The sequence below is a fragment of the Pleurodeles waltl genome, chromosome 1_1 (assembly GCF_031143425.1).
Source record: "Pleurodeles waltl isolate 20211129_DDA chromosome 1_1, aPleWal1.hap1.20221129, whole genome shotgun sequence".
Lineage (NCBI taxonomy): Eukaryota > Metazoa > Chordata > Amphibia > Caudata > Salamandridae > Pleurodeles > Pleurodeles waltl.
The window spans coordinates 804,156,403-804,228,491 of record NC_090436.1 but is presented as its reverse complement, the minus strand read 5'-3'; positions in this window follow the sequence as shown (position 1 = coordinate 804,228,491).

Genomic DNA, 72,089 nt, shown 5'->3' with positions numbered 1-72,089 from the left:
AGCCTTTTCCTGGCGGTTTGAGGCTGGCGGTACGGGGAGTCGCGGGGACCCTGGGGGCCCCTGCACTTCCCATGCCACTGGCAGGGGCAGTGCAGGGGCCCCCAGACAGGGCCCAGTGCAGCTTGCTATGCAGACAGTGAAAAGCCCGACAGGTGCAACTGCACCTGTCGCACGCCCACAACACCGCCAGCTCCATTTGGAGCCAGCTCCTGTGTTGCGGCCAAGATCCCCGCTGGGCCGGCGGGCGGAAACCAGGTTTCTGCCCGCCGGCCCAGCGGGGATCTCATAATGACCGCGGCGGGAGTGCGGCTGCATTGGCTGCCGCCCGGCGGTCAGATCTTGGCGGGGGTCATAATGAGGGCCATAATGTTTTACACATAGACATGTCTGCCTACTTAGCTTAATGGTGCTCTGGTCTCCTCAACTGAAAGTATTGATGGCATGAGTGACACCATACCAAGTGTGTACATCAATTATTTGTAAGACATTAAGCTACTTCAACTGATTGGAAGTGGTAGGTAGCCCACTGACTCTACACTGCTCACATGATGACATGCTACATATACAACCAAGTTGGGTGTCTGCCTGTATCATACACAACTAGGCCTTGGATTGCTCAAATACACATTTCTTCTCCACTGGTTGGGTTAAATGTTTGTGAATTGTCATGTTTATTCCTTAATACAAAGTGTAACTTATCGGCACATCTATAGAGTTAATCAATTCTAATACATGTTCTCAATGTCTACAAATGTCTTTTTAACACGTTCAATATCATGGAAATATATCACAATGTGCCCTGTACCTGTTAAGATTTCCCTTGTGTCTCTACTTACTGTGACACAAAACAGTTGGATGTAGATACCACACTTCTCAATTTCACAATAGGTCTATCTGCCACAGTGCCTAGACAGAGAATGCCCACCAAACAGACTCCCACTCAACACCCGGCTGAAGCTCTCAATGATGACAACACTCCTGGACATGTGAAGGTGGATTTCGGACCTGGTACATCAGGTCAGCATGGGCAAATGGCAACAGTGAGTCTCAGTGTGCCCACAAAAACACCTCCCACCCCAGCTGAAACAACATCTCAACCAACACCAGTCTCCCAACCTGTGTACGTAGCACAGTTAGCCTAAGCTTGTGCCCACAAGTCCTGGATTCTGAAATGCAAATCACCAGCCCAGACACAGAGGAATCAGGCCTCAGGTGGAGAGGGCATCCTGGGCCAAGAACACATGCTTGTGGGGGTAGGGTCTATGGGAGGGATTCTGTGGGCCTGCAGAGTGAAACCACTTGGGCCACTCACACCCATGACTCCATCAGCCAGGTCTTGGGAGTGTATCAGGAGTCCCAAGGTGTGATGGGCCAAGTACAAGTTTCAGGAGATGAAGCAGCTGCAGAGGGACATACACAAACAGATGGAGGCCCATAACTCCAACATGGGCTCCCTAATAGGGGTGCTGATGGACATCCATACAACCTTGAGCAAGGCTTTTCCACCACCATCTACCTCTTCCTGTGGTACAACTACATCAAACCCATCTACATCTATGGCAGCCACAGAAAGGGTGGCCCAGGCAGAGGAAGAAATACCTACAGACACCCCTGCCTCTGCAGCAGGGGATCCCCCACCCTCACAAGTGGGGACACCCAAGTAAAAATCCAGGAGGTGAGGATGGCAAGGCACTCACCGCTGCCAGCAATAAACCTCAGCTATTATTTCCTCCATTGTGTGCCACACATTCACTCTGTGGCTAATTCTGGACACTTTTCTATTTCTGATGGGAGTAGTAATCTGGACTTTGGATTTTAGGTAATTTGGCATTTACATCTATGGTTTCACTCACCATGACTGACTACTTCACTTTTCTTTTATGTTTCTTTTTGCGCTAAGTATGTCTTCACCTTTACCACTTTAATAAACTTTCAAGTCACAATCTGATTGCTGCAGTAAATGTGACATCAAGCAATGTAAATATGTAATACCATGTCAACTATACAATGAAAAAACAAGCTATTTGTATACAAATGGATATGTTGTATGTACACAATGTTTAGCCCAGGATGTCACACCAACATATACATACAAGTGTTTTGTCTAATAACACCTTTATTAAATTGTTCCATCCCAGGCTGGCAAGATGTCAGAAACATAGCAAATCATACATGACTCAATTATATTGCATAAGTAACTACACTCACAGGCGTAGACCTTAACAACATGAAAGGAGGAGATACATGAGACATTTTCCTATAGAATATGCAATAATAAAATGTGTTCATGTCATCAGCTACAACCATTTCGCATACCTTACAAAAGTAATCCTACATTATTTAAAGCAAGACTCAGACAGATGGCAGTATAATAGTATCTGATCACAGGGTCATTACAATCCAGTGTATCTGCGTCTGGTGGAATGTCACAAACAAATGTCAGTGATGTGCCACAATCACTTTGGCCTACAATGATGAGACACATCAACAGCAGCAGACGGTTCATACAAAATGATTGTTTAGCCAATGTGAAGGGAAACTAACACTATTTGGTTCGACAACAACATATTGTTTGAGCACATGATGCATCATGGCCACCGCTGGGCAAGGAGGAAATCCAGTGGAGTCTTCACTTCCATCCTATCACTGTGCAAGCTGTCTTGGTACAGGTTTTGTACTCCCAAAGTCTGTGACATACATTCCTAGGAACAATCCATGTCCATTTTGTATGTCCCAAACAGCATCACATACTTGCTGTAACAACTCTGAAATGCCCAAATGAGGATACCGTGGTGAAGGTACCTAAAACACACAATTCACATAGTGAAGAGATTGTGATATGTTAAACACCAGCTTTGTTACATTCAACAAACAAAACAAGACATATAATTGTGTGTTAACTGTAATCTCTGTAACAGAGCCACGTATGTCAAAAGGTGTGTCCAGTAATGCAAGTACATACCACACACACTAAATCAGGTGTAGCATGATATCACATTAAGGAGTCCACATGTTCTCACATCCCCAGAGAAGACGCTGTCAGTGACACACATGCCAGCCCTTTCATCGTGACCTAAGTTTTACGATGTAGACTATACTATGGAACTTGCCTGTATTCACAGTATGCAAGAAGTCAATTGGCCTGGCTGTAAAGGGGTCAGTACAGTCACGCACAAGTTGTTTACCCTTCAGAAGGTCAAAATGGTGTGTTGTGTTTCACAATAGCTCACATCACATTACATGTCGGTTGGCCCTGGGCTACACGATGTTAGTGGGCTGCATTAGTCAGTGTAGGCCTTGACCAGGGTTGCGAATAGACAGCAGATGACTACAAAAGTGTGACTTCATGTCTCTGTAGTTTTCAGCATAAGCATGTGAGATTTACACATGTTGTGTGTCAACATTTAATAATGCTTGTGCTAGGTGTATATAAAATGTGCATCAACCAAACGGATATCCAAAAACATGTATTTATGTTCTGCTTATTTATCTTTTGAACCCATACAGGTCAGCGCCCATCAGAAGCAAGTTGTCTGAAGAGCCGTCGCCTGGATGGTGCGGACCCTCGGGGTCTATCGCTGGTGCAGCGTTCATCGGGGGAAAAGGTGGGAGGACCTGAGACGCTGGATTCGGAAGATCACTTAGTTCCAGCTGAGGCTGTCCTACCAACCTGGATGGGGCATGCCCCGGACTCTGACCAACCTAATGGCTGTCATACTGGCGGTTGATGGGTGGTTGAGGGACTCACAGCAGCTACAAGGGGGTGAGTCCTGGCCAGAGTCATGCATGTTACAATGCCAACTTTGTGTGTTATGGAGGCATTCCCCATCAATATTGGGGCTGGCCCATGTGGAAAAACACAAGAAGAGTTATTGTTTGTGTAGATCTGGCAGTAGGTGCATGCTGGTGTGCTTTGCCTATTGTCCTTATGACCAGGAACCCAGCAGAGTCCAGTCCACTACCAATTTACTGTCTTGAGCATATACATGGCTGAGTAAATTTTGTTTGATGTTGTGGGTGACAAGTGTACACAACAGGCCACTTGTCTTCAGTGTGTCAAGAGTGATGCCACCTCACTACTGTGTCTTATGTGAGGAAGGCCCTCTTACATGTGACATAGCATAAAGTGCACTTTGGGTGCAGTCACTGAGCTATACTTCCCCTTGGTAAGTAAGGATGGTATAGTAACATGAGGTAGCAAGCATCACTGGTGACATCAGTATTAGTGCTTGCATGTTGGCGTGTGTACCTTTCCCTTTTGTAGTATCATGTACACTACTGTTTCACATATGATCTACATGTCTTCATAGGTTTATGCCTGATTCCATCACATATGTGTGTGTAAGCCAAACTGTAGTAGAACATTGTTCATATGTGATGGGTATACAGATCATGTGTAACCACAGACAGGAGTTTGTAGACTTTGCTGGTTGGGTCACACATACCCAAAGCCATTACCCAATGTCATTAGTCAGGTCCAATTGATAAATTTACAATAATTTCTTAGAATGTGAATTTCCATGCCATTGATGTGGAAGTATTCAGCTATTTGATTTGCACATATTAATTTGTGAAGGTTCATTCACTGACTGGTGACATGCATCAAAAAGCGGGATGTAACGATGTAGGGGTCATACGTGAATGTCTACACTCTGTTTTACAAGGCCATTAGTGTTTTCACAACTAAATGATGCTGTGATGTGCTATCTCATTATGACTCAAGTATGTCCACCGCTGTCATAGATATTCACTGACACACAACAATCTTCAAAGATGTATTTGCCTTTAGGAATGCAATCTAAGAATTGTGTTGTCATCAGTACCAAGCACTATTGGGGGTGTTCATAGGGCCATTTGGACTATTTTGATATGTGCATTTGTAGCAGATATCTCCCAATACTTAGGCAATAATTCTCTTCAGTCTACATTTATATGCTACATGTGATATGGAGTGGAGCTACCTCAATACAGCTTTCATTTTACAATCTTGATAATGGACATATGAGGTAGTTTCAAAGGAAAAACATTACATTAGTGTGATCAGAGCCTTTGTCTATGACATGATTTCAGCCACAGCATTTATTGCAGCTACACTGCTGTTTGACCTGGTCACCATCACATCATGATGTTGTTTCAGGGAAATGGGCATTAGATGAATTCAGGAGCTTGTGTGGACATTGCAGGAATGTATTTTTAGCCATCATATCTTGTGACATCAGTTCCGTATGGTATGCTACAGGGCCCAGGGTGTAGAAGGGGATCAGCTGTCTAAATATACACCGAAGGATGGAGTGTAGAAAAGTTAATTTGGGGTATAGTATATTTTTGTAGTTATAACATCACTGTGACCAATTGTTTTGAGCTAATGAAGTATGCATGCACATGCTCATGCTAATGTTGAAGCCTATGTAGCAAACCATGCAGCTGGTGTAATATGTGCCCTTGTGTAATGTTTTGTGTTGGAATATGATGATGAAGGATGTTGAAGCAGATGTAATCAAACATTTTTCATGGGTCATTTCAGATTCATCCAGGGCAGGATGACAAGTGAAGGAGGCAGGGCCAATGTCATTAGGGAACCCAGTGGCTGAGAGGGTGTGAGGAGTGCCATAGGGAAACTAAGCTTGTCATCATCATCATCCGAGTTATCCCCCAGGGGACACTCCCAAGTGGTGGCAGACCCCACAGGATGTGTTCCTACTGTCTTTATCCGCACTCCCAGTTCCATCTCCAACCTCCCTGTTGGTCCCAACCCAGTTGGCTGGGCCCTCTCTCCTAAGAGGGGAGCCATCTCCTCTGCTCCAGATACCTCAGCCCTGGCCCTGTCCCCCTCACTGCACAGAGTGAGGAGGCTATGGACCTCCTGAGAACCATCTCTGTGGATCTGAATACCATCCAGGGGCAAGGCAGCCCTCTGCAGCAGATGGTAGCCTACCTGGAAGGAATTCACAGTGCAATGTCTGGCCTATAGAGATCTTTTCAGGCTCTGGCCACCTCCCTCAGTACAGCATTCCATCCCCCCAACCTTGTGTCCCTCCCCTGCCCCTTACCCCATACTAATACCCTATTTCCAAACTTGTCCAAAGCACACACAGACATTTACACACACACACTCATACAGACCCAAGCATCACATCCACACATAAGCACAAACAGCAAAAAAGCAGGCATGCATCCAAACATATAGACACCACCCTTACCCCCACAGACACCCACACTGCCATCACATCCACAACATCCACTGACAACACCGTATCCAAATACTCACACCACTCCCCCACCATAACCCCAAACACCACAGATGACAGTACACACACATGCACACACCACACCCCCATTGCCACATCCACAGCCAGCAAAGACAACACCACAACCACTTGCACCCCCCACCCACCATCACATCCATTCACACATCAGACACAACCACATCCACTGTCACTACCACATCGATATCTACAACATCCACACCCAGCACTTCCACTGCAGCAGCATCCAGAGATCAAACAGTCCCTATGTACAAACCAAAGAAACACAGACCCACATAATCAAGCACCCAACATATACTTTGTATGCAAGACACACCCATACTTGCAGTACATACACCTGACACACATGTACCTACACTCACAAGACCCAAGCACATAGCCACAATCACTCCCTCTCCCCATAAGATCTCACTCCTTCCCATTCCTAAGTTCCTGAAGATTCTTCCTTTTCCCTGGCCCCAAGCTCTCCCAAACCTCAAACCACCACTCCTTAGCTGTTCCTAACCCTCCCACACCCCAGACCACATACCACACCTCCAAACCACCCCTATTATCCACTCAGCCGCCCCTTTATGGTCCTAAGGTACACACACAAAACGCAAAACGTCTTGCCACCCCTTCCAGTTCCCAAACCCCCCCTTCTAAAAAGGAGGTCCACCACTTTTTCTTCCCAACCCGCAACTTTCCATATTAAACCCAGCCCTCCCAAACCTAAATTTCCACCTCCCAAATAAGGTCTTCGAGAAGCCTGTCTTGCCCAATAGATGCCCCTTTGTGAAGAGATTCCCTGGCAGTGTAAGTATGGGCAAGTGTGGTGGCACAGCAGTGTGCCTGGCCACATATTTTTGATTTGGATTGGCCATTGGCCTTTGGTTTCTTAGAACGAATTTTACAAAATAAAATATTGGCTTTCTTTGGAACACATTAGTCCTGCCATTAGTATTCTAACTATTTGATGTTGTTGGATACTTTGCGATTTGTGACTACAGTTGTGTGTGTTTCATCCCTGATTGCTGATCCATTTGAAGTGGTTAGTATGATCTGACCTTGGAACCAGTGCTAGAGTTTCACAGGGCAAGTGGAAATGATCAATGGATGGATATGTGGGACAAAATTTAATTGGGACTAACATTGCATTGGGTGGTATTTCATATGGTAAGTGTTTCATCTTGGCTTTGCCAATGTCAACATCATTTAGGTTTCACTTCTCCCTATGATGTAGGTTGGATATGTGTTTGATGTGTACAAGTTAGTTATTTGTCTATCCACACATGGAGGTATTAAATTGTCATACCTTATCAGGTATTGTAATGGACATGTGTCTGTTTTTGTGTGTACCTTACACCTAATCTAAATTTGTGACTATTGCTGTGACTGCTGTATTTGCTTTCATGACTTACACTTACCCATTTCCCACATATGCATGGCACTTGGTTATGCTATTGATTGTCCCTGATATACTTGAAGCCACAAGTCCTGTGAACATAGAGGTTGTGAGGCATGTACAAAGTGAATTGTGGCCCTAGGGCCTAGCCTTTCGGGGTCCCTTGGGAAGAGGCATGCCTATTCTGCAGAGAGTCTTTACATTGTGACCTTTGAATGTTTCCCACACTGATTATTTTGAATCCCATTTACCTGACATTAGCTTTAAATGTGGGTGATATCTGAGTGTCCATTACAGAGATTTAGCAGAGAGAGTGTGTTTCTGTTTCATGACACATCCATACAGATGTATCTTTGATATCACAGCAGGACCTAGCTTGTGAACAATGTGAGGGTGTTACATAGATTAATAGGTGTTTAATTGATGAGGAGGTGCTGTTTTGTGACCTAATTGAATGCACATATCAAAATCCCTAAACATGAGATGTTCACGCATGTTGACTTTTGTAGAGTGTGCCTGTGCAGTGTCAGTGACCTGGCTAAAGAGAGCATCATAGAACTGTGATTGGGTCATGTATTTTGTACAATGACAAACAGGGGCCCACAAAATATGTTTGGCCCAGGGACCACATGCCCTTGCCAGGTCCATTGTGAGTCTATTTACTGAGAATTCGATGGAAACAGGTACGAGTTTAGCTTACTGTCAGTTGCGTTCACAACGGTGTCAGTTTTGGACATCATCAAGCAGCACCAGCAGCTGCAGAATGTGTACGATTGGCTCCATTGTGGCACAAGATGTGTGAGGCTGAGTACAGGTCAGTTTCAGCCTTATATCCCTCCCTTTCCACCAGCTCAGATGTGGTGGTTGGACCGCCACAGTCAAGTTGGAAGGAAGGCACTTTGTGATTGGGCCGGAGGTAACACTGGCGGTCTGCCCTCTGACAGACACTTGGCTCTATTCCACCGCCGCCACTGTCGAGATTTGCTGATGGTGGTGGGGGGACTCAAACGTCTTTCGTCTATGAAACCGCATGCATCATAATTCATCAGTTGGACCACCAACACTGCCACCACAGTGGTACCAAGATTGCCAAAGTTGTAATCAGGTGCTTAGTCTCTGAAATGGAAGTAGAAAATCTCCAGTGGGATGAGGCAGAGGGCTGTAGTCTAAGACAATTCCACAAAGCCTTATACCCCTTAGGTAAAGGACCACTCAACAGGATTTGCTGTTGTGGAGAAGAACATAGTAAAAGATGCATCAAAGTCAATCTGACAAGGGATGCACCTCAGGCGAATATGTAAGAAGGTTTGTTCTAGTCTCCTCCTGGTTCTCAGAGTAGTTTTTAGGCCTAAAATCTTTCAAGCCCCCACTTTATGGATTTTGGCTATCTGGACACCTGCAGCACCACATCCAAGGGTCCAGGACTGGTGCGGTATCACTTGGAGGGCCAGGACTCACTCAGACTGGGTTCAGGTATGGGTTCAAAGTGAAGGGAGACTTTTGTGTCCCTGAGGCTTAGATCAAGAGGCCAGCAAGTAAGCCATTTGAAGTCACTCCGGTGGTCCTGGGTTCAAGTTGCAAGTCCAGTCCTTCTTCCCAAGGCAAGAAGGCAGCAAGCCAGAAAGGCAGCAATTAATCAAGCACCAGCAGGTCAGCAGTCTATCAGAGCAGCAGTCCTTTCAGCACACAGAAGTCCGTCTTCCTGGCATATTATCCACAGGTTCAGATTTATACTTAAGAGTTGGTGTCTGACATCCTATTTTTATAGCCTGGTGCCCTCCTTCTGGAAGGTGGAAGACGTTTCTAGATAATGGCTTTGAAGTGCGCAGACTTTCCTGACCCCTATTTCTTGGCTCCGAGCTGGCTGCAGTGACAATGAGAAGGTGTTAGGCCCTTTGTGTGAAGGCAGAGCACCCCCTTTCAGTTGCACGTAGGGTTCTACTCAGGTCCACCCCATCCTACCAGCAGATTGCCCGTCCAGACATACCTAATCGCACTATTGTGTGACTGTCTGAGGGGAATTCACATAGTATAACTGCCAGTAAACCCAGTCATCTGACTCAGGCCTAGCTGCATATAAAAGGGCTAAGGGCAGAAAACTGCCAACTTTCCAAAAGTGGTATCTTTAAAATTGTATTCAGAAACGTGACCTTACCATAAAATAGGGTTTTTTATTACAATTCCAAAGACATCAAACATTACATAGTTACCCACTCCCAATCTGAAATTACAGTGTATTAAATGTAATAAGGAATCCTCAATATTATCCTGTGGGAGAGGTAGGCCTCACAGTGGCGAAAAACAAATTTAGGAGTTTTTCACTGCCAGGACATGTAAAAATTAAAAGTGCATGTCTAAGCTTTTAATTACACAGCATCCTGTTCTATCGCCTACCTAGGGTTTGCCTTAGGGATGACATATATGAAATACGAGGGGAGTTTAAGGCCTGAGAAGGGGGTGTTTAGGTGCTCATTATGAGTTTGGCAGTCGGATGAGCTGACCGCCAAACTGCCGGGGATGAGGCAGCCGTCAACCCAGCTGCCTCATCCCCTGTTATATTACGATGTTCCCACCGGGCTGACCGGTGGGAACATCGTATTATAATATTCTAACAAGTCAGCCCGGTGTACCATGTGCTATAGTATTGGCCTCGGCTGTTCCTGCTGTGAAAAGGCTGGGGGAAACTGGACTTGTGATCAGCACGGTGGCGCAGAGCTCAGCACCGCCGTGGCTGACCACGACTCCAACCACTGTTAGCCCATCTGGAACCATGTTCCTGGTGGGGGCGGTGGTCCTCCGGCAGTCCAACCACCAGAGTCGTAATGTGGCGGTGGGACCACCTTGAGTGCGGCAGCCCGACCACCACTGCGGCATCGGAAGTCCTAGGACTGCCAATGTTAAAATGAGGCCCTTAATGCCAAGTCAACATGGCAGTTTAAAGCTGCATTCAGCCGAGCTTGTATCTTAGTCAAAAGAAAGATTGTTACTGTGTACATGGACTCAAAGCATGTGTTTGGAGTGGCATATGGTTTTTGCCTCCACTGGATGTAAAGATCTTTCTTGTCCTCAGCTGATACTCCTATTTAGACCTGGCAATATGTTTATAACCTTTTAAGTGTCTCACTGTTACCAGAAAAGGTGTAAGTGGTGAAGTGCCTCATAAAAAACCCTCATTATGATGTTTCAAGGAGCAATGCACCTGCAGATTCAGCGGCAAAAGATGGTGCATAATTTAAAACTATTGATGTTGTTTAGTATATTATATGGGCCAATCTATTTTTGGTGCATCCTTTAAAAGATTTTTCTCATTTGAAGGAGCAGGCCTCGGAAAATGAAAAACAGTTTTGGTTTAAGCAGCAATGTAAAAGAGACATTGAGGGGTGTGGAGAGAGAGCACTGTGTGTGTGTTTGCATCACAATTTCTACCTCCAACCTCACCAGGATGTATAACTGAGCAGCCCACATTGCTAAGGATGGCATGAAGCATGTTGCTGCAATCGATTGGTATGCATCCTTTTCTTTCTTCCAAAGACCAGAGTTATTGACAATCCTGTGCAATATGCCTGTCATGAAATGTTGGAAAAGAGGTTAAGGTCAACCCTGCTGCTCAGCCTCCCTCTTGAGACCCCTAAGTGCATAATGTGCACATCCAGATAAAGTTTATTCTGATGCCCAAATGGGCAAATTATTTGTATGGTATTTTTGTTTTTAGGATGAGTGGAACTATACTCCTGCACCCTTGCATTGCCATCAAATTAGTTAAGCGGTTGCACAGAGATTTTTTCAGACAATTCAGAGTATCAAACTGAATCAATAGTGACCATGAAACACACTTCATGTCAGCTATAGTGCAGACACTTTGGGCCTCATTATGAGTTTGTTGGTGCAGTGACTGCCATGTTGGCAAAGGCGGTCCGACCGCCAACAAGCTGGCGGAGAAGACTGCCAAATTATGAGTTTGGCAGTGGTGCACACAGAAGACCCCCAAAGTACCACCGGCACCACCAGGCAGGACAAACCACTGCGGTCGAATGGAGGCACAAACAGTCCAGTGGAGACCATGTTTTCCGCCAAACCTATTAGGAGGTTGCACACCACCAATGTGACCGCCGCGGTCCAACCACCATGGAGCACCAGGCAGAAATGAATAGTATAAAAGGAGACACTCACCTCCAGGAAGCCATACACATGCAGAGCCTCCATGGAACCAAAATTAGACACCACCCTGTTGCTCCTGCTCACCGAAAGACATCGCCAACCGTAAGTACACACGCTTACCTGTTACATATGTGAAATGTTCAGATTTGCACAGTTACATCACATACCATAGGGAGGTGGGTGCGAAAGGCTGCACACATCTAACAGCATAGTGACACAAGCACATACTGTATCGACACCCACACATACACATCACGCACACTGCAGCACTCATGCACACACACACCACATGTCAATAAAACATTTACGCACTGCAACACGGCACAGGCCCAGTCTCACAGATCCCCATTACACACGCAAACTTATAACAAGAACACAACTGCACAAATACAAGCACATGTCACACATTCATATTCAACACTGGCCATGGACTCGACACACATACAACACAATGTACAACAATGTGTGATGGAACATACCCAACAGCACCATCATACAACCTAGCAATCAACCCACACACACACATACACACAGGACATAGAACACATCATGCCATGCACAATACACGCAGACTCAGTCAAAACACACAACCGACACAGCACAACAAACATATATCACGACAAACACAATACAGTACTATGACACCAACATTTCAGTTACATGCACATACCTATCACACAACACATACCCTACTCCTGGAGGACAACAGCACTGCACATAACCTTACATACTGCTCAAATGAAACATGAAGCAGCAAGCAGCACACACAACAAAATATTGGTACACAACCAATGTCAGCCAGGAACAACTCAAACCTACAAAAGGAAATGCAGGACAAAGATGTAACCAGAAAACCAACAACTGGTTGCTTATAATATTTTCAGTTTGTAGACAAATATAAAAGTCCAAGGCCATTGTCCAGTCCATATTTACAAACTTGTTTTGCACAAAAGGCACAAAATGGTGCCCAACTTGACTTCTGACTGCAGTGTAACCTCCACAGACAGGGGCTTCAAGGGGCCAGACAGTCACCTCTGGGAGTATTGGGGGGTGGGGGATGTGGGTTGGGCTTGGGCTTGGGAGGGCTGGGACCTCTTCTTGGTGAGCGGGGGGCATGGGTGCTGGCATGGGATAGGGGAGGCCTTGGAGGTGGAAGGGATGGCCTTGGGAGGGAAACACTTCTTTTGGGGGTGTCACAGGGGAAGAGTAGGGAAAAGGTCCAGGTTGGAAAGGAACACTTTTTTTGACACATGGGGACGGTCATCAGAAGGGGGTTTGAGTGTGGGAGGGTGAGGAAGTGGTTGTATGACATTTAGGAGTGGATGTCTTGGGTGCATGTTTGTGGGAGGTGGGCTAATGTGTGGTGAGTGTCTGTTGGGTGAGTGAGGGCGTTTATGTGTCTTGGGCTGAGGGGAGTGGAGGTGCTGTGGGATGCCATGGTGGGTGGGTGGCTGTCTGTTGGGGTGGTGATTGCATGTATGGTGGATGTGCTGCATGTAGGCGTGTCAGTGGTTGTGGTGTCTTTGGGTGTGGTGACTAGGGTGGATGTCTGAGGGTTTGCTGGGGTGCTGTCTATGGGTAGACTAGGTGTGGTGGCTGGATCAGTAAATGTTGGTGTGGTGTCTACAGGTGTGCCCGGTGTTGTGTCTGTGATGCTGGGGGTTGTGGGGGTATCAGGACAAGTTGTGACTGTTACTGTGTCTGCAGGTGGATGTTGTTTGTATGCGTGCCAGTGATGTATCTTGTGGTGCTTATGTTTGTCTGCGCTACCCTTGGATGTTGAGGTGGATGTATTCCTGTCTGTTTGTGTGCTTTGGCTGGGTTGAAGAAAGGTGGATTTGGATTGGGAAGAGGAAGGTGGAGGGTGGACAGTAGACAAGGAGTGACTGGCTTACATCAATGTAGAGGCCAGAGATTGCACCGTGAATGCCCTCCAGAAATGCATTTCTCTTTTGGATTTGGTTTGCCAGTACCTGAATGACATTCACAATGGATGTCTGATCCACAGAGATTGACCTCAGGAGGTCAATTGCCTTCTCACTGAGGGCAGCAGGGGGAGCAGGGGCTGGGGCAGAGGTGTCTGCGGGAAAGGAGATGCTCACCCTCTTAGATGAGCAGGCATGACCAACTGGGTGGGGATCTACAGGGAGTGATAGAACTGGGGGTAGTGGACAGAGATGGTACAGTAGTGGTTGCCGATGGGTCCGCTGCCACTAGGGAGTGGTCACTGAAGGAGGACTCAGATAAAGATATTGCAGATCTGATCTTCCCTGTGGTGCTCCTCTCGCCCTCTGGGCCACTGGGTCCCTCCGTGTCTGTGGTGTTGTGACTGATGGTCCAGTGGCCAGAAGCTTCCTCGCTCAGCTGTGCCCGTCTTCTTCGCCTGCCAGTGCTGATGCTCAAAATAGATGGTAAAGTAGGGTCATCACATACACATGATAACACTTCCATTACAAATCAGTCAGACAGAAATCACATACCATCATGTCCACTGACCCCCTCGTAGGAAGTTCCATTAAATTACTAACATCATGTAATAGCACAATACTATGCATGTCCCTCAATTTCCTACCTGTCACACACCAGCAAAGCAAGGTAACTGAAACCTACAAGACCATGAATGAACTAGACAAATCACACTGACCACACTATGACTAAGTGACTATTCTACTTAATAAAGGTGCCTTAATCACAACAACATAGTCAAGCAGTAGACAATCAATGTATTACCATTGTAAGGTAGCTTAACAATTACATAAAACCCAATCCTTACTACACAAATACATCACCTAGTTGTTATGTACTGGACAATAACATATGTTGACAAGTAAAGGCAGGCAAGCCTGGTTCACACAAACCATTCCTACATCAAGAGACACAGATTCAACCAAATCACAATGGGCACATACCATCATACGACATATCAACATATCACATCTGCCAAATGTAGGTCATGGAGGTAGTATACATGTCACACCTACATACACCAGTTGTGATGTAGCAAGGAGTGACAATGGACTCAGGTCCAAGCAATGTATGAAAGATGTCTCCAAACAAGCCAAACAATAATGGTCTTGTAAGGACTAAGTAAGCTCACACACAATTGGCAGTTTACTATAATGTGATTGTATCAAATAGACTACTATGGCGTACAAGAAGGAGGGAAACTGACCTTGCTAACACCAACAAGAGTAAACCATTCTGTCACAGTATGAGAAGCAACATCAGTACCCACATATCAGACATGGCAAGCCTGGAATCTGTCTGTGGTGGATTCCCAGAGGAAAAGCATAAGTGATGCAAACATACTGGTACAGCAACCACGATGCAAGCCAACAGTCAGGTCACACTTACCAACCTACACACAGGTGTTTAAGAACTACCACAACTGCACCACATATGTTTCTTATCAATCAGGAAGTTTCCAAAACATCCTAGCCTCATTTGTCATATCTACATAGCTACAGCAAGTACACATAATAATATCCAACAGTGAGGCAAGAAATTTGTCTTAAAAATTACACATGATGTTGGCACAGAACTGTCTGGGCCATTGCTGTGAGTGGACAATCATAGCCAATGCATTATATCTGCACAAGTATACCATGGACAAGGGGCGTGGCCTGCAGCTGTTGAAGCTGCACGCTTAGCGCAAAGCTCTGGGACGGCAAACGGGGCCCGGCCAGTGTTAAAGCTATGAAAAGAACCCAGAGATGACGCCGTTCCGCAAAACCGAGATCGGAAAATGGCAGGTATGAAAAGGTACCATTGCCGACAAAATTCTACCCAGGGAACCAGGAGAAAACAGCATGCTTCACCTGCGGCAGCCGTGAAGTAAAATGGCGGCCGCGCTCAAGCACAGTACCAACTGAGGCGGGGGGGAGCAGGCTATGGGGCGCCCCGCAACAGCGATCATTCGGCCCCCACCGGCCAGGGAAGCCCCCAGGCATAAGCGGACCCCCTGCCAGACCCGAGGAGAGCCGGTGAGTGAAAACACGAGTAGGCGGGGGAGGCCAGAAACACCCGCCCGGTCGCAGCCGGGGGCTCGCGGCTGTTCTCCCGGGGGTCCCTGAGGAGCGGTGGACGGCTTGGGGAGCGCCCGGCGGCAAGGCGGATACTGGAGGGAATGCGAGTGAGCCGCCTTCAAGCTCCTGACCGAGCACGCTACCCAGAAGAGAAACACCCGGATTGGGGAAGTCCGCGGCGGTGAAAAGGAAGCGGACTCTCCACAGAACATTTGCCCTGAGCAGGGCAAGAAAATAAGAACGCTTCAGACCCTGACCTCCCCCCGCCCGATTGGACTGCCAACGGCCCCAGAAACAAAGGTGAAAGGGGATAGGGGAAAAAAAAAACTAAAAAAGAAAAGGGGGGAAAAGACAAAAAGAAAAAAAAGAAGAAAAAGGGGTAAAATAAAAACAAAATAATAAAAAAAGAGAAATAATAAAACAGAAACTCAGGAAGCAGGAGATTCCTGCCACCCCCCCCCACATCCACTCCCTGGAGATGAGTGGAGAACCCTGAGGGCAACAAGAGGACTCTCCGCGTGGAAATCACAGGACTGGGGGACCCCCAACTTATCGGACGAATCATCTCTTCACCCAAACAAATGACTGTTCTAAACATGGGGAAACCTAAAAAACAAGAAGAACAGAATCAAGATGAGACCACAATTACAAAATCCCCTAATCAACCCACAAAATCAGCCTCCCAGGATAGTTTGACACAACAGGAGACAACGCTGTACACGGTCCTCCAGGCTATTAGGGAATCCCGCGAAGCACTCAAACAGAAAATTGACAACCTATCAATGGACCTTTCATTACTGCGGGATGACCATCGTAAACTAAAGGAGAGAGTGGGAACGAATGAAAAATCTCTCGCAACAGTGACTTTAACGCAGAAATCTGCATCCACAGAGCTTGCGAAACTCACAACACAAATTAAAGCCCTAAAAAACCAGAGCGGAGGATGCTGAAAACCACGCCCGTAGGAGTAACCTCAGACTGGTTGGGGTACCAGAGGGAACAGAAACCTCAGCAGACAGCATGGAATCCTTCCTGGAACACTGGCTCAGGAAAACAGTATCCACGGAGGGTCTCTCGGCTTTTTTTCGCGATAGAAAGAGCCCATAGGGTACCCAGCAGATTACCACCTCTAGGAACCAGACCCCAACCAATTGTAGCGAAGTTGTTGCACTATAAAGATAGAGATAATATACTAGAGCAATCACGTCAACTAGGTGAAATTATGTGCAACAACCAGCGGGTCATGATTTTTCCAGATTTCACCAAAGAAACACAAACGGCCTCTTTTAACGAATCTAAGCGCACATTGCGCAACAACGATATAAAGTATACAATGCTCTTCCCCCCCCAAGCTCAGAGTGAAATATAATGGCAAAACACACTTCTTCTTGTCGCCTCAACTGGTGGGGGAATGGCTGGAATCCCTGAACATAACTAAATTAACCCCACCCCCACAGAACCCCCCTCAAGCATGGCAAGAAACGCAGCAGATCTACCAAACGGGTCACGGAAGCGGCCCCCCCAAGGCACCAATCCCTCAGGAGATGCGGGATGCTGTGGACACAGCCGCAGCACTGAGCGGGGGGATTTGTCCTCTGTCCAGGACCTCTGGCAGTGTCTCGGACCCCGACTCAAGCTGCAGAGGCTCCTCGACATCTTCGCGGGACGCCATCACCAGTCTGCCTAAAGTAACTCCAAGAACTGTGGAAGAAATTATCTGACCCCTTCCTGCGAAGGCCGAACTGATCGTGAGTACTAATACGAACATAACTGACTCCAAAAGTATAGCAAGTGAAGATCTCTCTGAATCAGCTGACAATGTCGCATCATAAGCAGATCTTCATGGGACTTAGATATAATATCGCTGGGCCCCGGGAGCAGCTCGGAGCGTAGGCTCGCGGTTTCTGGCACGCCACCCACCTATAGCACTTTAAATTAGGAACGTTAATGGTTTGTACGGGGAGAGTTCTGGTTACCGGTCCTGGGGAGTGGGAGTTGGGAATTGTGTTTGTTTATATAGTTATAGGGGTAATCGGTGCACTTGTCCTTAATGTAGTAGACAATTCCCGACCTGGATCCTCAGCAGTTAAACACAATGTCAGAATTCATCATTGGTTCTCCAATACCAGCGATCAACAATTAAAAAAAAACAGATTATGGCCTCAAAATATAAAATAATAACCTAGAACGTCAGAGGTCTAAATAATATGTCTAAATGGCATAAAGTATATAACTACCTCAAATGCAGGGGGATAAACATAGCCCTACTACAGGAAGTAGCTGAAGGTTGCAGCTCTTAAGAAAAGATGGAGAGGCCAAACATTTGCCACTAATTATTCAGCGTTCGTAAGGGGAGTACTACTGTGGGTCCGTCCTGGAGTACCTTTCCAGGCACTGCACACAGCCATAGACAAGGAGGGGAGGTATGTTGTGGTCACTGGAAGACTGGACGGGAGGGAAGTAACCATTAGCGGCTTGTATGCACCGAACCTAGATCAAGGGAAATTTCTGGACAGGTTATTGCGCGAAATAGGCCCTACCCTTACAGGCCCGAAAATAATTGGTGGGGATTTTAATTGTATAGCTGATATCAACATGGATAGGTCACTCCCACCCCTATTGCAATCTCCAGTCCTAAAAACCGCCAAACCATTTACAGAATGGAAACAACACTGTCAACTAAGAGACTGCTGGAGACAACTTAACCCACATTGCAGAGACTATTCATACTATTCGGTAGTGCATGATTTACACGTCAGACTAGACACCTTTCTAATATCCCCTGAAATACAAAACGATGTAGTAGCAGCCGAATACCTTGGCCGCACCATATCAGATCATAACCCCCTGTTAGTTTTGCTGGCTTGGAGTAGGGAGAGACCCTCGATTCCTACTTGGCGCCTTAGGGCGGAAGCGCTTGAAGACGAAGCATTCAAACACCTCCTACACAAAACCATTGATGAATATTTTACACAAAACACAGGAACAGCATCCTCTAGATCCCTCGAATGGGAAACTTTCAAAATAGTAACCAGTGGCAACTATATTGGTGAGAGTTATGGAGTTCGAAAATCAATTGAAACTGAACTAGAAAGTCTTGAGGACTCTCTTAGAGACATTGAGCGTAGGCACCCTACAGACCCTGAGCTGACCCCCTACTGAACGAAACTAGAACCAAGATAACCGAGGCAAACACTAGATTATCTAGCTTCAATTATAAGCAGTATTTAAGCAAACAGCATGCTGAAGGGGACAAGGCAGGTGCCCTGCTGGCTTGGCTAGCTAGGTCCCCTAAACAACAAACTACCATAGTCGAAATTGAGAAGAACCCAGGTGATAGTGTACATGGTCAAAGGGAGATAAATGCCTGTTTTTGTTAATACTACTCTACTTTATATGCACCCCCCACTTAAACAATCATTAATACCCAGATCCGAGAGTTGGAAACTCTCACCCTCCCTTAATTGGGCGCCGAGGAAAGCATGACCCGAGCTGCATCCATATCAATCGCTGAAATCAAAATAGCAATCCAGGGCATGGCAAGGGGTAAAGTCCTGGGAGCAGACGGTCTTCCAATGGAGTTCTATCTCCTGTACCAGGACCTATTAGCTCCAAAACTCACCACAATGTACGCAGAAGCATGGCATAACAATAGTCTACCTCAGTCAACCAACGAAGCCATAATGATCCCCCTACTGAAGCCTGATAAATCACCCAAAGATGTCCGCTCCTACCGCCCACTATCCATGCTAAACATGGATTACAAAATATTAAGCCGGGTTTTAGCCAACAGACTCTTGCCTCTCATGACCTCATTGATTCACCAAGACCAGTCGGGATTTATCCTGCAGCGCAGCACGGCACACAATATTAGACGCCTGGTCTCAGTGCTCCACTCCATGCCCCTAACAATGCCTCAAGCAGCGAATATCTCAGTAGACATAGAAAAAGCCTTTGACAGCCTGAGGTGGGACTACCTAGAACAGGTCATGTTAAAGCTTGGGGATTAGGAGATGGATTCACTCGTTGGACAAAACTACTATACACCAACCCCACAGCGAGAGTGCGCACAGGCAGCACTATTTCTGACCCTTTCCCAGTAGGTAGAGGAACCAGACAGGGCTGCTCCTAATCTCCCCTTCTCTTTGCTATAGCGGTAGAGCCTCTTGCTCAAACAGCTAGATCCAGGAAGTGCTTTGAGGGTATCCCAATCAACAGCTGGACACACTATATCGCCCTTTCTGCAGATGACATGCTACTCTTCCTCAAAAACCTAGAAGCAGATCTACCAGGGGCAATGGATATGTTGGAGAATTACGGAATAGCCTCCGGACTCTGAATCAACTGGAGAAAATCCTCCATTTTCCCACTGATCAAAGGCACCTCGGAGCCCACAGACACTAAAGGCCTGCCCTGGGCCCCGAATACATTTAAGTGTTTAGGGGTCAACATATACCACAAGGTGGAAGACTTGCTGGAGGGGAATATACACTGAGCAATTAGGGGAATCAGGGCTAGTATGCACTTCTGGAACACCCTACCCCTAACGGTCTTTGGGAGAGTTGCCTTACTCTAAATGATAGTGCTACCTAGGCTACTATATTACTTCTCCACTATCCCACTCATAATCCCTAAAGCAGTGTTCAGAAACATAGAATCCATGACTGCGAGTTTTATTTGGGGACCGAGTAGGCATAGAATCGCACTCCACACCCTCTAGAGGCCCACCACAGAAGGAGGCCTAGCTGCCCCAGACCTAGAGATCTACTATTGGGCGGGGCAACTACAATGGCTGGCAAAATTTATTAATGAACCCCCAGTTGCAAAGGAATTGCAGATCTCTCTGAACTGCCCGCTTGAAAAAATCCTAAGTATTTTACTGAACCCCAAAAAACCGAAACAACAACTTCCTTTAGAGTGGGAAGCGACAAGACACTGCTGGGAACAATTCATAAAACACACCTGCACAAAGGCCCCATATGCGCCTGAAGTTCACCTAACATCATTGAAACACATTTCAGGGGACCACATTTCTTTGCACACCAACAAATTAGTAACACATAACATCACAAAACTGGGAGACTTATTTAGCAACGGAAAACTCTGCTCTTATGTAGAATTACAAGATCGGTTCGCCCTCCCATCCGGATTGTTCCTCACCCACAACGTAATAACCAGAACTATTAAAATATTATGGGGCACAGGCGTATGCGAGCCGCCTACCCATGGGGGCTGTAGCCTCCTCTGCTCAATAGGAGACCAGAAGGGGGTGATCTCGGGAATATACAAATCCCTACAGAACAGCACATGTTTACCACTGAATAAACTCAAATCCAAATGGCAGGCAGATCTAGACACCATAATAGACGAAACTCAATGGGCTAGAATCACCTCCCATATTTACCCAGTGTCTAGAAACGCAAGGTTCAAACTGATAAACTTATATATCTATCACAGAGCCTACTTAACTCTGCAAATGATAACAAAAATCTACAGCGCGAACAACTCTAGTTGCCCCCAATGCGCTGAACTAGCAGCAGATCTAATGCATATGTTGTGGAGTTGCACACAACTCAGTTCGTACTGGACTGGAATCCGGAAAATATCCTCCAGCACAGAAAGGTCACTTTCCCCAACCCCTGTGGTGGTAATCTTGGGGGACTTTCCTCGCCCTTCGGCTCATAAAATATCCAACAGATTCACTGATCTGGCGCTGATTCTAGCTAGGAGAGAGATAACCTTGCACTGGAAAGACCCAGGGTGTCCCCAAGTGAATAGATGGCAGGGTGCAATGGAGAAATGGGCAGAATCCGAGGGAATGGTGCTATTGAAGGAAGCACTACAGAGACTAAGACCCAGAGACAATGCCACACAATGGGACTTGATGCTGGAGAACCTAAGGACCATGGATGCCCCCACCTCAGAGGATGACACTTCTGCTACAGACTCCGAATCCGAGCAGATAAACACGACCACCACATAAAATGCTATGGAACTGCGAAACACCACTTGGCTACAGAGAATTGTCGTAATAAGATCTTTCATTGCCGAACTAAGTGCACCACGAGGGGAGGGGAGTTTGTGAACTTCGTTGGGGACTACTATAGTAATTTCATTTGATACATGTTGTAACCCTTTAATAAACGCAATAAAAGATATATTTAAAAAAAAGTATACCATGGACAAGCTATGTGTCAAGTGTCTGCTATCAGGACATCAGTGTGGCAATCACATTCCTACATCTGATACCAACATATGTGTCCCTGTGGAAATGTAGCATATGCACACTGATAACCAACATGCATGTTGTCAACTCTGATGGAACATCACATTATATTACATTCCTCGCTTACTCAGGGGTAGTACCTTGTAACAGGTGTGAAGATGTTAGCTACGTATGTCATTTGACATGTCTGATGGACACCACTGCATCACATAACGCTGTGGCACATCAGAAACCATTAGACACTGGAGATTACTTACCTCTACCTGACTTCAATTCACACATAGACATACCCCCTGATACATGGCAGAGGACAGAGGATAAGAGCCAACCTTCCTTTCTACCATGGCATTAGGGAGGAGTGATCTGTTGGTGGGAACTAACACCCACCAGGGTAGTAAAAGCAGATCACTGGAACCCAAAAACACTGCCATATGTGCTCCTTTCTGTGCTGGCGGACTGAGGGGCCCCCATAGTTGAGTACCATGCCACAAGACAAAATGAATATGCACACCTGTTGCGAAAACATGACTTGTGTACATCAATGTGATCACAGAAGATCTGTGACTCATTACACTTACCACATTGTCAGAGCTAACATCCTGTCCCTCACTCAATCACCTGTTAAAGGGGCAAACGTGTCTTTGGTATATACTTACCCCCTTGTATCTGCGGTGCTGCCCTCAAACACCCATCCAACTTAGGGTATGCCACCGCCAAAATGCGGGCCATTGGGGGGTCTTGGTCCGACAGGCACCCTGTCCTTGCTGAGAGGACATCCCAAGCTGGGACTCTGCTGTCTTCCGGGCCCAGCATCTCAGGTCCTCCCACCTCTTCCGACAGTGGAAGCTCCGCATCCTGTGGACCCCCGGGGTCAGCAACTTCTTGGTGATGGCACACCAAATCCCTTTTTTCTGATGGGTGTTGATCTGCATCGATGCCATAGGCAAGAAAGAAGATCATGTTCACAAGTACCACACAAAAAGAGGCAGAGTTAATGACAAGTCAGTTCAACAAGTCAAACACAGACACTAGGCATAGGCTGAAGTTGAGGAACCTCAGTAGTGAGGCATGATATTTAACCATCGCAAGCTGTACTGTATATGGAAACGGTGTGGCTACAGGCTCACACTTGCAGTGCTGAAGCCATACAATAGCTGTCGAGATGGCAACATTTCTAGAAAGTCGCATTTGAAAGCCAACTTTCTCTGCAGGCCGAGCACACAAATAAACACAAACTACCATGTCCCAAGAGGTTAGATGCATCAGAATACTTCATGTATCCCATAGCCAATTGGCAGTGGCTGTCATAGTGCAGAGTTTAGGACCATAGGGTGTCATCAATTGGCTTCAGTACAACACCACAACAATGCCAGATGAGGCCACAGATGTATGTGCAGAACAGTGAGGCCACAAGTATGATGAGGAACCGGCAACCAACATGCATCAACACCTCCTGCTGTCATTTTAGCACATATGTCCACACATAAAGCATATCTGATGATGGGATTTACTTGGTGATGGCTGTCATTACTCCTCAGCTACCCATTTGCAACAGTCACAAAGTTGGTTAGGGAATACTCATTGCACACTATCCACAATGTCTCATAACTCTACCCCTGTCACTTCACATTGGGACATGGCCAGGAACTCAATAATTCAAGCACACTGATAGTATCTACCGGGCTTTAAGGACACACTCACACAGATTGCCCATAAGCCTAGGCTAAACAAATCAAAGCTTAGCAGAGCTACATAAACATATGTGCACATAGTGCTCTTGTCTGCTCCTCTGGTGCACGACAGAGCTGTCCATACAGCTGTAGGACCTACTCAATAAGCTTCTCTAGCTCTTCTGGTGAGAAAGCAGGGGCCCTGTCACCTGTAGGACATTGCATGATTGCAAGTTGAGAAACATATCTACCACATTATTTCCAGTGCTGGCATTGACCAAACATGTATGATTTTCCAGAATGAAGGGACATGGTGTTATGTTGTCTAGCTAAAAATCAGGAATCTTTGGTGGCACATTCAGTACCCTCTTGGTAATAGGCAAGATAGGTTTTGTGGCTTCTTAATGAAATGCATAGTTAGATGTCAGTATCACAGAGACTCAATGAGGCATCTATTTACATTTCCATCTCTAAATTGAGGCAAGGGGATGGCATATCACTGCTATGCAATTATTACCATTGGTGTGTGCTGTGTACTATGTTTCAACTGTATCATATGGCATGTTATATCATTATATGTGACATATGTATTGACACTTATATTGGACACAATGAGTAAACAACACAACTCCTTGTTTTCTATTACATAGTTACCTAGAATGAGAGTGGTCAGACAACCTCCAGTGTACCATCCACTAGCAGACCTGCTGATCATAGTAGATCGACATGTGATTCAGATCTACTGCCTGGATAGGTAGGCAATCATGGATATCTGTTGTCAGATGGAGCCAGATCTGATGCCTGCCATTCACCCTAAAGACATACCACCCACTGTACAAGTCACGTCAGTGCTGCACTTCCTGGCCACAGGCTCCTCCCAAAATACAGGGGCCCTCACTGCAGAGATGTCCCAGTTTATGTTCAGTCTGGTCTTGAAGGCTGTACTGTCTGTTCCCCCACATGGCAACGGACAGGTCTATCGCAACAGGAAGAACTTCCACTCCATGAATGTCCATGTAGTGTGTTTGGCAGACCTCTACATTTCCAAAGTATGTGCACGGTCCCCAGGCTCAGTCCATGATGCCTTCATTATGTGGAAAAGTGCTATCCCACAGCTGATGAGAAGACCGTACCCAGAGAGGGCCTGGCTGTTTGGTACGTCACAATGTAATTTGTGTTAGTATGCTATGTCTGCTGCCATATGTAATGATACCCTAGACTAATGGTTGCACACTTGTAACGATCACTTACAGGGGACTCTGGCTACCCAAACTGACAATTGTTGTTGACACCAGTGAAGTACCTAACCACTCCAGGGAAAGTCTGCTTCAACGAGGCCCATGGAAGGAAACAGCGTGTCATGGAGCGGACTTTTGGGCTCCTGAAGGAAACATTCCATGGCATTGATAAGTCTGGTGGAGCCCTCCTCTACGCCCCCTGCCAAAGTGTGTCAGATCATTGTGGCCTGCTGCATGCTCCACAACCTCTCCCTGAGACAACAGATCCCAGATGAGGGGAGCCAGCAGTTCCTACGGGTGATAATGCAGAAATGCCAAGTGAAGATGACAATGATGAGGCTGAAAGTGGAGACATGCAGGAAGGTCTCATCAATCAGTACTTCACCTGAGTGTAATATGTGATGGTATGAAATGTGACTGACTCAGTGGGGCAGTGTGGGGGTCAGGACTGTTTGAGAAGGCTCTTTGTGTGACCACCAGACAAGTTATTTTTGGCTTATCAGTATACAGTTCAGATTTTCAGGAAAATTAGGACATGGATTTGTGACTCTTGTGATTATCTCTTTGTTCGGGGCAGTCAAAATACACATTCTAAGTAACAATTGTATGTGAAACATGTATTTCTAGGTCAAGTTTGCCTTTGCCTGCCTAAGCTCCTTGTTCACCATTATTTCCTTCCAGATCTCTTCGCAATTCCATCCTAATGTGGACATTTCTGAATTGTGCCACTGGCAGGTGGTTTAGCTGGTCTGACATGTGAAGTGGACATGGATTTATCCAGGTACTGTGACACAATTTTGGTGGTGTATGAGTCCCATGCCCAGGCTGTCAGGACAGTAGGATGGCAGTGTTGTGTTCTACACAATAGACCCGTTTGCCATGTTATCTGGGCCCAATGGTGTAATGTGTGCGATCATATGTCTTTGAAAAATGTCTTCCTGTGCAATCCATTCACTCAACCTTCTCATTGTTTTGGTAATGATACTATTTAGCTTCTATGTAGCTGTCACTGTGTAACGTCATTGCAGACCACTGTGTATGTGTATCAAGACTGGCATGGGTGAGTAGCATGCCTAAAGATACCTGAACATGATAAGTGGAAGGTTCCCTGACTAAGGACAGTTGTACTGACCTCTGTCTGTATTATGGGAATGTTCATTTGGTAGGCATGGTATTGGTATTTGATAAGGGTTTAGCTGATGACAATTTCCACCAATCTGTTTGCCTATTCGGATGGACAAAGTCCGCCATGTGTCTTACTTTAATGGTCTACGGAATGTTAGTTCCTGTCAACTATGCAGATACAAAAAGGTGTAAAGACTTATGTGGTCAGCCCGTGTGCTGCATGGTGCAATAAATGGGGATTGATGATTCTCCACTTGTGTCATTGTGTTTGTATTGAACCCAGGCATGACAGTACCTGTAACATGTCCCTTCTCGCATTTCCTTCATGTGAGTCATTCATGTGCATGCAAAATATATAAAAGCTGACTGTTCAACATAGCTTACAAATGACTCTCAAACATAGTTTGTGTCTTATCTGTCTTTTTTTACATGTGCACATGACATTAGGATGATTATGAGCAAAAAAAATAAGGTTAAAACAGTGAAGGTTTCAGTCATAGTGGATATTCTCATTAGTGAAGCAGCCACAACATTTGAAGTCCCAAGTCAAGTGTCCTACTATCCCTGTAAATTGGACAGTGGTTGTAGAAGAATCAACAGGGTTCATCTGTGGCAAAAAAGGGAGCCAGTCATTTGCGTTTCACTTCCTGGCAGTGGTTGTAGTCTTGGCATCCGCAGCTCCTGGTAGTTTGGGTGGATGTCCACGCTTGTAGGGGTGGGTTCTTCAGCTACACAGGCAGCAGTGTCTGAGGCATATCCTTCCCCTGTCAGAGCCTCCATTCCACTGGCTGCCACAGATGTTGAAGGGGCTTGTGATACTTGGCCAATGGAAGGGGTCTGGTGTTGTGGACATACACTGCTAAGGGTGGTGTTGATGTCTCTCAGCACCCCTGGTAGGGAGACCATGTTGGCATTGAGAGCCTCCCACTGTTGCATGACTTCCAGGTGGTTGTCCCTCTGCAGCTGCTTGATCTCCCACATCATGGCAAGTACCTGGCCCATCACGTCTTGGGATTGTTGATAGGCTCACAAGACTTGGGAGATGGTGTCCTGGCCAGAAGTATCCCTAGCAGCCTCAAGCTGCTGGCCCACACCATCTCACCATCTCACCCTACCCCCATGTGCCTGTGCCCTTGGCACAGTTTGCCCACTGCCACTAGTGGCAGATCCTTCAGGGTTTTCAAGTTGTGACTCTAGTACCCGTACTGTGGGGCACATGATAATTGTAACTGTCCTTGGGACACAGGATTTGGGGTGACTGGTTGCCTGGGATGTAGATGCAACAGGGCTGAGAGGAGTCAATGTGGGCAGGGTGAGTCTGACAGTTGTGGTCTGATGAGGTAGCCCAGACGGGCAAGGGCCATCCTCATTCTCCACACATCCAGGAGTGCCCTCTTACTGAGAGCTTCATACAGGGGGGAAGTAGCTGTCTCAGGTGTACTCTCGATGGTTCCAGTGGCAAGTAGACCTGTTGAAGATGTGAAAGTGGGAGACACAGATTGTCATGTAAGAAGGTACGAAATTTGAGAGATAGATATGTTTTGGGCCATTTAACAGATTGGCGTTGCTTGATCCCCTCATATGACAGTGACACCTGCTTTCAATACTGGAGTCATGATATGTGGGGTGCAGACAATTCCTATTTAAGTCACCTTGCTACAGGATATCAGAGTTTCTTGGCAGTTGGATGTCTGTTCATTGACTCAAAACTTGGCAGCTGTGTAGCTTTATTTGTTTAATGGTACCCCCTAGTTAGCATTACTTCATTATTGAGTCAACATACAGCTGCACAATGTCATGTGGACACTGGCCTGGCCACCAGATTAGGAGTAACCATTCTAGCGAGCCATAATTGTCAGGTTACATCAAGTACAGCACACTGCATAAATGTGAGATCCCTCTAGGTGAGTATTGTTTAATAGTTAATGGGAGGTAGAAGGGACAGTTTAGAAGAGAGCACAGTTGTCGCTGTTTGTTAGTGGTATTGTACTAGCAGATGTCCATAGCATTGCTGTCATTGCCACAGACTGTACAATTGTGGAGCATTCAGGTGGGTTTACTCCATTGTTCAGTTTACACGCAAGGCTATTTTCAATATGATACACTGTTCTGGTTTTCTTAATGGTGGAACAGTGCCTGCTGGGAGTTGTAGTGCTGTCAGTCCCTGTACTACACAAGCCATACACAGATACTGCGACCACAGGTGAGTTACGTTCACATGTGAGATGCCAGACAGGGGTATCCGGACAGTTGGACACAAGGGGGGTGAATGGTTTTGCTGTTAAGGTGGCAAAAGGTGATCATGCATACCAGTACATTATGGAGCCATTTTTGTTGTTGTGACATACCCAACTCCCCCGGGTATTCCTGTCAAGCCCTCAGGATGCAGGATGTCCAAGACCTTATCCTCCCATGATGTGAACATTTGGGGTGGAGGTGGGGGACCACCGTCAGTCTTGATAACCGCCAGCTGATGCCTGGCGGCCATGGAATGCACCTTCCCCCTGAGGTCATTCCACTTCTTCCTGATATCCTCCCTTGTGTGTGGATATCTTGCTACAGAATTCATACTGTCGACTATTCTTTGCCACATTACCATTTTCCAAGCAATAGAGGTTTGCTGGAGTTCAGTTCCAAATAAGTGTGGCTCTACTCTGATATTTTCGTCCACCATGACCCTTAACTCATCGTCAGTGAAACAGGGATGTTTCTGTGATGACATGGTGGTGGTCGGCCACAAGGAAAAGTTAAAACAAATAGTTGAAGAGGTGTGGGTGGTGTGTTGTGAGGGGGTGATGGTTGGTGTGTGATGTGTAGTGCTACTATTATGTGGGATGGGTGTGTTGTGCGGGTGTGGGATGAGTGCTATGTGAATTGTGGAGGAGGGCCTTATTTAAAGTACTGTGTGTCTCTGCCTTTTGGCTCAGGCTTCTATGTGTAACATTGTCAATGCAAAGGATGTGGTATGTGAAAGGGTGTGTTTTAGATCCAGTTTGTAGGTGAGTCAGGTGTATCAGGTGTGTGGATGTGTGTCAGCTATGTGGATTTTGAAACCATCCAATGTGGTGTTGTGTTATGTTATACTGAGGTGACCGCAGACCGCCGCGGTTCGCACCTCCATTTGTTGTCCGCCATGGAAGAACCGATATGGTGATTTGTGAGTCGTAATAGGTTTGGTGGTTGTTTGATGGGCTGGCGTCACTGGTAGTGGAGCCGCCTCTTCCCCCTCTTCCAGAGTCCCGGCAATGTTGTTTTTTTGGCTAGGTGTTTGTGGTCCTGCCTGTGTAACTCGTGATACGGCAGTCTGTATAACCGCCAACATGGCAGCCTTTTTGAGGCTGCCACCATGGAGGTCTGGTGGTCAGACCGCCAAACTCGTAATGAGGCCCTTTGGAAGGCCCGAATATTAGTCCAGCATTTTTATAGTGCCAATGAGCCAGAGTCTGTAGCAAGTTACAAAACAACCGTGGCACACTTACGAAGTGAATGTAGCGAAGATATGCTCAGAAACACAGTTAAAATAGCCTTATGCCATGCAATAAGCATTATTCTCTTTGAGAGTGATCCCTTCTCAGAAGAAAAAATTGAGCCCATACAAAATAATTATGGGCCGACCTACCATGCTTCCCTCAAATGCCCCTGTTTCTACTGCCAAGTTTTGCAGTTTATGCAGTGTTTTTATCTTTAGCGTTTCCAGCAACCTTACCTCAGTGTCTGACTGAGGCTTGCCATTCTCTTCAGCTGGGGGAATGGGTCCTCATGTGTAACAGAAGAAGATTATACTAAGAGCCTCCCTGGCACAGACAGTATCAGACCCTGCTCATTGTCAACACAGCTGCCAAATGTTGTCGTTTGACAACTTTGATCCACTTTTCACACTGCAAGAGTGTAGCTCCTCTTAGAGACAACAGTGTTCCTGCTTCCACCTCAGAGCCTGTGCCTGGCTCCAGAATTGTCATCCACCTGTACCTGCTGTGGCTCCCGTCATCGGCTAAATGACCAAATATTCTAACCAACAATATTGTGACACAAAAATATTGTCTACAAAATATCGAGTTTACATACTTTGGCCATATATATATATATATATATATATATATATATATATATATATATATATATATATATATGTGCTTTAACAATTAAAAAAATATGATCTTAAATGTACATTAAATTAAATGTATCAACAAAGATTTTAATTAAAAAAGAACTAACAGATACATAGCCAAAACTTACATATTACCTAATTTAAAAATGAAAGGTAATGTAAAAGATATTTTGTAATTAATACAGTGAACTAACTAAATAGATACATACATCTTAAAAATAAAAAATCTTTAAACAATTCTTAATATTCACATTAATATTATCAACAGTAAGTTTAAAATTAAAATTAGCATATATATATTAATAGCATATCACAAGTAAATAAAACATAAATATAATATTATAAAACCAGCAAAAGGTTAACCTCTTAGCTGCTGGGCTACTCAGTGCTGAGTCCTTTTTTGGCTATTTGGGGTGGTTCGCGCTTAGACCTTCATAAATGTTTGTCCACATAAGCTATCCACGCCAAATGTGCGTCCTTTTTTTCCAACATCCTAGGGATTCTAATGGTACCCAGAGTTTGTAGTTTCCCCTGGAGGAGACCAAGAAATTAGCCAAAATACAGTGAAAATTTCGTTTTTTTCAGAAGAAAGGGCTGCTGAAGAAGGCTTGTGGTTTTTTCCCTGAAAATGGCACCAAAAAGGGTTTCTGGTGCTGAAATCACCATCTTCCCACCTTTCAGGAACGGGCAGACTTGAATCAGAAAACCACATTTTTCAACACAAATTTGGCATTTTACTGAGACATACCCCATTTTTACTATTTTTGGTGCTTTCAGCCTCCTTCCAGTTAGTGACAGGAATGGGTGTGAAACCAATGCTGGATCCCGGAAAGCTAAACATTTCTGAAAAATAGACAAAATTCTGAATTCAGCAAGGGGTCATTTGTGTAGATCCTACAAGGTTTTCCTACAGAAAATAACAGCTGAAATAAAAAAATATTGAAATTGAGCTGAAAACAACAGCTATTTTTCTTTATGTTTTACTCTGTAACTTTTTCCTGCGATGTCAGATTTTTTAAAGCAATATACCGTTACGTCTGCTGGACTCTTCTGGTTGCGGGGATATACAGGGCTTGTAGGTTCATCAAGAACCCTAGGTACCCAGAGCCAATAAATGAGCTGCAACCTCCAGTTGGTTTTCATTCTATACTGGGTATACAGCAATTCATTTGCTGAAATATGAAGAGTGAAAAATAGGTATCAAGAAAACCTTTGCATTTCCAAAATGGGCTCAAGATAAGGTTTTGAGGAGCAGTGGTTATTTGCACATCTCTGAATTCCGGGGTGCCCATACTAGCATGTGAATTGCAGGGCATTTCTCAAATAGACGTCTTTTTTACACACTCTCTTATATTTGGAAGGAAAAAATGTAGAGAAAGAAAAGGGGCAATAACACTTGTTTTGCTATTCTATGTTCCTCCAAGTCTCCCGATAAAAATGATACCTCACTTGTGTGGGTAGGCCTAGCGCCCGCGACAGGAAATGCCCCAAAACACAACGTGGACACATCCCATTTATTGACAGAAAACAGAGCTGTTTTTTGCAAAGTGCCTGCCTGTAGATTTTGGCCTCTAGCTCAGCCGGCACCTAGGGAAACCTACCAAACCTGTGCATTTTTTAAAACTAGAGACCTAGGGGAATCCAAAATGGGGTGACTTGTGGGGCTCTGACCAGGTTCTGTCACCCAGAATCCTTTGCAAACCTCAAAATGTGACTAAAAAAACAAGTTTTCCTCAAATTTGGTGACAGAAAGTTCTGGAATCTGAGAGGAGGCACAAATTTCCTCCACCCAGTGTTCCCCCAAGTCTCCCGATAAAAATGATACCTCACTTGTGTGGGTAGGCCTAGCGCCCGCGACAGGAAATGCCCCAAAACACAACGTGGACACATCCCATTTTTTGACAGAAAACAGAGCTGTTTTTTGCAAGGTGCCTACCTGTAGATTTTGGCCTTTTGCTCAGCCGGCACCTAGGGAAACCTACCAAACCTGTGCATTTTTGAAAATTAGAGACCTAGGGGAATCCAAGATGGGGTGACTTGTGGGGCTCTGACCAGGTTCTGTTACCCAGAATCCTTTGCAAACCTCAAAATGTGGCTAAAAAAACAAATTTTCCTCACATTTCGGTGACAGAAAGTTCTGGAATCTGAGAGGAGCCACAAATTTCCTTCCACCCAGCGTTCTTCCAAGTCTCCCGATAAAAATGATACCTCACTTGTGTGGGTAGGCCTAGCGCCCATGACAGGAAATGCCCCAAAACACAACATGGACACATCCCATTTTTTGACAGAAAACAGAACTGTTTTTTGCAAAGTGCCTACCTGTAGATTTTAGCCTCTAGCTCAGCCGGCACCTAGGGAAACCTACCATCCCTGTGCAGTTTTGAAAACTAGAGACCTAGGGGAATCCAAGATGGGGTGACTTGTGGGGCTCTGACCAGGTTCTGTTACCCAGAATCCTTTGCAAACCTCAAAATGTGGCTAAAAAAACACATTTTCCTCACATTTCGGTAACAGAAAGTTCTGGAATCTGAGAGGAGCCACAAATTTCCTTCCACCCAGCGTTCCCCCAAGTCTCCCGATAAAAATGATACCTCACTTGTGTGGGTAGGCCCGCAACAGGAAATGCCCCAAAACACAACGTGGACACATCACATTTTTTCATAGAAAACAGTGCCTACCTGTGGATTTTGGCCTCTAGCTCAGCCGGCACCTGGGGAAACCTAGCAAACCAGCGCATTTTTGAAAACTAGAAACCCAGGGGAATCCAAGATGGGGTGACTTGTGGGGCTCTGACCAGGTTCTGTTACCCAGAATCCTTTGCAAACATCAAAATTTGGCCCAAAAAACACTTTTTCCTCTCATTTCGGTGACAGAAAGTTCTGGAATCTGAGAGGAGCCACAAATTTCCTTCCACTCAGCGTTCCCCCAAGTCTTCTGATAAAAATGATACCTCACTTGTGTGGGTAGGCCTAGCGCCCGCGACAGGAAATGGCCCAAAACACAATGTGGACACATCAAATTTTTTCATAGAAAACTGTGCCTACCTGTGGATTTTGGCCTCTAGCTCAGGCGGCCCCAGGGGGGGGCAGAAATGGCCTAAAATAAATTTGACCCCCACCCCCCCAAACCGCCCCCTGCCCGAGAGCGACCCTTGCCTACAGGGTCGCTCCCCCTGCGTGACATTGGCGCCAACAAAAAAAAAATCCCTGGTGCCTAGTGGTTTCTGCCCCCTTGGAGGCAGATTGACCTACAATCGGCCAATCTGCCCCAAGGGGGGCAGAAATGGTCTAAATACAATTTGCCCCCCAGGGGAGCGACCCTTGCCTAATGGGTCGCTCCCCATCTCTAAAAAAACAAACAAACAAACAAAAAAACACAAAAAAACTATTTGCCCTGGCGCCTAGAGCTTTTAATGACAATAGGCCGATCTGCCCCCGGGGGGCAGAAATGGCCTAAAATAAATTCCCCCTCACCCCCCCGGGGAGCAACCCTTGCCTACAAGGTCGCTCCCCTTGCGTGACGACGCAAAAAAAAAAGATCCCTGGTGCCTAGTGGTTTCTTCCCCCCTTGGGGGCAGATTGACCTAAAATCGGCCGATCTGCCCCAAAAGCGGGCAGAAATGGCTTAAATACAATTTGCCCCTCCAGGGGATCGACCGTTGCCTAAGGGGTCGCTCCCCATCTCTAAAAAAACAAACAGACACAAAAAAAAAATTGCCCTGCCGCCTAGAGGTTTCTGCCCCTCCTGGGGGCAGATTGGCCTAATAACAATAGGCCGATCTGCCCCCAGGGGGGGCAGAAATGGCCTAAAATAAATTTGGCCCCCCACCCCCCTCCGGGGAGCGACCCTTGCCTACAAAGTCGCTCCCCTTGCGTGACAGCGCAAAAAAAAGATCCCTGGTGCCTAGTGGTTTCTGCCCCCCTTGGGGGCAGATTGACCTAAAATCGGCCGATCTGCCCCCAAGGGGGGCAGAAATGGCCTAAATATCATTTTCCCCCTAGGGGAGCGACCCTTGCCTAAGGGGTCGCTCCCCACCTAAAAAAAAAAAAAAAACATAAAAACAAAAAAAAAAAAGATCCCTGGTGCCTAGAGGTTTCTGCCCCCCCCGGGGGCAGAAAAGGCCTTCCCAAAAAAATGCCCCCCTGGGAGCGACCCTTGCCCAAGGGATCGCTCCCTTATGTCCATGTCAACAACAACAACAAAAAATCCCTGGTGTCTAGTGGGGTTTCAAAAGCCGGATAGCAAGCAATCCGGCTTTTGAAACCCTGGGAGAGACTTCAAAGGGAAGGAAATACATTTCCTTCCCTTTGAAGCCTCTCCGGGCCTCCCCCATGGGATTGATAGAGAAATGCTGAGCATTTCTCTTTCAATCACGCTGAAAGCAGAGCTTCCAGCACGATGGGGGAGACCCTGTGACTAATCAGCGCGCGCTCGCGCGCTGACGTCACAGGGGGGGGTTGGGGGGGTCAGGGGTGGAAGGGGAAGGGCTTCCCCTTCAATCCCTGATTTGGGGGGTTGGGGGGAACCCCACAGAGGGAGCGCTAGCGCTCCCTCTGGGCTCTGTGACCAGGACGTAATGGTTACGTCCTGGGCACAGCAGCACTGTGCCTCAGGACGTAACCATTACGTCCTGGGCACAGAACAGGTTAATGTGAGAGCAGACTACTTTGAAATGTCTTGATTTTGGGTACAGTGTTTTGTGTTAAGGCACCTCCCAAAAGCACCCCCTTTTGCTATAGGGGACCCCTCTTTTCCTCTTTTGACCAGTCCATATGGATAGTGGATTTTCCCTTGTGGAATTTTCAGAATTGGAATTCTGCAGAGAAACTTGACTTTCAGTGCTGTTCCTGAGTTATTTGGAATATAAGGGCCTCATTACGAGATCGGCGGTTGAGAAGACCCTCTGCCAAACTTCTGACAGGGAGGTTGCCAACTTACTGGCTACCTCTGTGCCAGCCCATTACAACTTTACCGCTGGGCTGATGGGCGGAAACCAAGGTTTCTGCTTGTCAGCCCAACCAGAAAGTGTTGCCCACTCGTAATCGAGCCGGCGGCAATGTTGCCGTCCGGTGGGGGCAGCAGCATCCTCATAATGTGCACTGTTTGCAGAGCATACAGTGCACATTATGAGGGTGCTGGGCAGAGGGACCCTCATAATGCCATGGGAATGGGCAGTGCAGTGGCCCCTCTGAGGCCCCCTGCACCTGTTCTCCACCAGCATTTTCATGGCGGTGAAACTGGCAGAGAACCAGGTCATAGTCAGCAGGGTGGCTCTGTGTGCAGCGCCACCCTGGCTGAATGAGACCTGCTGTCAGCACATCGGGACCACCGATCCCGGCAGAGACGGCCGTACCCTGGCGGTCTGACCGCCAGAGTCATAATGTGGGGGTCAGACCACCACAGCAGTGGCAGTCCTGACAGCCACCGTGAATCTGGTGTTCTAGTGACTGCCAGACTTGTACTGAGGCCCTAAGTGTGAAGAGGGTGAAATGATTCTTTTGATTATGAATGTTTCTAGGGTGTCCATGGTATGTTGCTGAATTTTAGGTTTCAAGATGGATTGCTATGCTCTGTGTGAGGTGTTTAGCTATGCAATGCTGATTTGGGGTTCAATTGGTGATTTGAGCACTGTCGTCTTGATGTACTATTCTTATTTGTGATTTTGTGGCATAACGGTTTTGTTTTATTACGATTGGTTTGGTGATCAGATTTGTCAAAATCCAATATATTGAGATGTTGAGGTTTACTTGTCTGCAGAAGGTAGCATGTTTTGTGAGGCACCACATACACACAGGTAGGGGGTTGTGAATTAATAAGTTTTCCTTTTCAGGAGATTGTCTAATCTAAGTTAGTGACTTTTGCTGCAAGATGCACACATGTAAATGCACTAGCCAGGGTAGATTGCCACTGGACGGGGGTCTGCTTAGTGTGACTTGAGTTAACCAGTACCTAAAGAGTACTGCTCTCTATTTATATTACTTGTGAAATTTGTTTTAGTCTAACTTTCTTGTTTCTTCCTGTTTTGGGTTGAGCAGACAAGGGTTATTTCGTTTTATTTGCTGTAAGTTGATATAGAAAAGGGCTTTGCAATTGTTATCCTCATTTATGGAGAAGCCAAGCTGTGATTGGTTAGTCAGCCAGCAGCCATGCAGGAATTAGTGAGACCTTACCACAAAGCTGTGCTGTCATTAGTTGATAGTTGGTTGCCAACATTCATTTAACTGACAGTGGTCACCAGGTTTCTCCAACAAGGATGCAGTATTGTAAAAGACGAAATAATGTATCTTGGTCATCATATTTAGAAAGTGTTAGAAATGGGGTCTTTGGTTAGCAGTCAGGTTACCCCCTGTCCAAGCAAGGACCCTCACTGTAGTCAGGGTAAAAGAAAATCACCCTCAGCTAACCCCTGCTTACTCCCTTGGTAACTTGGCACGGGCGGTAGGCTTAACTTCAGAGTGCTAGGTGTAAAGAATTTGTACCAATGCACACAGTAACTTAATGAAAACATTATAAAATGACACAACACAGGTTTAGAAAAATAGAGAATATTTATCTAAACAAAACAAGACCAAAATGACAAACATCCACAATACACAAGTCAAGTTATCAATTAAAAAGCAAAAAGAGTTGTTATGTACATTACATTAACATTAACATTGTTAGTGTGAAAACGTACCTTGGGTGCATCAAAAATAGCCCTGCACATGCGAGTGTGCATAAAAAAGGGCTTGCGATGCATCCATTTCACTCACAAGCGAGACCTTCCATCGTTTCTCCTTTCGTCGGGTCGGGTGCGTCATTTCTTCTCTCTGCAGGAGAGCGATGCGTCGATCCGGTCAGCACTCTCAGGTCCGGGCAGGCCTTGCATTGTTTTTACACACCCAGCGGTGTTTGCATCGGAAATACAGTCGCATGATGATCCGAAAACCACACAGCGCGGGTTGCGATCTCACCAGCCTCCGTCAGCAATGCTGCACGTCATTTCTCCAGCTCTGTGCATCGATCCCTCAGTCGCGTTACAGGTGAGCATTGATTCTCAGCCGCGAAGCCGGCAGCGTGTCGATTTCCCAGCCGCAGATCGGAGTTACGTCGATCTTTTCTCCGCACAGCGTCCTGTGGGTGAATTTCTTCCTCTTAGGCTGCCAGCTTCTCCTTTCAGGGTCCCAGGAACTGGATGGGCACCACAGGGCAGAGTAGGAGTCTCTCCAGAGACTCCAGGTGCTGACAGAGAGAAGTCTTTGCTGTCCCTGACACTTCAAACAACAAGAGGCAAGCTCTAAATCAAGCCCCTGGAGAGTTCTTCTCAAGATGGAAGGCACACAAAGTCCAGTCTTTGCCGTCTTACTCTGGCAGAAGCAGCAACTGCAGGAAAGCTCCACAAAGCACAGTCACAGTCACTTCTTCCTCACCTTTTCAGCTCTTCTCCAGGCAGAGGTTCCTCTTGGTTTTGGGTCCCCTTCTTATACCCAATTTCTCCTTTGAAGTAGGCCTACATCAAAGCAAAGTCTCTCTTGAATGTGAAACCCTGCCATGCCCATGGCAGGCCCAAGACACTCACCGGGGGTTGGAGACTACATTGTGTGAGTGCAGGCACAGCCCTTTAAGGTGTAAGTGACCACTCCTCCCCTCCCTCCTAGCACAGATTGCTCATTAAGAAATAAGAAATGCAGACTACACCCAAGCTCCCTTTGTGTCACTGTCTAGTGTGAGGTGCAACCAGCTCAACTGTTAAACTGACACAAACAGGGAATCCACAAACAGACAGAGGGCCTGATTCTAAGCTTGGCGGGCGGTGGTAGCCGCCCGCCCGGCGGGAACCGCCAGAAGACCGTACCGCGGTCAAAAGACCGCGGCGGTCATTCTGGGTTTCCCACTGGGCTGGCGGGCGACCGCCGAAAGTCCGCCCGCCAGCCCAGCGGGAAACACCCTTCCCACGAGGAAGCCGGCTCAGAATGGAGCCGGCGGAGTGGGAAGGTGCGACGGGTGCAGTTGCACCCGTCGCGAATTTCAGTGTCTGCAAAGCAGACACTGAAATTCTTTGTGGGGCCCTCTTACGGGGGCCCCTGCAGTGCCCATGCCACTGGCATGGGCACTGCAGGGGCCCCCAGGGGCCCCACGACACCCCATACCGCCATCCTGTTCCTGGCGGGCGAACCGCCAGGAACAGGATGGCGGTATGGGGTGTCAGAATCCCCATGGCGGCGCAGCAAGCTGCGCCGCCATGGCGGATTCCCATGGGCAGCGGAAAGTCGGCGGTACACCGCCGGCTTTCCGCTTCTGGCCGCAGCTGTACCGTCGCGGTCAGAATGCCCGGCGGAGCACCGCCAGCCTGTTGGCGGTGCTACCGCCAACCTCCGCCCTGGCGGTATTTACCGCCAGGGTCAGAATGACCCCCAGAGTCACAGAAATGGTATAAGCAAGAAAATGCTCACTTTCTAAAAGTGGCAATTTTTATAAACACACAATCTTAAAATCAACTTTACTAAAAGATGTATTTTTAAATTGTGAGTTCAGAGACCGCAAACTCCACATGTCCATCTGCTCCCAAAGGGAATCTACACTTTAATCAGATTTAAAGGTAGCCCCCATGTTAACCTATGAGAGGGCCAGGCCTTGCAACAGTGAAAACATATTTAGCAATATTTCACTGTATAAAACACATTACTGTATGTCCTACCTTAACCATACACTGCACCCTGCCCTTGGGGCTACCTAAGGCCTATCTCAGGCGTGTCTGACATGTAAGAAAAGGGAAGGATTAGGCCTTGCAAGTGGGTATACTTGCCAAGTCGAATTTACAGTTAAAACGGCATACACAGACACTGCAGTGGCATGTCTGAGACAATAGTACAGAGCTACTTATGTGGGTGGCACAACCAGTGCTCCAGGCCCACTAGAAGCATTTGATTTACAGGCCGTGGCACCTCTAGTGCACTTTACTAGGGACTTACTAGTAAATCAAATATACCAGTCATGGATAAACCAATTACATATACATTTTGTACAGGAGCACCTGCACTTTAGCACTGGTTAACAGTGGTAAAGTGCCCAGAGGAACAAAAACAGCAAAATCAGAATCCAGCACACATCAACAACCTGGGAAAGAGAGGCAAAAGGTTAAGGGAGACCACACCAAGGATGAAAAGTCTAACAGAAAGGAACAAGTAAGGTCTCAAAAGAATACATTTCTGGAATTCTGAAAATTAAACTTCCTATCACCCAGAGGGAGGTGGGGACATTCCTAGTAACTGTTGGCAGCAGTCACCTGTTGATTCTGAACGTTTTAATTGATTGTAAAACCTTTAATATGTTTACACATAGTGACATAAAAGATCAAAAGCTGAAATTATTAGTTTGTTTGCCCTAAAATTATACTAGAAGTCTTATTTGCTTTGTTGTTGTGCTTATTTTCTCCAATGTGATATGTCTCCACAAGAGTTGAATTAATTACTTTACCTAATAAAGTGAAATAAAACACACTGACGCTTAGGGAAAGTTTAGTTGATCAATTTCAAGATAATGTTTATGCAATGTTGTTGAATGAATACCTAGAGATCATGAATACTAAAGGTTGCTTTGTGTGCACCTTGCTTCCCTCTTCTGCAGATGAAGGCTCATCCTAAAAGCAACTTCCAATTTTCTATTGTTTGTCCTGCACTGTGTTTGCTAGTATATTTAACAAAAATATTTTGTTTTATCATTAGTTGTCGGGTTGGAAGGTCTTGTTGGACAATCTACCTATCTCCAAAGATGGAAGTGCTCACAAGGGATAGAAATATGGTAAAGTTCCTAAAACAACTTCACAAATTTAGCTTGGGACTAATCAGTGGTATTAGTGTGGTTTAAGAAAAAAGGAACATGAATTTGTTAAAGAATACAATAAATGGAGAATAAATATTGTGTGTCATTGAAGAGATGAGAGAAAGATGAGAGACCATGTGAAAGAAGAAGAATTTAGAATGGCCTCTATTCTAGATAGAGAATGGAATAGGAGAGTAAGTGCGAAATGTGTATGGTGCATTGAGAACTTTTGAATTATGGAAAGGTTGAATATGTAGGAGAAAGTGAGTGTGGAAGAGGTTATGTTACAAATGGTGATTTTCTGCTTGGAGAGGAACTGATTCTGAAAGAAATCTATTATGTGTATAATAAGATTGAGTATTTCAATTTGCCATGTAACTGGGTTTGATCATGTTATCTTGCTTTGGTGTTTCCCAGAGTTTATCATATGAGTGAAATAGATGTTGTAGTTGGCTTGAAGAGAGTGAAACATGGATGTGGAGAGATAGTATTAAATATAGTAGATGTTTTTCACACCTACAGGTATGGCTTTGAATGATGTGAAAATTAGACTCTGGTGGACAGACTTGCTTCTAGTACAGCTGGTGCTCTTACTCAAAGTAATTCTGAACGAATCCCTATAGATGCTGTGTTGATGCAAAACTGTTCACAGCTAGATATCCTTCATGCGAAGGAAGGCACTTTTTGCCATGCACTGGAGGTTATAAGATATAGTGAAAAAGGGGAAGGTTTTAGCAAGGTTTGTAAATAGATTAATAATCTGGAAGGGGAAACTTTAGGATTAATCATGACTCCTGTGATTATAGTATTGATTTGTGCAATTTTCCTGTTCATTTTATACTTGCTTTCTGGATGTCTGTTTAAATTTAAAAATTGTGGGAGTAAGGGTGGAGGAAGATCATCAAGAAGAAAAGGGAACATGAAGAATTTGAGATGGGGAATGTTAAAGATCATATTTTCAACCAACTGTAGTTATTGGAGGAGAGTACCAGAAAGAAGCAGAAGTATGTAGACTGTGTCATAATTCTTGATTTATACACTTTATTAATTGTTTTAGTGATTATAGAATAATCAGAGGCGGGGTGTAAAATAATGTTATGTATTTATATTTTTGTGCATCATTACCAGAGTATTATGCATTTACACACAAGATTAAAACATGTGTAGACTGATTTAATACAATTACTGTTGAAACTCTGTGCTTTCCCGCATGCGCACACCCACTCCCCACAAAATGAGAAAAGAGAGATCCTGCTGTATACAAAATATTTTACTGTTTTTATTGTTGTGTTCCTGGTGAATTTCTCTAGCTCAGATGTAACTGGCAACATTTGACTACATCTCTCACTGCTTCAATAATATACATTCATTGAAATAGTGTGATACCGTAATTGTAGCTTGTTTGTTTGAAGATCTCCAGGTGACATTAGCGTAGAAGGTGCTGCATAATTACTTAAGAAAATAGGATAATGCTAAGGTGTTAAGCAGACCTTTCAGGATTTCACAATTTGCAAAAAGAAATCCGAAATCAACAGTTTTGTAAAAAGCCAGTACTTTTTACAAAAGTACCCGCAAGTTTGGAAGAATGCGACACTCATTGTATTGGTCCAGTGGCTCGCACCACTCGACCAATAGAAGGAGGGTCTCACAGCAGGCAGGGGCTGTGGTATATATCTACTTCTCACCTGCACCGGCCCTGCCTGCTGTTTGGGCCACAGACCACATTTGGGCCACACACGACAATGAACAAGTGGACAAAGACCGGGCACCACAGGTAGGGTACCCTGCTACTTGTGTATAGAAAGTTTCCTCGCCTGGGGCACCCTAGGTGCCCCGAGCTGGGAAATGTAACAGTATGTTTAGGCCCACCACACACAGGGCCAGGGTGGCAGATATGGGGGCATTTCTGTACTTCTTTAAATGTTTACAGCCAGCCGCCCACTGCATGGGCGGCCAGCTGCATCCATTTATAAAAAAACAGAAATGCACCTAAGTCTGCCGCCAATGCCCTGTGCACGGTGGGCCTTAAAATAAAATACTGACCACCTGTGGGCTGAGGGGCATCTCTTTTTTAATTAGAGCCTGCCATGAGCAGGGCATGGGCGGTGGGGCTGGAGGCATTGGTCTACCTTTTAAAATGTACACAGCCAGTCGCACACTTCATAGGCAGTTGGCTGCATACATTTGAAAGAAAAAAAATCCCCCTAGTCTGCTGCCTGTGCCCTGCGCGTGGCGGGCCCTAAAATAAATAAAAGCCCCCCCATGGACTGGGGGCATCACTTGTTTATTTAGGGCCTGCCGCTTCAGGGCATGGGTGGCAGGGCCGGGGGCATTTCTGTACTTTTTAAAATGTGTACCTCCTGCCGCCCACTGCATGGGCAGCCAGCTATATACATAAAAAAAAATATGCCCCTAGGACTGCTGCCCGTGCCCTGTGTGCTCTAAATAAACAAGAGATCCCCCCTGGCCTGGGGGCGGGGGGCATTTATTTATTTTAGGGTCTGCCACACACAGGGCATGGGCGGCAGGTCTGGGAGCAATTCTGTATTTTTGTAAATGTATATAGCCAGCCATCCACTACATGGGCCGCCGGCTGCATACATAAAAAAAAAAATAGGAAATGCCCCCGGACCTGCCGCCGGTGCCCTGTGCACAGCAGGCCCTAAAGTAAATAAATGTCCCTCCCCGAAGCCCATGGGCTGGGGGCATCTCTTCTTCATTTAGGGCTATGTATTTTTTATGTTTAGGGCCTGCCTCTCACTGAGCAAAGGTAGCAGAGCCCTGGAGGGGCATTTATTTTTAATGTTTAGGGAATGTTGCACACTAGGCAAGGGTATGGTTTTTTTCAATGTTAGGGCCCGCAGTCCACTGGGCATGGGTGGCGGGGCCCTGAGGGGCATGTATTTTTTTTAGTGCTTAGAGCATGCTGCTCACTGGACAAGGGTAGCAGGGACCTGTGGGGCATGTATTTATTTTTATAATGTTAGGGCCTGCCACCTTCTGGGCATGGGTTGCTGGGCCTTGAGGTGCATGTATTTTTAATGTTTAGGGCCTGCCACCCACTGAGCAAGGGTCCTGGGGGCATGTATTTTTTATTTTAATGTTAGGGCCTACCGCCCACTGGGCATCAGTGACGGGGCCCTGAGGGGCATTGTGAGAAAACAGGGCTGATTGCAGAGGCCCCCTAACTTTTTGCCCCCATGTTCCACTTTTTGCTGGTGTTTTCCCGACTCTGATGGTGCCCTGGGTACTGCTAACCAGTCCCAGGGCCTGTGCTCTGTGTAAAATCAGTATGCAAATTAGGCTAATTATAATTGGTTAAGTCAACCTATCTATAAGTCTCTAGTATATGGTAGGGCCTGTAGGTTTAGGGACCACAGCATAGGTAGTGCACCCATAGGTGCACTGCTGAGGTGCCCAGTGTCATTTTAAAGGCGGGCCTGCCCTGCTGGCTGCTTTTAATTTAAAGTTCTATGCAAATTCGACTTTGGAATTAAAAGTAGTTCCAAAGTCTTAAACTACCTTATTTTTACATATAAGTCACCCCTAAGGTGTGTCCTATGTGCCCCTAGGGCTGGGTGCCATGTAACTATAAGCAGGGACCTTATAAAAGTAGTTTTATAAGCCCTGGTGAGGTAAAAACAGCCACATTTGTTTTTGCCCTCATTGTAGTGAATGGCCTTCATAGGCTAGAATGGGGGGACTTTATTTTAATTTTAAAAGTCCCCGTAAATGACAGATACGAAGAGTTTGGTATCAAATTAATTGTTATAATAAATGCCACAACATTCAGTTGTTGGATTTAATATAACTTGTTCAGGTAAAGAGTTTTAAACTTTACCTGAAAGTTGGCAGTTTCAGCCATGCATTGTTTTTGCTGCTGTGCTCTGATTGGCCAGCCTCTGGCAGCCTGACCAGGCTGCATTGATGAGGTGTGAAGTGGCCTGGCTTCACAAAAAGAGATGTGCCTGTGGGAGGGAATCTCCCCTCAGCAGATGGTGAGACAGGAAGGGGGAGGGCTGCCAAACTGGTCTTCAAAGTCAGAGAAGGACATTTGGAGCAACACAGCAACACCCCCACATCCTGCAACCCCAGAAAACTAGGTGCCCCCTTGATTAGATTAGGAGAGGGCAGGAGAGGGGTGTGTTTATGATTTTTAGCCACACCAGTGGGTGGGCTCAGCCAGATGTAACCTCCAAAAATCATTTTCAGCCATAATGGATTTTTGAAGAATGTTGCCTCCTGGGATTGATTTTTGCCACACTTCCCAGGAAGTGGTCCTCACTGGGGGAAGGACCCTGCACCTGACTGGAGAATCAGGACCCCCCTGTTTGTCACCCAGGAGCAAGGATAAAACTGGCAGACCTGCACCCATACCTCAGTTCCCTACCACATCCCAACCAGGAAGAACTACAGAAGAAGAAGGACTGCCCTGCTGGACCCCTGGCCTGCACCTGGAACCTGCACTCAGAAGGACTGCACCAGCTGCACACTTGGGCTTCACCACAAGAAGGACTTTGCCTGGCTTCAACTGGTTCAAGGAGGGACTCCCTGTTTGCTACAGGTGAAACATTGCTAACCAGAGTCCCCTCCACCAACTCCTGAGGAAACCGACTAGCTGACCACTGTCCAGTGGCCAAAAAGGAGTTGGCGCCAGGTGCATTCTGTAGTCCACACCCCCAAGGATCATCTCAGAGCTTCTGGACCCTTGGGGTGAGCTGTGGACCCCAAAAGAACCTCTGGGAGAAGTCCCAGAAGTTTGGAGAAGTTTGGAGAACTTTTGAAAAAAAGCTCCATAGAGGGACCGACCTGCCTCAGCAACTCTATCCGGCTTGCCTCAACGTGACCCGGCCTGATTTGCAAGAGACTAAGGGGGTCATTCTGACCTCAGCGGTAAATGGCGCTTACCGCCGGCCAGAAGGCCGCCATAACACCGCCGTGGCCGCGGTAAACCGCCACGGTCATTCTGACCCGCAACTGCCAAACCGCCGAAAACCCGACATCCTCAATAATCCGCCACACCAAAGGTCAGTGAAAAAATGGCGCTGACCAAACCTCCACCGTCACGCCAACAGAAATACGCCCATACCATTCCGACCCACAAATCCACGCGGCGGTCTTTCAAACGCGGTATTCCATTGGCGGTACACACCGCCGCGGTCAAAATACACACACCCATAGAAAACTCAGCCACATTGGTCAGTCCGATATACACACACCTGATACACATACTAACACCACTCCCACACACCCAACACAATATAAAACACACACCCACATCACCCACAAGCCCCTACCACCCGAAATCATTGACGAAGGCTAGAGACAGAGCACAGAATAGAGAATCCCACAACACAGAGGCACACAACACCATCACCCACACAGAATCCACGCACCAAACACCACACACCACCACACGCACCACACTCATCACCACAAACGCCACCCCACAGCTCAACCACACCACCCCATGGCACCCCAAAGACACCCCAGGTTCAGTGACGCCGAACTCAGGGTCATGGTGGAGGAAATAGTCCGTGTAGAGCCCCAGCTCTTCGGGGCACAGGTGCAGCACACCACAATTGCCAGGAAGATGGAGCTATGGCAAAGGATAGTGGACAGGGTTAAAGCGGTGGGACAGCATCCACGCAATCGGGAGGACATCAGGAAGAGATGGAACGACCTACGGGGGAAGGTGCGTTCCATGGTATCAAGGCACAACATAGCGGTGCAGAAGACTGGCGGCGGACCCCCACCTACTCCCCCAGAATTTACCGCGTGGGAGGAGGAAGTCTTGCACATCCTGCATCCTGAGGGCCTCGCTGGAGTAGGCGGAGGAATGGACTCTGGTAAGGCAAATCTTCACTACTGCTTCCCACCCCCACCCCACCTGAATGCCAAATCAAACCCCCACCCTCACCCCCTCCCCCATCACACCAACCCCTAGCAAAAGCCTCACCATCACAACCCACCCATCCCAACACCAAGCCCTGCATGCGACCACAAAGCATGGGCACCCATCACCAAAGCATGCCCACTGCACACACACATCACCCCCACAAACCACCCTCACAAAAGCCCCCACAAGGAAATGCCTGCACATGGGTACACGGACACCCACCCATCACACGAAATCCCACACACAGAAGCTATAACCATACCTTTATACCCCTGCAGGACCCGAACGCCACCACACCGCCACGGAGGGTCCAGAGATGTCCATCCCACCCCCAGAAGAGGCCCCCAGCGATGACAGCAGCTCTGTCTCCCTGGAGCCAGATGACCAGCCCGGCCCATCGGGGACCTCTGGACAGTCGGTTCCCCACAGACAGCCACAGGCTACACCAGACCCAAACCCCTCTGGGAACACCAGCACAGCTCCCACCCAGCGGGCCCATGCCTCTGTCTCCAGGGCACGTAAATCAGCGGTGTGTCCACCACTACAGGGCACCCAGGATGACCCACCACTCCAACAACAACAGGGACCTGGGGGCAGTGGTAGTGGGCACACCGGCCAGGGGACAGAGGCCCAGGAACACAGGGGAACTGGGAGGGCTGCTGTGCGACAGGGGGGGGACAGGCCCGGGGAACCGACTCTCCAAGAGGCCCTCTCCTCCATCATGGGAGCATACCACAGCTCCCAGGAGACGATGGCGACGGTACTGGCCCGGTTCCAGGAGATCTAGGAACTGCAGGAGGAACGGTACATGGGGTTCAGGGAGGAACTGAGGAACATCGGTTCCGCAATGGGGACCATCGTCCTGGCCCTTACCCAGATCGTCACCACATTGCGGGACCATGTGGCACCCCAAAGGGCCCCTGTCACTAGCCCAGGCCAGGAACAGCCTACCACCTCCACCGGCGCTAGTGGACAGGAGGCCCCCACACAACGACAGGCCACCAGAACCCCACCTCCTGCAGAAGAAGAACCACCCCGCAAGCGGAACCTGAGATCTCACAAGAAGACAGAGTAGGATTGCAAGACCCCCGCCAGCCTAAGATACCCCCTGATGTCATCCCACTGTCCCACATTGTCACCCTGTCCAACCTTGAACTGCCCCTGCTCCATCCTTCCACAGGCATATGGACAATGCACCTGTGCGACTGAGAACTGGACTCTACCCCCACCCATCCCCGCTTCCCAATCATTTACCTATATCTAGCACTTAAAATAAATCACTTATTCCACTTAAATAAACAGGAGTCTGCTTGTATTCTTAACAAATGTATTACACATAACGGTTCAGTAATGGCCAGGTACTTTGTGATGACAACATACCAATTTCAATAAGCTTTAGTCCATGGGCAAACAAAGCTGAAGTCAGGCAGTGGGTCATACAGCTCTGAAAAGGGAAGGGAAAGTCACAAATCAGTTAACAGGAACTGGGGGGAAACACAGACAGTGGAGACGCATGAGGCCTTAAGTAAATGTAAATTGGGGTGGCTGTTTCTTACCTGTGTGCTACTGAAAGAATTGTTGTATGACTGTATCCCTGTTGTCCGTGTCGTCCCCGTCGTCTTCCTCCTCTTCACTCTCCACAGGCTCCACAGCTGCAACAACACCACCATCTGGATCATCCTCCTGCAGAAAAGGCACCTGGCGTCGCAATGCAAGATTGTGAAGCATACAGCAGGCCACGATGATCTGGCACACCTTTTTTGGTGAGTACATTAGGGATCCCCCTGTCATATGCAGGCACCTAAACCTGGCCTTCAGGACCCCGAAGGTCCTTTCTATGATCCTCCTAGTTCGCCCATGGGCCTCATTGTACCGTTCCTCTGCCCTGGTCCGGGGATTCCTCACTGGGGTCAGTAGCCACGACAGGTTGGGGTAACCAGAGTCACCAATTAGCCACACACGGTGTCTCTGTAGCTGTTCCATCACATAAGGGATGCTGCTATTTCGCATGACATACGCGTCATGCACTGACCCAGGGAACTTGGCATTTACATGGGAGATGTACTGGTCAGCCAAACAGACCACCTGGACATTCATCGAATGATAACTCTTTCTGTTTCGGTACACCTGCTCACTGTCTTTGGGGGGAACCAAAGCCACATGGGTCCCATCAATGGCCCCAATGATGTTGGGGATATGTCCAAGGGCATAGAAATCACCCTTCACTGTAGCCAATTCGCCCACCTCAGGCAAAATAATGTAGCTCCGCATGTATTTCATCAGGGCAGACAACACTCTGGATAAAACCTTAGAAAACATAGGCTGAGACATCCCAGATGATATGGCCACTGTTGTCTGAAACGACCCACTTGCCAAAAAATGGAGTACTGACAGAACCTGCACCAGAGGGGGAATCCCTGTGGGTTGGCGGATGGGGGACATCAGGTCTGGCTCCAGCTGGGCACATAGTTCATGTATAGTTGCTCTGTCAAGCCGGTATGTAAGTATGATATGTCGTTCTTCCATTGTCGACAGGTCCACCAGCGGTCAGTACACGGGAGGATTCATCCTTCTCCTCGCAAGTCCCAGCGGACGGTGCCTAGGAAGGACAACATGGAGCACAGAGTCAAGCAACCCACAGGTTCGTTCACACAGCTTGCACAGTACACGAATCGCTATGCATGGAACGCCTTGTATGAGTGGCAATGCAAGGCCTAGGCCTGTGTGACGCAGTAGAAATCATGCCATGTGGGCCCTTGAAATGGCGGCTGCCTGACCCGTGAAGTGTGACAGTGGGATGTGAGGTCACTGCGCTGGCGTGGCACACCGTGGCGGTAGGCGGTCGAAGACCGCTGCGCAAAGCAGCATTGGTTAACATTGAACCCTATGGGTCTCAGGAGCCAATGAAGATGTGCGCCGGCGGTCGCGGTACGCACCGCCGCGGTACGCACCGCCGCGGGCGTGACCGCCATTTTCTATCTGCTTAATCACTCGAGACCTGATCATCCACAGGAGAGGACCTATACTGCAAGTGCTGCTGTGACCTCGGTCTGGGAGATACAATGGCTGCTGCGACTGGGGAAAAGGCCCCTGCCTTCACTTCCGAAGAATTGGAGAAACTTGTTGATGGGGTCCTCCCCCAGTATGCGCTACTCTACGGTCCTCCAGACCAACAGGTTAGTACACAGGGTGCACGCTGAATGGGCTATGCCTGTGTTGAGTGGGGTGTATGTAAGATGGTGGGGAGGGGAGCGAATGAGGAGTGCAACGCACGGCAGATGGGAACATGTGCCACATGGCAAGGTTGGGGAGGGGGAACCACTCACATCTACCATGCAGAAAAGTGATGATATTTCCTTTCCCACCCTGTACATGCCAAATAGGTTAGCGCCCATCAGAAGATCGACATTTGGCGTGCCATCGCCAAGGACGTCCGGGCCCTGGGGCTCCACAACAGACGGGGCACCCACTGCCGAAAGAGGTGGGAGGACATCCGCCGCGGGACCAGAAAGACCGCCGAGTCTCTGCTGGGGATGGCCTCCCAACGTAGGAGGGGTGCCAGCCGCCAATTGACCCCCCTGATGTCCCGGATCCTGGCGGTGGCCTACCCCGATTTGGATGGGCGCGTGAGGACATCACAGCAGACACAAGGGGGTGAGTATCAGCACATTCTGCTATCTTTGCGCGCAGTGGAGGTGTCTGGGTTGGGCTGTGGGTGACTCAAGGCCAGGGCGTTTCTGTAGGCTAGTCCCCTCCGTTAGGCATGGCCCTGTGCCCCCGCCCCCCACCTCTGTAGGGTGCCAAGTACAGCTATCCATGGTCCTGCATCACCCATGTGTGCATTTGTCGTAAATAGACCTGTAGGCCTAGTCACAAGAACTGAGTAGTGTACCCCGATTGCGCAGCGTAGTGCAGGGGGCTTCTGTGTCTGTCCTCTCCGCCAACGGTGTTGCCAATGCATGCACTCAACCTGTCTTCATTTCTCCCCCCCACCCATTTTCTTTTTCTTCCTGTGCATGTGTGCATTAGCATCATCAGGCGGAGGAGAAGTGGCATCGGCGCACGAGGGAGCTGCATCTCACAAGGCCCCGGAGGGCCATGCAACCGACTCCGAGTTCACCAGTGAGACGGAGGGTGAGGGGAGCTCCACAACGGGGACCCGTGGAGACGTCAGCGACACCGACACGTCCTCGGAAGGGAGCTCCCTTGCGGTGGCGGCAACATCCGTGCCCACCGCCACAACAGGTACAGCCGCCACCCAGCGCACCAGCCCCGCCCTCCCAGCAACCCCTCGGCCTTCGCTCCGTGCCCGCTCACCCAGGAAGGTGGGCATCTCCTTCGCCCCAGGCACCTCAGGCCCTGGCCCAGTTACCCCTGCTGCCCTCAGTGAGGAGGTCATTGACCTCCTCCAGACCATCATTGTTGGTCAGTCTACCCTTTTGAATGCCATCCAGGGTGTAGAAAGGGAGGTGCATCGGAGCAATGCATACCTGGAGGGCATTCATTCGGGTCAGGCTGCCCATCAGCGATCGTTCAACGCTCTGGCCTCAGCACTGACAGCAGCCATTGTCCCTGTCTCCAGCCTCCCTCTTCTAACTCCCTCCACCCAGTCCCAGTCTCCTGTTCCTCAGCCTATCCCATCCACACCATCAGACCAGCCTGCACACACCTCAACACCCAAGGGCAGCTCATCCAGACATAAGCACCACAGATCCCACAAGCATTCACACAAACAACATCCAGATGCAGACATGCCAACAGTCACTACCACCTCTGTGTCCCCCTCCTCCTCGTCTCCCTCCTCCCTCCCTGGGACGTCTCCACTCACAACTGCATGCACACCACCATCAGCCAGTACTTCCATCACCAGCACACCCTCCATTACAGTCAGCACACGTGCAGTCACCACCCCCACTGCCATTTACACGTCCCCTGTGTCCTCTCCCACTGTGTCTGTCACCCCCTCTTCCAAACCACACAAACGCAGGCAGCCACCCACCCAACAGCCATCCACCTCACGACAGCCTCCAACCCAAGCACCTGCACCCAAAGACAGCACACTTGACTCTCCTACAACCACATCCTCTTCCTCCACTCCCATACCCACTGCACCTACCCTTCCCATTGCTCCTAAAAAACTTTTCCTCTCCAAAATGAACCTCTTTGCATCACCTGACCCACCCCCTCCATCTGGTAAGAGTCCAAAGAGCACCTCAGCCACCACCAGCCCTGCATCTAGTATCACCATAGTGCAGGGCTATTGGAGTCCACCAGCTCCTAGGGAAGGAACATCGGCCAGCAGCAAGGGGACAGCCAGCCCACACCCTGGGAAGAGGACAAGAAAAAATAAGGGCCGGCGCGAAAAGCCTGAGACGGCTGCCACCAAGGAGAGTGGCCTTGCCACGTCACCTGCCACATCATCTAAGGGAGGCAAGGGCCAGAGAGCTGCAGCGAAGGAGGTCAAGGGCAGCAGGGCGGAGAAGACATGCAGCAGCCGAGCGCACCAGGAGGGCCCCACCAGCCCCATACCGGGTGTGACGGACGACACCCACGGGCCCAAGACTCCATCACAGGAGGGCCCCGCTACCGCAAGGTCGGAGGGTGACTAAGCGGGGAGTCTTGGCCAGGTCTGGCTCCCTTGAAAGACAGGACAAGCACCGCTGAACAGGGCCCCGCCAAGACAGGCACCGCTGAACAGGGCCCCGCCGTGAAGAGCACTGCTGAAGAGGGCCCCGCCAAGACAGGCACCGCTGAACAGGGCCCCGCCAAGACAGGCACCGCTGAAGAGGGCCCCGCCAAGACAGGCACCGCTGAACAGGGCCCCGCCGTGAAGAGCACCGCTGAAGAGGGCCCCGCCGTGAAGAGCACCGCTGAACAGGGCCCCGCCAAGACAGGCACCGCTGAACAGGGCCCCGCCGTGAAGAGCACCGCTGAAGAGGGCCCCGCCAAGACAGGCACCGCTGAACAGGGCCCCGCCGTGAAGAGCACCGCTGAAGAGGGCCCCGCCGTGAAGAGCACCGCTGAACAGGGCCCCGCCAAGACAGGCACCGCTGAACAGGGCCCCGCCAAGACAGGCACCGCTGAACAGGGCCCCGCCGAGACAGGCACCGCTGAACAGGGCCCCGCCGTGAAGAGCACCGCTCCGCTGGGCCCTTCCAGTCAAGCACCGCTCCGCTGGGCCCTTCATCTCAAGCACCGCTCCGCTGGGGCCTTCCTCTCAAGCACCGCTCCGCTGGGCCCTTCATCTCAAGAACCGCTCCGCTGGGCCCTTCATCTCAAGCACCGCTCCGCTGGGCCCTTCATCTCAAGCACCGCTCCGCTGGGGCCTTCCTCTCAAGCACCGCTCCGCTGGGACCTTCCTCTCAAGCACCGCTCCGCTGGGGCCTTCCTGTCAAGCACCGCTCCGCTGGGCCCTTCATCTCAAGCACAGCTCCGCTGGGCCCTTCATCTCAAGCACCACTCCGCTGGGGCCTTCCTCTCAAGCACCGCTCAGCTGGGGCCTTCCTGTCAAGCACCGCTCCGCTGGGCCCTTCATCTCAAGCACCGCTCCGCTGGGCCCTTCCTGGCAAGCACCGCTCCGCTGGGCCCTTCCTGTCAAGCACCGCTCCGCTGGGCACCGCCGTCTCAAGCACCTCTCCGCTGGGCCCTTCCTGTCAAGCACCGCTCCGCTGGGCCCTTCCTGTCAAGCACCGCTCCGCTGGGGCCTTCCTCTCAAGCACCGCTCCGCTGGGCCCTTCCTCTCAAGCACCGCTCCGCTGGGGCCTTCATCTCAAGCACCGCTCCGCTGGGCCCTTCCTGTCAATCACCGCTCCGCTGGGCCCTTCCTGTCAAGCACCGCTCCACTGGGCACCGCCGTCTCAAGCACCGCTCCGCTGGGCCCTTCCTGTCAAGCACCGCTCCGCTGGGCCCTTCCTGTCAAGCACCGCTCCGTTGGGGCCTTCCTCTCAAGCACCGCTCCGCTGGGCCCTTCCTCTCAAGCACCGCTCCGCTGGGGCCTTCCTCTCAAGCACCGCTCCGCTGGGCCCTTCCTGTCAAGCACCGCTCCGCTGGGGCCTTCCTCTCAAGCACCGCTCCGCTGGGGCCTTCCTCTCAAGCACCGCTCCGCTGGGCACCGCCGTCTCAAGCACCGCTCCGCTGGGCACCGCCGTCTCAAGCACCGCTGGTCCATTGACAGTGCCGGTTCTGTGTCGAGCAGGTGTTCACGAAGCACTCTCGGCACCATGCCTCCTCCAATACCAGTGGAGTCGGTTATCCATCTGATGGACTGTGGCTTTGCACTCCCCAGGATGGTACAGTGGGCATGGAGGCCCCTCGTGGATCTGGCGTTGTGGACTCATGTGGCTGAGGTGCCCCCCTTTCCCTTCCCCCTGAGGTGCCTGTTGTTTTATCATCTGATGCCCCTGCAGTGTTCTCTCCAATGATATCCGGTCTCATGTGTGGGCTTTGCCCATGTGTTTGTACACATTGGCCCACGGACTATGGATATTTAACGGACTGTGCAGGACTTATTGACTATGTTTATACTTTGCACTATGTTCATTATTTCTTTTGTATATTTCAATTGGCAGATTTACCATGACTTCAATGAACCTATTTTATACATAAATTTTAAACTTAATTTTAATTATGTCTTTGCATTCTTCTGGGGGGTTTGGGGGTGTCACTCTGACTTGTTGCTCTGCATTGGTGTGTAGGTATTGGGGGGGTGGGTTGGGGGGGTGGGTGTATCGCGTATGTGTGTGCACGTAACCTTTCCTCCTCCCCCCTCCCCTGTGTCGTAGGTGCAGTACTCACCGTTGTCGTCTGCGCCGGCGTTTATACTCCTGGTAGATGAGCAGGTAGACAATAGCCGGTAGGATGTGTAATTCGGGCTCCATGCTGTCCTCCTTCCTCGTGGAGTGTGTATAGGTGAGCGTTTTCCCGTTCGTAGTCTGTTTCCGCCGTGTTTTTATCGGCGGGGCTCCCGCCCCGGAAAAGGTGGCGGATTGGTGAGTTGTGATAGGGTGGGCGGTACATTGTCTGCCGCCTGCCTGTTGGCGGTGACCGCCGCGCTGTTTGTCGGTCCCGCCGTGGCGGTCGGAGTCTTAAAGTGGCGGGCTGTGTTGGTGGTTCCCGCCAGGGTCAGAATTGCATTTTTCGGACCGCCTGCCTGTTGGCGGGTTGGCCGCCGCTTTATCACTTTATCAGGGTTAGAATGACCCCCTAAGTCTGAAGGTATAAAGTTGACCAGGACCTCCCAGCCAGCGTATCCGAGGAGGGCTCCAAGGACGTCGGATCAAGATCCAGGTTTACCCCGGTTGAAGGAATTTCACCTCGAAAAAATGACTAAGTCCGAAGGTAAAAATCTCCACTGATGGTTCCCACGACGCGTATCCGGAGAAGAGTTCCAGGAGGTCAGATTGGACTGGCAGGTTCGTGCCGCTGAAGAAAATCTTCAGAAAAACGGCTAAGGGCGAAGGTAAACTTTTGACTGAGGCCTCCCGTGGCCTGTAGCCGAACCGGGCTCCATCGCGGTCAGCCTGAAACTTTGACTTTGCCCCTGTCGAGGTGCAACCAGATGACCCGATTGGCGCTTTTTGTTTCTAGGTGCAAAAAAAATAATATATATTCAAAAATTCATATCTCCGTTTCCCCATATCCGATTTTATTAATTTTTGTGTCATTTTAAAGCAAAAAATATTTCCCATTTTTATAAATTGATTTTGGATTTTTAAACTGTTTCCTGTGTTTTATTTAATTACTGTTTTGTGATATTTGAATGCTTTACATTCTGTCTCCTAAGTTGAGCCTGGTCGCTTGTTGCCAAGCTACCAAGGGTTGAGCTGGGTTTAATTTACTGAGACCTAACTGGACCCAAGTGGAGGTTAGTGGCCTATTGCTCAGTGTAGGGACCTACCTGCCCTTACCAATAACCCATTTTCCAACAGGCATGTATTTTTTTCAATGTTTATGGGCTAACTCTTTTTGTTATTTTGTAGAGTCTTGAAGGAAAGAATCTGTTAGTTCTAGAGCTATTGGGTAATCTGATTACTACAATATACGCTTGCTGCTGCACAGTGCGGGAAAATCTTGGTTTTGGACACTTCTGAGGATATAAATAATGCATATGCTGAAGCGCAGAACCTTGAGGTCTCCACCTAGATTTGTAAAGTCCTACTTGCACTGGGTGGGAGGAGGCAGTTTGCATCATGTCTATCTCAGACAATCCTTGCAAGTGCCCAGATGGTCTGTTTTTCACAGGAGTAGCGAAACATCAACTCAAAGTTTTGCTGCCAAATTCAGTGTATTCCTGTGTCTTTTAAAAAAAATTGTATTCCTGTATTTATTTCTTTGTTTTACAATTTAATACACTCTTTGGGGATTTTGGATACACACAATGTATAGCATTTGGACATAAGGCATTGCATGTAGTTATTTTTTTAATAGCTTTGTTTTGGGCGGTTTGGAAAAAAAAATTGATTTTCTTTACGCATCCCTCATGCACTGTTGGCTGCTTTTATTCTGTTTTCCCCCCTGAGTGCAAAAAGCCCAATTTCAACTCCTGTTTTTTCTGAGAAATTCTGTGTATTCCTGTGTTTTTTTAATTTGTATTTATGTGTTTATTTATGTTTTACAAATGTATACGCTTTTTGGGCGTTTTGGGTACACAGGATTTATAACATTTTGCCAAATGGCATTTCATAGACAATTGTTTTTGTAATTTCTTTGTTTGAAGGGGGTTTGTTTGGGCAGTTTGGAACAACTTTTGGATTTTCCTTCCACATCCTTTATGTACATTTGACTACTCTTATTCTCCCCCCATCTCCTGAATGCAAAAAGCCATGCTTATGAGCCCCTGTAGTCAAAGTACGCGTGTACAACTTTGTTTTGAACAGTTTAAGGTTTCCCTTTCTTTGCAGGTGGCTCATCCTGGCCTTTTTGTCCTTTGTAAGCATTAAGCGAACCTCATCTGAAAGAATTTGAAGTTTTCCATTGTGGTTTCATTTCAGTTTACTTTGCCATTTCATTTTTTAGTTGCCTTCCTGTATGTATTTAAACTCCATGTATGCAACTTGGCTTCAAAACTGTGCATGTTTTCCTTCCATTGCAACTGGCCATGCTGTTTTAACTCTGTGTTTGCTCAACTCCATTTGAGTGCTGCTGATTTCCAGTGTGGCTTTGTTTTCCAAGGTGTGCATGTTTTCCCTTTACTTGCAAGTGCATCAGAGTTTAGTGCATTTTTTAATCACTGCTTCCCTTCATATATGTAGATCTTTTGGATTCCTAGGGTGCGACAAGCCATCACACCAAAAGCAGGATGGAGACGTTTATGAAGCCTGTGAAGGCCGCAGAGGATCGATCACATCTGGCTACCCAGATAACAGCAGCAGACCGAGCCAGAGAGTACAGCGACGTGATGCATGCTAATGGTGGAGTGCTGGTTTGGATTGTGTGCAATGTGAGTCCAAAACCACTTGAAGTGCTGGGCAGATACTACAGACCCTCACTCATCACCAAAATGTGCCTCTCAGATGACTGTGAACTCACTTTTCACAAAGAAAAGAAGGAAATAATAAGTGAGTGGGTCAATGTCTTTACAGCACTGAACATTCTATTGAGCAAAACTAACCACCTGTGTTGGGCAAGTTTCTCTACCAGTGAGTATGGAATGGTGGAGCAATACCTGGAAATTATCAGCTTCAAGAACATTATCGACCAGGGAGATATGTAGGAGCTAAGGATGATTTGAAAACAAAATTGCAAGATCAGAAGATCAGTGTTATTTTTTATGAAACACCTGATGTTACAGGACAAAGGCGGTGATTCTAACCGCGGCGGGCGGCGGTCGCCGCCCGCCATGCGGTTACTGCCAAATGACCGCACCGCGGTCACAAGACTGCGGCGGCCATTCTGGCTTTCCCGCTGTGCTGGCGGGCGACCGCCAAAAGGCCGCCCGCCAGCACAGCGGGAAAGACCCAGCAAAGATGAAGCCGGCTCCGAATGGAGCCGGCGGAGTTGCTGGAGTGCGACGGGTGCAGTAGCACCCGTCGCGAATTTCAGTGTCTGCTAGGCAGACACTGAAATTATTTTTGGGGCCCTCTTACGTGGGCCAAGCGGCACCCCCTACCGCCATCCTGTTCCTGGCGGGAGACCCGCCAGGAACAGGATGGCGGTAGGGGTGTCAGAATCCCCATGGCGGCGGAGCGCGTTCCGCCGCCATGGAGGATTCTGCAGGGCAGCGGAAAGTCGGCGGTACACCGCCGACTTTCCGTTTCTGGCCGCGGCTGAACCGCGGCGGTCAGAATGCCCAGCGGTGCACCGCCAGCCTGTTGGCGGTGCTACCGCGGTCATTCGCCCTGGCGGTTTTTACCGCCAGGGTTAGAATGACCCCCAAAATGTTTTATTTGCAGTGGTCTCTTCGCAGGGTGGCCATCAAATCCACACACATCTAGCAGACACAGTGTTCCTCTCACAGTTCAACCATGGAACTGTAGCGCAAGCAGTTGTGAGGGTGCTCACAGAGTACAACATAGTCTTTCAGGGTGTTATTTCTTTAAATACAGACAATGTGGCATACATGCTCAAGGCACACAACAGTTTAAATCTTTATATCAACTCCATTATATCACCTGCTTGGCATACATAATCAATCTTCTTGGTGAGTCATTCCAGAAGCCTTTTGTGGAGCTAAATGCCTTACTTCTTTACTTCTCAGGAATCTTTTGCATGGCCAGTAGCAGAAAAAAGCATCTTTTTGGCACTAATTGTGGCAGATCCGGAGAAAAAAAATAAAAAACATGTGCAGAATCCCCCGTTTGCTTGAGTCTGAAGCCCCTCCAGTGGACATTCCCATTTTAATGTGGGGGCCTGCTGGCTCCCTCATGCCCCAGGGAAAGCCACCTTCCTGGGGCAAAACAATTATGTGTGCAGGGGGCCACCCAGCCCCCTGCAGCCCAGGGATCCCATCTACCTGGAGCATTAAAGAACTGTAATGGGGGCTGCCCGAACCCCAACGGCCCGGGGGTACCACCATCTCCCCAGGGATATCATCCAATTCAATAGGGGGGCCTTGAATCCCCCCCGGCAGCTTTTAATTTATACAGTGCAGGGAGGCATACACCCCCTATGCAGCCCTGGGGACCACCAGCCCCCCAGGGCTACAATAAAAAAGTGAAGAAGGTCCATTTTGGACCCCCAAGACCTGGGGACCACCACCTCTGTGGGGCAAATGTAGTTGGAAGGTGGTCACATGGCCCCCGCAAGGAGCCACTGATGGCCCTGGGTACCACCACCCTCCAGGGCCAACTCCTGCTATGTCCTAGGGTGGCCATCTCCGAGACCTAGCTGTTTGCTTTTGCTTGGCAGGAGCTGACAGCTTCCACCAAGCAAAAATAAACAAAGTCCAGTTTCTGCAAGAGAGACCTGTCAAACAGCTCTCTCTTGCAGAAAGCAGAGTTTTGATCTGTCTTCCCTGCACACAAACATGCATGCGGGGACGACAGATGAAAACATTGCTCCCACAAGGAGGGAGCTGCTATTAAGCGCAGCTCCCTGCTTGTGGGAGCAAGACAGGATTTCACAGGACATACGGAGCTGGCTAGGATTGTAGGGTCCTTGAGGCTCCCCCCGCAGTCCTGTCACTCTCTCTCTCATTATGGAATGAAAGAGAGAGAAAGAGAAATAGTCATTGCAATGGTCTCTCCATCAAATGATTACAATAAGTAGACATTGGTAGCATAATGGTTAAGGTCACAGACCCCAACACTGAAAGTTGAGGGTTCTAGTTCAGGTGTGTTTGTCGTCATTTCCCTACTTCATTTCTTTGAAACTTTAAGGTTCAGACTAAGAGGTGATCTCACTGTTTAAAAGTTGACACATACATTTTTCTTTTCAGTTAGTCTAGAAATATTTCTTTCTAAGTATATCATTCATCAAAGCCTAAGAAACTCTCTGTCTCTCTCCCTCTCATTCTCTTTCTCTCTCTCTCTCACTTTCTATTTCTCAATCTCTTTCTCCCACTTAGACCCTTACACACCCACTTACAGCCCCACTCAGACACTCATGCACCCACTCACAGACCCACTCAGAACCTTGTGCACCCACTCACAGCCCAACTCACGCCCTCATGCACCCACTCACAGACCCACTGAAACCCTCACGCACCCACTCACAGACCCACACAGACACTGACACACAACTCGTGCCCTTACCATGCAGTCCTAATTACCCCACAAGTTACGGCACTCATGACATCTTTGATATCATCACTAACAATATCAATGTAATATTTGCAGTGAAATATTTGAGGAACAAATTGTGCATGGCTCAGGCACAAGTTATAGTTACCTTAGGGAACAAGTTATATTTACTGGAAATAACTCTAAATGTAACAGGTGAATTTCTATGGTTGGGTATGTTTAAAATGTGAGCCTATCTATAACGTCCCTGTAACCTTTGGTTTATATATATATATATATATATATTTTAAACAAAAGCGTCCTCTCTGTGAAAGCGCACTCCCACCAGGTTAATTTAGGAAAATCGAAATTCAGCAACTCACAGCGAATTCCTTTCAGTCTTTTCAAAATTCAGGCCTATATCGAAAAAACATCTCTGGACACGTGTTTCGGGGTTGATCCCCTCATCAGCAGAGAAACTAAAAAATATATCACCCTCGTAGGTGCAGCCATTGCTGGATGTGTGCCAGACTCTCATTCCTTTTAAAGACCACATACCTGGCTCGTTCAGCAAATTCAATTGCAAGCACCTGATTAATATATTCAAGTACCAGCCCAAGTGCATGCTGGTTACGGTAGTCCTGCGCATTTGTAGTTGCACCCAAAGTGGGTTGCTGGAGCCAGACAAAATCATGAAAAGAATACAATTCCTTAGTAGGCGAATTCGACGTGAATTTTCAAATTAGCTGCATATATTCCAACCTGCTGCTCGAAGTGTGACAATCCATTTTAGTCACACCGACCTGCTCAGAACACAGTGGTGCTGCTTTCCCGGCTGGACCAGCCGGTGATTTATTTTAAACAAAAGCGTCCTCTCTGTGAAAGCGCACTCCCACCAGGTTAATTTAGGAAAATCGAAATTCAGCAACTCACAGCGAATTCCTTTCAGTCTTTTCAAAATTCAGGCCTATATCGAAAAAACATCTCTGGACACGTGTTTCGGGGTTGATCCCCTCATCAGCAGAGAAACTAAAAAATATATCACCCTCGTAGGTGCAGCCATTGCTGGATGTGTGCCAGACTCTCATTCCTTTTAAAGACCACATACCTGGCTCGTTCAGCAAATTCAATTGCAAGCACCTGATTAATATATTCAAGTACCAGCCCAAGTGCATGCTGGTTACGGTAGTCCTGCGCATTTGTAGTTGCACCCAAAGTGGGTTGCTGGAGCCAGACAAAATCATGAAAAGAATACAATTCCTTAGTAGGCGAATTCGACGTGAATTTTCAAATTAGCTGCATATATTCCAACCTGCTGCTCGAAGTGTGACAATCCATTTTAGTCACACCGACCTGCTCAGAACACAGTGGTGCTGCTTTCCCGGCTGGACCAGCCAGTGATTTATTTTAAACAAAAGCATCCTCTCTGTGAAAGCGCACTCCCACCAGGTTAATTTAGGAAAATCGAAATTCAGCAACTCACAGCGAATTCCTTTCAGTCTTTTCAAAATTCAGGCCTATATCGAAAAAACATCTCTGGACACGTGTTTCGGGGTTGATCCCCTCATCAGCAGAGAAACTAAAAAATATATCACCGTCGTAGGTGCAGCCATTGCTGGATGTGTGCCAGACTCTCATTCCTTTTAAAGACCACATACCTGGCTCGTTCAGCAAATTCAATTGCAAGCACCTGATTAATATATTCAAGTACCAGCCCAAGTGCATGCTGGTTACGGTAGTCCTGCGCATTTGTAGTTGCACCCAAAGTGGGTTGCTGGAGCCAGACAAAATCATGAAAAGAATACAATTACTTAGTAGGCGAATTCGACGTGAATTTTCAAATTAGCTGCATATATTCCAACCTGCTGCTCGAAGTGTGACAATCCATTTTAGTCACACCAACCTGCTCAGAACACAGTGGTGCTGCTTTCCCGGCTGGACCAGCCGGTGATTTATTTTAAACAAAAGCGTCCTCTCTGTGAAAGCGCACTCCCACCAGGTTAATTTAGGAAAATCGAAATTCAGCAACTCACAGCAAATTCCTTTCAGTCTTTTCAAAATTCAGGCCTATATCAAAAAAACATCTCTGGACACGTGTTTCGGGGTTGATCCCCTCATCAGCAGAGAAACTAAAAAATATATCACCCTCGTAGGTGCAGCCATTGCTGGATGTGTGCCAGACTCTCATTCCTTTTAAAGACCACATACCTGGCTCGTTCAGCAAATTCAATTGCAAGCACCTGATTAATATATTCAAGTACCAGCCCAAGTGCATGCTGGTTACGGTAGTCCTGCGCATTTGTAGTTGCACCCAAAGTGGGTTGCTGGAGCCAGACAAGCCAGGTATGTGGTCTTTAAAAGGAATGAGAGTCTGGAACACATCCAGCAATGGCTGCACCTACGAGGGTGATATATTTTTTAGTTTCTCTGCTGATGAGGGGATCAACCCCGAAACACGTGTCCAGAGATGTTTTTTCGATATAGGCCTGAATTTTGAAAAGACTGAAAGGAATTCGCTGTGAGTTGCTGAATTTCGATTTTCCTAAATTAACCTGGTGGGAGTGCGCTTTCACAGAGAGGACGCTTTTGTTTAAAATATATATATATATATATATATATATATATATATAAATCACCCAGTGGCAGTCGCCAGTGGGTTGTTATAGTTAGTATCTAGTTTTTTTTAACTTGCCTATATGTTTATATCTTTGCCACTGCTTGATGAATCTTCACAAAATGTTTCCCAAAAAGTGTGCCCAGGTGTCTTGTTCAGTTTCGGGGCGATCTGTCAAGCAGGGCTAAGAAAAAGGGGAGAGGGGTCAAAAAAGTATGCTTACCATGTTAGTCACATAGACTCTTTAGACACGCCTGCAGCCCGAACCACTGGATGGAATTACACCAAATTTGGCAAAAAGGTAACTTTTCTTCAGTGGTTCACTTTTTCTTAAATTGGTGTAAATAAGTTTAGTAGTTTCTGAGATATTAAAGGAAGTCTAAATTTGTATATCTGGGCAGAGCCTAAACCCAGATATCATGGTGAGATCCGATTGGCTGCCAGCACTTCAACAATCTTTTTGCCAGTGCACACCCCCCCCCCGTCAGCACCCTTGGAATGTGCACTGTATGCAATGGCAGACACTCCACATTCCAAGGGTGCTGCGAGCGACGGCATTGGCCTCGGCTCCATGAGGGAGCCAGGGTCAATGATGCCGCAGTGTTTCCACCGGGCTGACAGGCAGAAGCATCATAATATGAAGTTTCTACCAGCCAGCACGGTGGAAACATCATAAGACGATGGTGGTGAGGCTGCCACCTTGACGGCCGTCTCACCACCGCTGTATTGGAGTTGTGGCGGTTTGTTTTTTTGCAGTTTTATATAGCGCAGACTTGACCGGAAGGTGTTGGAGTGCTTTACATGGGCATCAGTTACATTATACAAGAACACATTCCTTTTAGGCTTTAGGCATGGGGAGATTAAGTGATCTGCCCAGCATCACAGGATGTCGAGCTAACGCTGAAACATGAACCTGGTTCCCCAGTTGAAAAGTCTGAAGTTCTGCCAGTAACATCATATTCTTTCCCTTAAGTGCAGCATATGATCAAGTGATTGACTGAATAACAAGACATCAAGATAGCAAATAATTTAAAAGTGTTTTGCTGCTATTTGAGAACTGAGAAAATGCGTCCAAATTTTCATTTTTTAGAATACTAACCATAATTCCTATGGGAATAAGACCCTCTCATGTTTATCATTTATAAAGGACATGCTTTAGGTATTACAGTTTTGATTACATCAAGATGACGTCAGGTGTGTAACACTTTTGTAATAAATATAGAATATTAGCGTTTGATGAATCTTCTCGAAATAAAAAAGAACAAAAGTTGCCCAGTGATTCTTGTTGTGCCGCCCGAACCACTGGACTGAATTACACCAAGTGTAGCAGAAACCTAGCTGCTGGTATGCAGATTGTGCTTTTTGTTGCTTGGTGTAAATCCATTCAGTAGTTTAGGAGATATTTAAGAGCAAATTAATTTGTATATCTTTGGCCATGAATATTTAGCAAAATTCAAGAGTTTTCAAGAATACACATGCGAAAAGAAGCGTTGTAATTGCCTGACCGCAACCTGACTAGAAAATTATGACTGCCACTTTATTTCATGGGACACAGTCCCAGGGGGTGAAAATTCTAATTGAAACTGGTATAAGGGGTCAGGGCGAAGGTACCCTGACCCCAGGGGTGTGATATAGGTGTGTTTTAGGGGCAAATTATAGGTTTAAAATTTTGCATCAAGAAGCACAATATTCATGAAAGTTCATAAATTTCGCGAATAATTTGCCAAATATTTGCCATTGTGGAAAAATTCAAGAGAGAAAACACAGACTCATTCATACACTAACCATTCACTCATACATGCACTCACAGACACAGGTACCCACTCACACACACCCACTCATAGACTCACACACCCACTTTCAGTCCCAATCAAACACTCACGCACCCACTCACACATTCACTGACAGAGACAGGCCCTGCGGCCAACCTGCACTGAGCACGGCCATAGGTCATGCATGGCATGAAGTAAGTTGGTTATAAGTGCACGGCTGCAAGGCCAGGCCTTGCGACCAGTACCTGCCGCGAACAGCCAAAGGCCGTGTGCGGCAGGGGTTGGAACAACGTATAGTAATTAAAATTACTTTATGTTAAAAAAACATAGAAATTCACTGAAAAAAACAAGGGTTATAAGGACCTTGTAGTTAGGTTCTGAATTTACATGCACAAAACCACAGAAATTCAGCAGTTATAGTTAGAATTCTTTCAAGTAACTATAACTCGCATCCTAAGGTAACTATATCTATGTACACAGCTGATTACTCTACATATTATGTCATTAATGAGGTCTTGTATGGCATTTTTGACATCACTGCAATGTTTGCAATAGAATTAGTGATAAGAAAACTGTGCATGGTAAGGGCGCGAGGTGTAGTTACCTTAGGGCGCGAGTTATAGTTACTTGAAAGAACTCTAACTATAACTGCTGACTTTCCATGGTTTTGTACGAGTAAATTCAGAACCTAACTAGAACGTCCCTGTAACTTTTGTTTTTTTTCAGTGAATATATATATATATATATATATATATATATATATATATATATATATATATATATATATATAGATATAGATATATATATAGATATACATATACACACTTTGGTCCAAGAAAGCGGTGTGCGGTAGCTGCTGGTGCCAATGGGGAGTTAGGACCAACACCCCTATCTGTTATTCACCAAAAGAAGAAAATGCTGCACTCCCGGGGGCTCTTTTTGGCAAAATCCATTTAATTATCAATACCATTTTATCACTTCGCAAGCTACATATCACCACAACACATTTCAACTTTTCAGTCTTCCTCAGGTGGTTCGAGTCCGCATAAACACGCTGTTTCAATTAGCCTTCCTTATATTAGCACAAAGCATTATGGGACTTGTGGTTCAGTGGCCAGCACTTGTAGGCGTCATAAAAACGATCCAATATGCAAAATTACTCCTGCTTTTCCCTGCAAGTGCGATTGAAATGGTTCATATTTTCTTTGTTGTCACATATAATGCTGCTACTGGTAAGTCCCTATCACCGTTTTTAAAGCACTTCCACCATGTTCTTTATTCATAAATTTCAATGCCAACAATGCTCCCACAATAACAACGTAATTGCCTCACCACTTTTATGATCCCAGTAGGCTCTTCGTATTGACAAAAATTACCCCAAGCCCTCAGACCCTTCAATGCCAGAGCCGCACCTGTATTGTAAGTACTTGTGCAAAACTCACAATTTGTCAAGGTGCTATGGAAGTTAACATTCAATCGTGTTTCACAGTAATGTACAGATGCAGGAGATTCATACCTCCTCACCACCTCGTGGCTTTTACAATGTAACACCAAATACTAGGAGCTGCCGCTTTACTCCATCTGAAAACAATTTACTCCAAGAAGCAGCGCGGTCTGGCTGCTGGCGTCAGCGGGGGCTCTGTGTATATATATGCTGTCATGAAATTTTGAAAGTTTTCAGGTGATTAATCAAGGGGGTGAAAAAAAAGGGGGGTTCCCAAAACATGTTTTCCCCATGCATTTTCCCATAAGATCTTTAGAAAGGACTACAGTCCAAACCGTTGATTGAAATTACACCAAATTTGACAGGAAGGTAGAGCTTCATACGCAGATTGTGCTTTTTGTGATTTGGTGTAAATCTGTTCAGTAGCTTAAGCGATATTCAAGGAAAAATAAATATAGATACTGTACATAGGGACCCAGATGCTCTGCGTGTCCCAGAGATCTCATGGTGAGATCTGATTGGCTGCCAACACTTCAACCAGGAAGTGTTAGTGGCCATTTTGGGACATGGCTTCAGCAAAAAGTGGTGGGTTGGGAATAACCTGACCCCCAAGCCTTGGTGCTAGGTTCCCTCTGGGATCTTGCAAGGGCAAAAAAACTTTTTTTTTAAACTTTTCACTGAAAATCGTTAGAGGAGCCACAAATATGATGAAAAATGTAAAAACAAAAAGCAAGCACGGTCTCCCACGCTTGTTCACACTTTAGCCCACGGGTGGGCCCGGTCCCGGGGGCATACAGCATTTAAAAGAACAAAGGAGGGGGGCACATGAGGGCCCCCTCCTAAGGCTCTTTTGAGCCCCAGGAACCACCACCTCAATGAAGCTTTTTAAAAATATTGGAGCGGGCGTCGTGGACCCCCCTCCATTAGGCTTTTATGAATTCCTGGGACCACTACCTCCCCATGGCTTCAACAGTAATATGGAGGGGGTCTGCACAGACCTCCCTCTTGTGGCAGTTTGAAGCCCCAGGGACAACCACCCCCCAGGCCAGTAATATATTTAAATTTGTGGGAGGGCTGTGTGGCCCCCTTCAGGGCCACATATATGGCCCGAGGACCACCACTTCCCCGGGGCTGGCCCTTGCACAATAAAAGAGAGGGGCCACAAGGGCTCCCTACTTGAGCTATTAATGGCCCTGGGCACTGCCACCACTCAAGAATGGCTCCTGCTATCTTCAGAGGTGCCCATCCTCAGGAGGTAGCAGTTTGCTTTCACTTGGTGGGAGCTGGGACAGCTTCCACCAAGAGAGAGTGATTAGTACCTCTGCTCCCAGCATAGCAGAGCTATACAACTGATCCTGCTTGCTGGGAGCGTAGTTCTCATCTGCTTCCATGTCTACTGTTGTGCAGGCAGGGAAACAAATGAAAGAATGCTTCCTCATGCATGGAACTGCATTTCTTGCAATACTGCCTCCTGCAGGAGGTGAGGAGTCAGATGGGACTGCCAGGACCTTCAGGGTCCCTCTGTGGTCTCCATCATTTGCACACTGGGAACCCTGGGTGGGGTCAGAACACCCATATAGACATGGCTGAGCCCCGGGGGAATGGTAGTGGGCCACACAGCCCCTTGCCCTTTTTAAAGCCCCAGAGGTGGCGGGCCCTGGGCCCCGGGGGTTCCCCACATCCCCTTTAATAATTTTAATTTAGCCCGAGGGAGGTGGTGGTTCCTGGGGCTTCCAACAGCCCCAGGAGGGTGGTCCGCTCTGCCGCCCTCCATTTTCAGAAATCAAGCCCCAGGGAGCTGGTGGAGTCGGGGCTCAAAAGAGCCCAATGAAGGGGTTCTGCGTGACCCCGTCCAATATCTTCGAAAAGCCCCAGGGAGATGGTGGTCCCCGGGGTTTAAAATAGCCTTAGGAGGAGGGTCCCGTGTGTCCCTCCTTTGTTTTATTGCTCGCATGCCCCAGGGACCTGACCCACCTGGGGTGCTTTACCGCACAAGCATGAGAGACTGTGGCATGACACAGGGTTGGCTGCTTAATGGGGTTTTGGCCGCAGGTCCGGTGTGCCACCCCCGCCTAACATGGCTAAAGGCTGTGCATGACGTGCGTCTGGGTGCTTATAGGGAGTTGGCTGCTGGGACTAGCCGCAGGCCAGGCCCTGCGTCTAACCCCCGCTGCACAAGGCCAAAGGCACGGGTTGAGTGCTTATGGTGCTTATGCTTATAGGGGGTACATCACAGGGCTTGGCCATGGGTCAGGTCCTGCAGCCAAGCCTTGCTCCGCACAGCCTAAGGCTATGCATGATCGTGGTTGGATTAACATAAAGTAATTAAAATTACTTAACGTTAAAAATAACATAGCAATTCACTGAACAAAACAAACGTTGCAGAAATTCAATAGTTATAGCTATCTCAAGTAACCACAACTCATGCGCTAAGGTAACTGTAGCTCGCGCCCTAGCCATGCCAGACATTACATCACTCGTGACATCTTTTATAACATAATTGATCATATCAAAGTAATATTAGCAGTAAAATTATTGATGAGTTAACTGTGTACGGCGAGGATGTGAGGTATAGTTACCTTAGGGCACGAGTTAAAGTTACTTGAGATAACTGCACCTAAAGCTGAATTTTCATGGTTTTCTATGTTTTTGTGCAAGCAAATTGTGAACCTAATTATAATATCTGTGTATCCTTTGTTTTTTTAAGTGAATATATATATAAATATTTATATAAACACACTATATATATATATAAATATATATATACATATATATATATACACACAGATATATCTGTATATATATATATATATATATATATGTATATATATATTTTATATTATTTTTCTACCAAAGTAATGCGCAGTACTCCAAAAGACTTTGTATTAATATTTAATGTTTCACAGAACAAACCACCATCAACACCAGTGAGGATATACAAATAGACGTGATGAGACTGTTCTCAATTAGAGTGTTGTAAATTGGAATATTTGCTTTTCGAATGAAGGAGGGTTGTGAAAAGTTAAATGCCATTTGTATCATACTCATATAATCATACGTTACAGCATTAATGCTTACGTTTACTAATTGTCCGTTATCTTATTCAGATGTTATGATACTGTTATAGCTTTGAGTAGCGTTGAATTTGCTGTGCTTAAAGTTGTTCTGGAAGCCATGTAACTGTTACAGTGTCCTTTCCTCGGGATCTGCACATTGCTGGACAAAAGGCCCACCTTACGGCGTCACCAACTCAGAAAGCTATTATAGTACAGAGTTATGGTGAAGGGAATTAGGATAGGGAACAGCACGGAGAGAGATCTGAAAAGTAAAGGTTAGAACAAATATGCATTTACTCATTCATAGAAACATAACTCATCTATGGACTATTAACTAAATGCGTCTCCAAGATATCAGGTGGAAACCTTTTCTGAAATGAGGGCAAAGCTCCTTCTTTGAAACATGGAACAAGAGTAAAACAGGACCTCAGAATCAAGAGATGGCAAGAACCTTGAACTATGATTATACACAGAATATCAATCCTGTAACATCTATATATTCACAACATAAACCTTTGATCATGACTTAGAAAATCTCAAAGAATTAAATATGCTTTTCACATCTTAAGCTTTTCAAAGAACAATGAAAACTATGATTTGCTTATCTCCAGAAATACTTTCACATTCACAACAATAAATGTCAAAAGGTTTTATTCATTGAACGTAAGCGCTTTACTTATTAATACCAGGAATCGCTTTTTCTCAAGTAGCTTGAATCACTTAGATTGTTGCATCAAGAACCTTTTACTCCTGTGAATCGAAGCGCTTACATCTGTGAACTGAAACGCTTTGAATTGTTGTGCCAAGAGCGCTTTCCATCTGTGAACTGAAGCGCCTGAATTGTCGTGCTAAGAGCTCTTTACATCTGTGAACTGAAGCGCCTGAATTATCATGCCAAGAGCGCTTTACATCTGTGAACTGAAGCACTCGAATTGTTGTGCCAAGAGCGCTTTACATCTATGAACTGAAGCGCCTGAATTATGATGTCAAGAGCGCTTATCATCTGTGAACTGAAGTGCTCAAATTGCCGTGCCAAGTGTGCTTTACATCTATGAACTGAAGCTCCTGAATTGTCATGCCAAGAGCGCGTTACATCTGTGAACGGAAATGCTTTGAATTACTATGCACAAATACGCTTTACATCTGTGAACTGAAATGCTTTGAATTGCTGTGCAAAAGAGCGCTTTACATCTGTGAACGGAAACGCTTTGAATTGCTGTGCACAAAAGCGCTTTACATCTGTGAACTGAAATGCTTTGAATTGCTGTGCAAAAGAGCGCTTTACATCTGTGAACGGAAACGCTTTGAATTGCTGTGTACAAAAGCACATTACATCTGTGAACTGAAATGCCTTTTGATCATTGAGCCAAGGCCGCTATACTCTAGAAACTGGAAAACGCTTTGCTCGTTATGCTAAGGGGCGCTTTACCTTTTGGAAGTAATAACTTCCTCCAAACTTGGATTCAGCAAGGCCTTACTGCTACAAGTACGACCTACTCGTTTTTGAATGCACCATGAACTTTGGTTAGACAACACTCTGCCATTCAGGAACTCTGCTCTTCTCCAGAGAAACCCCCACAAGGTCTGGCTGCATCGAAGTCTTAAAATAGTGAGCAACGTGCTTGGGTGTGGCTGGGCTTTACAGGCCTGCCACACCCCAAGATGGCTGCTACCTCTAAAAACATGGGAATTGTAGTCCCTTCATAGAATAGCACTGATAAGAGCATCTTGTCCACCTATGTCCTGAACCTGCAGCTCTATGAGCTTTACCACAGGGCAAACAACGCTGATGGTCACCTTTGGAACAAGAGGGGATGACAAGTGGTGCGCATAAAGCGCCGCAGAGTCACGCAGCGGAGTTTCGGGCGAGACCTGGACTGAGCCTTGCCTTATTCCTGACAGTAACTTAAGGTTGTACATTTGCACATGATCTAGAAGCACAACCTCACTTTCGAACCTGGGAAGTGGAAATGGGATTTGGAATACTGAGCCTGGCATAGTTTGTAGGAATGACATGTTGTCCTCAAGGGTTTTGTGCACTTTCTTGGGGAAAAGATAACTGCACCTGCTCATTAGATACGTTTTTGCTGAAAGGGACAAGTTTCTGTCATGTGATTGAATCCCAGTGACTTGCATTGAGTAAAAGCATACATATACTGGTCTGAAATTCTATGTATATGAGCTTTTATACCCCAACTGAACTTTTTTAGCAAAGGCCCTAGTCAGTTGAAATGTGAGCTGCTGCTATTTGTAATTTAACGTGCTGTGCTTTACTTTTATCACAACAAATCACCTTGTATGAAAGCCGAGCCTGTTTCTACATTGCTCCTTTGGGTCCCTGAAGAAAACGCATGCAAAGTATAATCACATGTTCTTCCATACATACCTCCATACGTCGCTTGCCTATCACTAGTGCTGCTGTCTTTATAGGCTTGTACCTCATCTATTTAGCGTGCTTCGCTTCCTCTTGCCCTGCATCTCCCATCACCTGATGTTTGCCTCAGGCTGGGGTCCGTCCCTTGCACTGTAGTCACTGGCTATCCTCAGCATCTAGCTCCACTGGCAGACTTGTTTGGCTTTGCTTGGGTTCTTGTTACTCTGGCGGATATCCATGCAATTGCATCTGCAGCAATCAGTATCTTCGCCATATTTTCCATCTTAGGCCTATATTTATACTTTTTTAGCGCTGCATTTGCGTAATTTTCTGTCTCAAAGTTGGCGCTAACTTACAAAATACACTTGTATTTTGTAAGTTTGCGTCGTTTTGGCACATATTTATAATTTTTTAGTGCCGCATTAGCGTCATTTTTTTACGCAAAAGCAGCACACACTTACAAAATACAATTGTATTTTGTAAGTTTGTGCCAATTTTACGTAAAAAAATTACGCAAATGCAGCGCAAAAAAAGTATAAATATGGGCCTTAGTGTTTCATTCCTTCTTCTCCCTTCCAGATCTGCCCTCCTCTGTTCAAATATCAAATTCCTCTCTTTTTTAAAGTCCTGACTTTCCTAACTCACATCTGATTATTTGTGAGGGTTTCCCCTGTCGTGTTGTCTCAATTCCTTTAGGCCTCGGTCCCTATCTACCGTCTTTGTCCTGATTCAACTAAAGATTACCGAGACAGGTTGACCTATGGAAAGTCAGAGTAGACATCCAAAGGTTCCCTAGTGACTAATGCAAACAAATGTTGAACTGGCCCAACAGAAGCATTTAAACTACTGTAGGCCATGTTCCCTCTTTAACAGACAAACGAAAAGACCAGGTGCATCACAAGCCTCAATAGACATCAATTAGGGGTAGGTTCTCCTGACACTGGCCTTCTCTCTTGCACTGCCCTTGCTCCTTCTGAGCTCAGGGAGTATGAGAATAACAGCAGCAATAAAACAAAATTCTAGATCATGCGTCAAGAATTTTCAATTCTATTAAGAACACGGAGGGGAGGATTAAGCTAAATCTCTCTTTACTGATCCAAAACAGCAGCCAATCAAATTACATATAAACGTAAAACTACACATCCCAAGATGCTTACTAAATGGCCACATGGTCCAATCACCAACTCCAACCTTTGTCCATAGTATCATGACCAAAGATGTCACTTCCTCTTTCTTCGTCAAAGTCAGATAATCTTCAATATACAAAACTAAACTTTTTACAGAGGTGTAGAACCAAGATCCTGGAATATCCAAACGGAACTCCAATAGAGCTCAACAGGAGCCAAATCTTGCAGAAAAACTCCAAGTCAAAAGGAGTCGTGGGGAGAAGTCTTCATCACCATGCACAACGAAAATTCAGGAAGTCTTCTGATCAGAACCTATAAATATAATAAAAAGGTAGGTAATATCTTGTCGACTTAAAACAGTCCAAAATAGTGGAAATCATTTACTATAATGGGTAAGATATACGACCAAAATACAATCAATGAAACATAAATCTTTTGAGTAAAAGATACAATACTTTCCAATGGGAGGGATAATCCTCGCCTCCGTGTCCTTAATAGAATTGAAAATTCTTGATGTGTAAGCTAGAAATTATTTTATTCTATTTCAGGACTGGAGGCTCCCATTATGCTTGTTTAAAGCTGTTCCATTACCACAGTAGCAACATCTACCACAGGCTTATGATAAAATTTACGAAAAGTAAACTC